This window comes from Cannabis sativa, chromosome 3, assembly GCF_029168945.1.
Source record: "Cannabis sativa cultivar Pink pepper isolate KNU-18-1 chromosome 3, ASM2916894v1, whole genome shotgun sequence".
Taxonomy (NCBI): Eukaryota; Viridiplantae; Streptophyta; class Magnoliopsida; order Rosales; family Cannabaceae; genus Cannabis; species Cannabis sativa.
Genome location: NC_083603.1, coordinates 6,066,723 through 6,138,811, shown reverse-complemented (window position 1 = coordinate 6,138,811; position 72,089 = coordinate 6,066,723). Strand labels below are relative to the sequence as shown.

The 72,089-nt window shown below is 32.2% G+C and overlaps 4 protein-coding genes across 8 annotated transcripts; 3 read left to right on the top strand and 1 right to left on the bottom strand.

Annotated features, from left to right (window-relative positions):
- The first annotated feature begins 2,508 nt into the window (after positions 1-2,508).
- Positions 2,509-7,958, top strand: LOC115709703 (pentatricopeptide repeat-containing protein At2g41720). 4 transcript variants are annotated; one of them, XM_030637875.2, is made up of 10 exons: positions 2,509-3,089; positions 3,168-3,340; positions 4,045-4,150; positions 4,809-5,918; positions 6,010-6,115; positions 6,208-6,412; positions 6,568-6,700; positions 6,906-7,010; positions 7,248-7,368; positions 7,457-7,958. In XM_030637875.2, exons 1-10 carry the CDS (start codon positions 2,715-2,717, stop codon positions 7,540-7,542), a joined length of 2,520 nt encoding a protein of 839 aa, XP_030493735.2. In that variant the 5' UTR covers positions 2,509-2,714; the 3' UTR covers positions 7,543-7,958. The 4 variants fall into 4 exon arrangements, with proteins under 4 accessions (XP_030493735.2, XP_060967556.1, XP_060967558.1 ...); XM_061111573.1 differs by having other exon boundaries at positions 2,950-3,089; positions 3,179-3,340; XM_061111575.1 differs by having other exon boundaries at positions 2,950-3,089; positions 3,179-3,340; positions 4,045-4,160.
- A 9,544-nt stretch (positions 7,959-17,502) lies between these two features.
- Positions 17,503-20,776, top strand: LOC115711391 (AP2-like ethylene-responsive transcription factor At2g41710). 2 transcript variants are annotated; one of them, XM_030639722.2, is made up of 9 exons: positions 17,506-18,100; positions 18,315-18,397; positions 18,535-18,543; positions 18,652-18,740; positions 18,845-18,918; positions 19,003-19,053; positions 19,141-19,202; positions 19,307-19,947; positions 20,285-20,776. In XM_030639722.2, exons 1-9 carry the CDS (start codon positions 17,874-17,876, stop codon positions 20,336-20,338), a joined length of 1,290 nt encoding a protein of 429 aa, XP_030495582.2. In that variant the 5' UTR covers positions 17,506-17,873; the 3' UTR covers positions 20,339-20,776. The 2 variants fall into 2 exon arrangements, with proteins under 2 accessions (XP_060967554.1, XP_030495582.2); XM_061111571.1 differs by lacking the exon at positions 18,535-18,543 and having other exon boundaries at positions 17,503-18,100.
- An 8,516-nt stretch (positions 20,777-29,292) lies between these two features.
- On the bottom strand, positions 29,293-32,453 carry LOC115711514 (pentatricopeptide repeat-containing protein At1g62720). The gene is made up of 2 exons (XM_030639867.2): positions 32,263-32,453; positions 29,293-31,706 (listed from the first exon to the last, which is right to left on the bottom strand). The coding sequence occupies exon 2, from the start codon at positions 31,628-31,630 to the stop codon at positions 29,540-29,542; it is 2,091 nt and encodes a 696-aa protein (XP_030495727.2). The 5' UTR covers positions 31,631-31,706; positions 32,263-32,453; the 3' UTR covers positions 29,293-29,539.
- Positions 32,454-49,258: 16,805 nt separating this feature from the next.
- On the top strand, positions 49,259-69,880 carry LOC115709293 (ABC transporter A family member 1). Its single transcript, XM_030637366.2, has 40 exons — positions 49,259-49,516; positions 49,727-49,806; positions 50,392-50,560; positions 50,839-50,921; positions 51,420-51,636; positions 52,252-52,469; positions 52,595-52,655; positions 52,822-52,908; positions 53,115-53,347; positions 53,448-53,562; positions 53,641-53,730; positions 54,333-54,544; positions 54,630-54,742; positions 57,907-58,013; positions 58,475-58,537; positions 58,625-58,711; positions 59,186-59,284; positions 59,379-59,563; positions 60,512-60,566; positions 60,673-60,744; positions 61,838-62,548; positions 62,821-62,999; positions 63,333-63,543; positions 64,068-64,151; positions 64,434-64,475; positions 64,585-64,681; positions 65,053-65,180; positions 65,272-65,376; positions 65,839-65,985; positions 66,119-66,355; positions 66,557-66,677; positions 66,922-67,001; positions 67,084-67,191; positions 67,530-67,680; positions 67,855-67,991; positions 68,097-68,171; positions 68,527-68,830; positions 68,910-69,043; positions 69,317-69,375; positions 69,476-69,880. Exons 1-40 carry the CDS (start codon positions 49,430-49,432, stop codon positions 69,555-69,557), a joined length of 5,625 nt encoding a protein of 1,874 aa, XP_030493226.2. The 5' UTR covers positions 49,259-49,429; the 3' UTR covers positions 69,558-69,880.
- Positions 69,881-72,089: the final 2,209 nt, after the last annotated feature.

The following is a 72,089-nucleotide window of genomic DNA, read 5'->3' as shown; positions in this document are numbered from 1 at the left end:
TTAGTTGATTCATTAATCATTTAATTTTAGTTTTTAGGCTTGTTGCTTGGTAATTAATTTTTGCAATAGAAATTTTATTTTCACAGTCCTTGTGGAGACGATACTCATTACTTATCACTGTATTACTTGTTTGTGACTACGTGCACTTGCGTATCTAATTTTAACACAACATGGTGCCAGGAGAACGATGTTGGGATTTGGAAGTGATCTCCGATATTTTCAATGATCGGGATAAGGAGTTAATTTTGAAGACCAACATTGTTCAGGAGTCTACAATTGATACGTGGTATTGGTCTCTGGATCTGCATGGTGTTTACACTGTAAGGGAGGCCTATCGCTTGCTACATCAGGCTGATGTCACTAACATTGGTGACTTTGAGATAAAAATCTGGAAGATCGCTTGGAAGCTTCAAGTCCCCCCGAAAGTTCACCAACTTATGTGGCGTGCTTTGACAGGCTGTTTGGCTACTAAAGTTCAACTTAATACCAAGCACATTCCTCTGGATCAACTATGTCCAATGTGTCACCAATCGTCTGAGACGATCATCCATTTATTGGTTCTGTGTCCCTTTGCAAGATCATGTTGGCAGAGGTCGAGTCTAAATATGGTCTCAGTGTCTTGGACATCATTTTGGGATTGGTTTAGTCAGATGATACTTCAGCATTCTACTATGGCACAGGAGGAATTATTGATGGTGATTTGGGCAATTTGGCATGCCCGTAATGAGCTAGTTTGGCGGGAGAAATCATTGTCAGCGGCAGAGGTTATTCTATTGGCAAGAGTAGTCCTTAATCAATGGAGAAATGCTCAACAAAGGAGAATGGGGTCTTTATTTGTTCCTTCGGGTTCGAACATAGACTTGGAGCATTGGGTGAAACCGGTTATGGGAAAGATTAAGGTAAATGTTGATGGCGCAATCTTTGCAAATGACAGAAAATTTGGAGCGGCTGGCGTGGCTCGAGACCATGATGGGCGGTTCATTGAAGCCTTCACGGTCCTCTTGGAGGGGTGCGTGGACCCGGTCATAGCTGAAGTTGTGGGAGTTAAGGAGGCTCTGAGTTGGATAAAGAGACACCAATGGGGTCGGGTTGATGTTGAGACGGATTCTTTGGTTGTTGTTCAAGCAGTTCGAGGTTCGGTATTCATTCCATCTCCTTTTGGTCAACATGTGTCTGTTTGTCGTACATTGTTGGCTTCCTTACCTTTAGTCACTATTAATTTTGTTAAACGTTCTGTAAACAAAGCTGCACATTGTCTTGCTCGTAGCTCTTGTTTGTATTCAGATCGTATTTTCAGTGAGAGTACTGCTCCTGCTGATCTTTTATCTATTGTAATGGTTGAAAGTTCATTCTAATAAAGTTTACCATTTTCCTTCAAAAAAAAAAAAACACCAAAAAAATTACTATTTCAATACTATTTTTTTTTTTAATTCTAACTACAACAACAAAAATTATACTAAATTTTATATTATTTATTATTTTATTAATGTAATAAGAATATTTTAATACTAAATATATATAATTATTCACTTTTTTTTTCATTATTTAATTATTAAAAACTCTTTTTTAAAAAATAGTATGGTCTACAGTGTCCCAAATTTGATGGAACACAGTAGACAAAGCTATTTATGAGGATAGCTTTAATGTCCCATTGAAGTAAATGTAGTGTGAAACTACACTATATTTGGTGTTTTAGTGTCTCCATTGAAGATGGCCTAAGAGTGCGTTTGGAAAGCCACAATTTAATTAAATTTGTGTGTAATTAGAAGTAACTGTGTAATTGGAAGTAATTGAGGGATTCTAATTACACTCTCCAATTCTCATGGCCGACCATGAGAATTGAATGTAATTACATTGTGTAATTACTATAAACTTTCTATATTAAACATTAGATACAAAAAATATTATTTTCCAATGTAATTACTAACTATTTTGCCAAACAAAATATTAGGAATTCATATATAATTACCATCTCATATCCAAACACCCCTTGTATTTTAAAATATAGTATAATTACTAAATCTGTGTAATTACCAGATTCGATCCAATTATATATTGAATGTTAGATTTTATCATCCGATCCGATCAATCCAATCGATCCAACATTTATTGGATCAGTTCCCGTTGAATGTATCTCATATATATTTATTGGTTTAATTTAATTTTATTCAATATTTCAGACCTAGTATTTTTTTGGATCGAATTGGATCCATCTAATATTTTACGTTCAATTTGTATTGGATTGGATTAGATCCATCCAATCTAAAAAAAAAAGAGAATAAAATTTTAATGTTAATTTTTATATATATATATATTTTACGTATAACTATAGAAAATCTAATTACTCGTACAAACTAAATAAAAATACTAATTAGTTCCATTAGATGCGGGATGTATTGGATTTTTAGACGCCCCATCCAATATGCGATCTGATCTATTGGATATTCAAAAATAACATTGAAATCCAATCAATACCTTATGTTTGGTAGTCGATTGTAATTAGATCGGTGGTTGTTATTGGATTAGATTAAAAAATTAATATAATAATAATGAATATGTTTTTAGTTAAATTTTTGGGATTATAGGCACCAAATTTAGTGATATTGTGAGAACGAATTTGGTGAGCTGGTTGGAGATGATCTTAGAATCTCATCTTCTTCATTTACCGGTTTCAGGGTTTATCTTTATCCACTTCTCTCACTTCTCCAATTCCCATGGTGATCACCACCATATCCCATCATTCCTCACTACCCAATCTCCACACTCCTCCTCGAATCTCCCTCCGCTGCAACAACAGCTCCTCCAACGACTCTTCCTCCTCCTCCACCTTCCTCGACAACAAGAAGCATGTCTCCGTCGACTACGACCACGGTAAACACCACGCCACCACTCACCTTACCGGCTTCAGAAAAGACGATATCCCAAAACGGTACCGTTTGCGTGTTATTGGTGACCGATTCGAGAAGGACTGGACCTTATCGGAGGTCGTCGAAAAGGTCTACCAGCTCCGACGTTGGGAGGATATCGATGGCGTTTTGAATCACTGGGTTGGCCGATTTTCAAGGAAGAATTTTCCTCTTCTCATTAAGGTAATTGGCGCTTTTTTTTTTGAAAAAAGGGAAAAAGTTTTGGTTTTTGTTTGCGGAATTTGAATTGAGTAATTTTAGGAAATGACTAGGAGAGGATCGCTTGAGCATTGTAAAGAAGTTTTTAGATGGATGAAGAATCAGAGAAACTATTGTGCTCGGACTGATATTTACAATATGATGATAAGGTTATATGCAAGAAATCATCAAATTGATCAAGCTCGTGGTTTGTTTTTTGAGATGCAAGAATGGAGGTAGGTAAAGCTTATACTTTTCAGGTGTTAATGCTTATTATCACCATTGGGTTTTGTTTAGTTGATAAGCTTGAATTCAAAACAATACCTTTCTCTCCATACATACATGCTGTCTTGTATTCTGTCTTTGAAAGCTCACTCTTTGGATATTAGTTCATACAAGAAAATAAACTTTGTCAGTAATGTTTTGCCCGGTTTCTTAATCAATCAAGGAACATTTTCTTAAACCTGAAAGTTTGGCTACTTTAGTATGTACTTGAAGATTAGTCCAACTATTTTTTTTGTTTCATTTAGCTATGTTTAGAAGTTAGATTTCGGTGGGGAATGAAGAATGTAAGAAAGAAAGGTGTGGAAAATTAAAAAAGAAAATGTGTTCGATCTAAAAATTTTTGTTGTATCTAACTTTTTTTATTTTTCCTACATTTTCCTCACCTCTTTCTTTTCCAACCAAAATACAACTTCCAAACATAGCCTTAAGGTTAGTCCAGCCATATTATAGGTTTGATCTGCGTTTTGTGAGCTTATTGAAATCTTGACACGGTGCCTGGACCTTTCTCTTTTTGTTTTGTTGTCATTTTGTTTCTTGATTATAAGAATCTATATGACAGTTCATGAATTGTCTTTTCATTTTGTTATTTTGATTGTGAGCCATTTATAATGCTCTTTGTTTTGTTTTGTTTTGTTATGGTCATTGTTTTCTGTAGGTGTAAACCGGATGCTGAGACTTATAATGCTCTTATTAATGCGCACGGTCGATCGGGTCAATGGCGTTGGGCTAAGAATATCATGGAAGACATGCTACGTGCAGCTGTGTGTATTTGTATTCTTCTTCCTTAATCAAATATTTAGTGGTTGGTCTGGCTTGATGTGAGCAACTCTCTTTTTGTCTTTGAATACTTGAGAATAAACGTTTTCAAAATCACTTCATGACATAAGCATTTTGTGTTTTGATATGCTTACCAAAATAATAATCACAATAATCCTTCTTGTTGTTATTAGTTTGTGCAATTTCATTCTAACTTTTTAAAATATTTTTCCAATGGTAACCTTGTTGTGGGTGTACATAAATTACAGGTAGGTATGAGCTTCCATTTAGCTGATTTTGAGTTATGAGATGTTTTCGTATGAGTTGTGCTTTCAAAATCTTTTAACTACTTGATGAATATATTCAACATTCTCATAATGATGCATATTTAATCAAATCAATACAAACCATCTTTTTCAATAGATTGGTACATGTGCGCTTGAGCGTTGTATTTTAAATCCTAGATAACAAAACAACTCGTATCTGCTTGACTTCCTGCCAAACTAATTGAACTTTATGTCTATAATTAGTCAACTATCGAATTTACTGTCCTTAACCAGTATGCTTGTTTCAAGTCTTCTGTGCTTTTATCTCAGCTTAGCTTCCGAGAATTCAAAATCACTTCTGTGAGAGAGCTTCATGACTTTTATCTTATGATTGCAGATCCCTCCTAGTCGTTCCACCTATAACAACCTAATAAATGCTTGTGGGTCTAGTGGAAATTGGAGAGAAGCTCTTAAAGTTTGCAAGCAAATGACAGATAATGGAGTTGGGCCGGATCTAGTCACTCACAATATTGTATTATCTGCGTACAAAACTGGGGCTGAGTATTCAAAAGCATTATCGTATTTTGAACTAATGAAGGGGACAAACATCCGCCCTGATACAATCACCCTCAATATTGTGATACATTGCTTGATTAAGCTTGGACAGTACGAGAAGGCGGTTGAAATTTTCAATTCTATGAGAGATAAAAGAGCAGAATGTATCCCTGACATTGTAACATTCACAAGCATCATTCATATGTATTCTGTGTGTGGCCAGATTGAAAATTGTAGGGCTGTGTTTGATACAATGCTTGCAGAAGGATTGAAACCGAACATTGTTTCATATAATGCATTATTAGGAGCTTATGCTTCACATGGTATGGATAAAGAGGCATTGTCGGTTTTTAATGAGATTAAGAAAAAAGGTTTTTGCCCTGATGTTGTGTCGTATACATCTCTACTTAATGCTTATGGAAGATCAAAGAAACCTCAAAAGGCATTGGAAGTATTTGAGATGATGAAGAAAAACAAGTGCAAGCCAAATCTTGTGACCTACAATGCACTGATTGATGCCTATGGATCTAGTGGTTTGTTAGCTCAAGCTGTTGAAGTGCTACGTGAAATGGAGCGAAATGGACTTTACCCGAACATTGTGTCAATATGCACACTTTTGGCTGCTTGTGGGCGATGCGGTCAAAAGGTGAACATTGATACTGTTCTTTCAGCAGCTAAGCTCAGAGGCATCAAATTGAACACTATTGCATATAATTCAGCTATTGGAAGTTATATGAATATAGGGGAAAATGAGAAAGCTATCAATTTATATAGATCTATGATGAAGAAGAGAATTAAACCAGATTCTGTTACTTACACTCAGTTGATAAGTGGTTGCTGTAGGATGTCTCTATACAATGAGGCACTTGGTTTTTTTGATGAAATGATGGTTTTGAAAGTTCCTTTATCTAAAGAGGTCTGTTCATCTACAATATGCGCCTACAGCAAACAGGCAAGTAATATAGCCAGAGTAGCCTCTGAATAGACTGAAGATCTGATTTGAGCTAAATCTCTTAATCACCCTTCTTCTTACATTAATTCAGGGCCAACTTACAGAAGCGGAATTCGTGTTCAACTTGATGAAAGAAGATGGATGTATTCCGGATGTAGTTGCATACACATCAATGCTGCATGCATATAGCTCTACCGGTAAGAAAAAGTGTTAGAAGTACTAATTTGATTGCGTTAATTTCAATAAGAATATAATTCAAAATAATTTTTTATTCTTCTTTCTAAATCAGAAAATTGGGACAAGGCTTGTACACTTTTTGAGGAAATGGAAACTAATGGTATCCAACCAGACTCTATTGCATGTTCAACTGCAATGAGAGCTCTTAATAAAGGAGGCCAATCGACCAAAGTTCTAATTCTCGCTGAACATATGAAAGAACAAGAAATTCCTTTCAGTGATTCAGTTTTCTTTGAAATTATATCTGCTTGTAGCCTGTGAGTTTCCCTTCTTACCTTGGTTGGTTTCTCATGAATCCAAAAGGTCTAAGTTCAATTTCTTGTAACAATACTACAAATGCTAATCTACCGATAGCTTCGATGCTTCCTGTCATTATTTCACTTAGAGACTGACAATGGGACATTGGCTACAGATTACGAGATTGGAAGACAGCAACTGACCTGATTAAGATGATGGAGCCCTCACTCCCCGTAATCTCGAGTGGCGTTATAAATCAACTCCTCCTTTTTCTTGGACGAAGTGGGAAAGTTGATACTATGATGAAGGTAAATTTTCAATATATGGTTAATGATTTCTCTAGTTTGCTTTTGCTAAGCATAAACTAAACTGAAACCCTTTATTTACCAAAGATGAAACTAATTAAGATGCTGGAAATGATGATGTATGGGATATTATGTTTAGTCTTCCTCTTCTTCTTTTCTATTTCTTTGAAGATTTCCTCTTATTTTATTTCTCTTCTCTTATATGCAGTTGTTCTACAAGATAGTAGCATCCGGTGCTGAAATCAATATCGATACTTATTCAATTTTGTTGAAAAATCTTTTGTCTGCTGGAAACTGGAGAAAATATATTGAGGTAACATATCAGTCATTTTCTTTAGTGTTGTATCTTTTGGTGTCTGGTTAAAAAATACATGTGCAAAAATGAGTTTCAAATGAGGTGCTCATGACATTGATTCTGTAGGGACTACCTAGAAAGCCTCAACCATTGTTGAAAATTGTATATTAAACAATGATAAACCTTTTCCCTGTCATGCAGTTTCTGTCTCTTTAGCCTCTCTAGTTTAGATACTCAGTCGAATTTTACGTGCAGGTACTTCAATGGATGGAGGATGCAGGAATTCAACCTTCAAGTAGCATGTATCTTGACATATCCACTTATGCTCGGAGAACTGGTGGTGCTTATTATGCTGCATTCATAAAAGAGAGAATCGGTATGTATCTCTTTTATTAAAAAGCAAGTGCTTTTCCTTCTCTTGGTACTGAAAAGTAAAATGATTTGAATTGTATTATTTTTAACAGAATCCTTTAGAGGGCAAGCAAAAAGTGACCAAGGGACAGATACAATTAGGTTGCGGGATTCTACCTGGGCTCTCTTGTTTGATTGATAAGTGAAGCCGATCTACACGTTGTAGAATCGATAATGTCATTATCCAGGGCATTTAGCACATTGAAATTCGAATACATCGGCACGATGGAACACGCGGCATTGGTATACACTGGAAACAACCAATAGATGCCTGACATGTTGGATATATCAGGTATTATCAGTATTCTTTGAGATGATAAATGCACCCAAACATCATACACCCCAGTTTAAATATATGTGATTGGCTAAAATAATTTAGTTGCATGCTAGTTGTAAATTTTGATTGCCAATGCTGATAGTTAGAACTATACTGGGTAGGTATATCTTTGTATTTTGTATGTATGTATGTTAATGTTAAATTGGTGTATTTCTTAGTTGGTAAATTGTTACCTATTCGTTTTTTGGAATATAGATAAAGAAATTAATTAGCGGTCATGACAGAGTTTTATTCAGCATTATTATTAGACACCAGTGATATATAGCTTACGAAGTTAATTCGATATTCAGTTACACATTGTGGTGGTGCTTTTTACATGATCTCATAACGACAAAGCTTATCAATAAACGAACTCGAAAACACTCACAAGACATTCAACATTCTTTGTGAATAATTTACATAAAAGAGACCAATTTGTTGACATCCAACCCACAACATCTTGGATAAGCATCATGATCACTTCAAACTAAGAAGGATAAGCAATTTCGAACATGACTGATTAGTGTGGTAACAAAATACTTAAATTTGATTTTAAAATGATTACGTTTTAAGAGGATAGAACAATTACACATACATGATTATCCCATTTGGTCAAAGTACCGATTTGTTTTTTCAATTTATTTTATCAATAAAAAAAATCAACCAAGAGCAACAACAATGAAGGTTCCAGAAGTTGACAAGTAATATTTTGAGATATATAAGACCATCTATAGTGTTGGTGACACCTCAAGGAGCTTAAGACTACTTAAGTGGCTTCACCATATCGCTGTGGTGCTATATCACTGCGAGTGTGGTGCTATATCGCTGTGAGTGTGGCACGGGAAAACGTTTGCAGATGCGACCATGAATCGAACTAGATCGAAACATTCAGCTGTCGACGGACAAACTTTGCCGAAACGTTGACCGCAAACGAAGGATGACCACTCTTGAGAGTTCAAAGATCAAATGAAAAAAAAGAAGATAATTTCTACATGTGTGCAACTTTGGGAAATCTTGCATGGCACTATAGCGACGTGTCTTTGGCGCGTCAACCATACAATTCGATATCTATCTTATTTTTAAAATATTATATTTTTTTTATTTTTTTGGGCCTATAAAAAGAACATTATATCTTCGATTTTTGGATGATTGGAGAGATACAGATACAACCTAGAGATCAGAAAATACATTGAAGAGCAAGAGAAACAGATTTCAAGCTTAAGCATTATCAGTTTTTATTAGAGCATCTCTAATGGAGAGCTATACATGTGGTTTATTGCCATTTAGAATATTTTGCTAAAACTTAACCCCTATGTAAAATGTATGCTAAATTTAGCAAAAAAGTTAACATGGACCAGATTTTAGCCCATAATAAATAATACATTTTTTAATTACCTCTTTGACACTCATTAATACTATTCATTAATAATTTTTTTTTATATATTTATAAGATATTAAAATAATTATTTTGTATATTTTTTTTTGGAAAGAAAAGTACCATTGTATATTTTGTATATTTTAATGAGTATTAATGGTATTATTGACTTTTATGGCTAATTTGTACCTTGTGCTTTGGAGCACAAATACAATAACTAGACCAAATATAGCTTCATGGGTATGTTTTGGTCAAATTTAACCTAAAATATACACCATTCATTAAAGTTGGTCTTAAAATCATTTTCTTTTTCTTTTTCTTCTTTATTTTTTTGTTTAGTTATTTGAATATGAATATGAATATGATTATTGTTGTGATTATGTTTGTCATTATAAAAATAACACTTTTTTTAGAGTGTTGATGGAACTATTTTAGATTATGAATTAAAGTTTTTAGTTTATTCTATATTTGTTCTTGTTATTTGTTTATGCAATTTTGTATTAATTATTATCTTGTTAATGCTTGATCACCATTAATTAGTATAGAGATTTTAGGTTTTACACTTGAGAGATGTAATTTTAAATTAGACTTAGAATTACATGACATAAGAAAAGTGTGAGATTGAGAGATTCCATTAATTCTATCAGTTCATTTAAAGAGAATTATGTTGCTTGATTATTTGATTGATCAATATTGAATAGAGATATCATGTTACTTAATTAAGTTAATTCTATCATCACTCAAGAGAGGTTAATAGATTATATTAAGATTCTTGAAACTACAAACTCCAGAATAAAGTGGAATAATTGGTAAACTAAGATTTATAGTTTGAAATAGGGAAATAAATGCTCTGAGTCTTATATTCTGATTAAAATCATTGTTTGTTAATTTAATTTTTAGTTATTTTATTATTTTGTTCTTAATTATTATTTACTTTTAGGGCCTATTCGGTACGTGTATAACAGTCGCATTGTATTAAATAATAAATAACACAATGTTTGAATAGAATAGTATATTGTATTAATTATTATGACCAAATTTTTTAACACAATGTAAGTTGTATTATTTAATACATAACAAATAGTCTGTATTAGCTTGTATTATAATATTTACAAAAGATCTTGGTCAACCCCGATCTCTGACCCAGTCCCCGATTAAAACTGGGACCCGAACTCGAACTCAGACCCGGACCCGGATTGGAGACCCATGACTCGGACTGGAGACCCGGGACCCAGACCCAAACCCAGACTCAGGACCTAGTACCCAGACTTAGACCCATACCCGGACCTCGAATCAGGACCCAAACCTGGGACCTGGACTTGGAGTCGGACTCAGATCCAGACCCGGACGTAGACCGGGACTAGAATCCAAACTCGGACTTAGGACCCGAACCCGGACCCAGACCTAGGACCTAGACCCGAGACCCAGGATCTAGACCAGGACCCGAGACTCAAACATGAACCTAAGACTCGGGACCCAGACCCAGACTCAGACTCGAACCTAGACCTAGACACGGACGCGGACTCAGGACTCAAGACCCGGACCTAGGACCCAGACCCGAGACCTGGGATCGGAATCCAACCAGGGAACCGGACCCGGATCCGGACCCGAACCTGGATCCAGATCGAAGACCCGGACCCGACCAATAGTCGGTGTTGGGGTCGAGTTTATTGAAAATATATTATAAATTTACACATTCTATTAATACAAGTCAATACGAAACATAGTATTGATTAAATAATACTAATACAATAAAATACAACACAATACAATACACTACAATACGAATTAGTAACAAACGAGCAATTAATTGTCTAATTAAAGTATAAAACTGAAAAGTATAGTAATTATTAAAATTTAAAAATTAATTAATGTGAGTTCCATAATTTTTTTGAAATTAAAACTTTATTGTAATAACTGTGATTTCAGTAAAAAAAATTGTGTATCAATCACTATTTGAAAAGAGTGCCAACTTATATTATATATAAATATAAAAGCTGAAGGGATAATGTGGGGCTACTTAATCACTCAGATTGTGTGCTGAATGAATTCATAATTTAAGCATTTATTTATAATAATAAAACAATATATTTATCTTAAATTAGCATCCAACTAGTAACTAAAAAAATAGTCAGTTTTAAATAAAATAAAATTATCCCAAACAAATATATTATACACCAAATATAATACATAGCATACATACTTAAAAAAATGACGATTAAGCTATCAATCAAACATAAAATATGATTAAACATTTAATTAAGCTCATTAGGTTTAACATTGTAGGTTTTCCTGGCTTATAAATCAAACTTTGGAGCAATAAAATCTTTGAACGTCACAAATTTTTTGGTAGTGTACTTCAAACTCGTGGCATTATTGATAATAATTCTTGTCCATGTGTGGATGTGAAGAGGAATCAATGGAACATTTGTTTCTTCATTGTCATATTACCTACCACTTTTGTCGAGCCTCCCCTTAATTAGGGCTTAATTCCTATCAATAATTTTGGGACTCACATAGGTGAAATTCTTATGAGGTGGTAAATATTAATAAAGTTTTCCTGTATGCATCTATTATTATGGACACTATTGTTGTGGATATTGGTCGGTCCCTACCACTATTGGACTAGATGAAGATTAATTTTGATGTGGCATGACAATAGTTGCGGTGGAGATAACTCGATGACAATAGTTGTTGTAGCGGAAAACAAACTAGGAGCAATTTTGTGGGCTGGAACGAGAATGTTGCCTTCTGTGGGGGAAGCCACAACTTGTCAGTTTGCCTTAGAAGTGGTTGTTGCTAAGAGGCTATTCTTTATTATCATTGAGAGTAATTCTAAGAAAGTGATTCAAGTTCTCAAGGATGACACTCTCCTAAGTGAGAAATTAATAATTATATTTTCAAGTGTAAAAATTTAGCTAATTCTATGCTTGTTTGTAATTTTTGTAAGAATTTTCGGAAACTTTAATTATATTGCTCATAGTATAGCTAAGTGGATGTTAGCTATAATTCAGGTTCAATTGAGCCGTGCTCAATATCAGAAAAATTGTTCAATGACCTTCAGTCTTATTTTTTTGATTAAGAGCATTATTATGGAGCATCAGCGAGCACTACCTATAAATGGTGTAATGTAAATGGTTAGTGATATTGGATAATAATTATCAAATTAATTTATATAGGATCTAATAATTAATTATATCAATAATAAAATGATACCACTAAATAATAATCCTACTAAATTATATTTAATATTTATTGTAAAATTGATCCCATTTTTTACATTCAGTTATCAATAAACCCCATAGTCATATTTAATATTAAAAGAACATTTTCGAGATTGATGAATGGATAATGACAACTTCATTTTAACCATTATCGGCTATAGTAATTAATAATTGAGTATGACTACTCCTACTCTAAACCCCAAACTTTATAATATACACATAATAAGCATTCTTATTGCATATTAATACGTCTGATATCTTTTATAAGTTACGTTTTACGATTAGTTAACGATATTTTTTAAAAATTATTTTCTTAAATTATATAAGATTTGATACTTAATTACACCAATAATAATATGAAACTGAAAAAATATGAGGCACCAATAGTAAAACTGCACATAAATTATTGTAAACTACCCAACTCGATTAATCCGCTCAAACCAAATCGAGATAACTCGACGAAAAATGCAAACTAAAAAACCCGACGAAAATATAACTTAGTCAATCTTTATATCGGGCAGGTTGAAAATAATACCAACCCGCCCTAACTCGACCATGTTATATTATTTATAATAATATAATATATAGATTAAATATGTGTAATAAACTAATAATATGTAACATATGACTATATTAGTTGTCATCTTTTTGTAACATTTGGGGAGTTGTTACTATGAGTAACCTCCACCATTATCACCAACATTAAGAGTGTAAAAGATGTTACACACCTTTATTTGAAATTCTTAATGCTATAGGAGTTATGGTGTGTGTAAGAGTTACATTTGAGTCCATAACATCTATAGGGTTTATGAGTTTGAATTTCAAATGGTGATATCCTAAACACTATATAAAGAGGTCTAAGGTGCTCATTTTAGAGAAGAAGTTTTCTATCAAGAAAGCACTTTGCTAGAAAACCTTAAGGCTTGATAATTCCCAAAGCTATTTCCTAGAGAGTTCCCTTAGTGCTTAGAGATAGGGGGAAATAAGCTTTTGGACAAAGGTGTAATACCTTGTTCAAGCCATGGTGATCCCCACTAATCTACACTCAAGGTTGTGAGTGAGTGATCTTCTTTTTCTTCTTCATATTATATATATGTATTTGTTATATAATATTGTGTAATCTATCTTCTCTTCTACCTTTCATATATATATATGTAATATATAGTGTATATATGTCTATTGTAACATATATTTAATCAATCTCTTATTTTAGTCTTTGTATTATTTTACAATAGAGTTGTAATGTATCTTGATTTTCTTCCATTGTAATAAAATCTCTAACAATCAAAAGCTTATCCCTTTTCAATGGAAGAGGTGATAAATCAAGATTGTGAGAATACAAGGATAAGAGATTTTATGTGAAAAACTATTCATGGGTAAGCATGGTGGTATATAATGTGATTTACTATTTTATATAATAGTAATATATATTATATATATATGAGTTATATATATGTGATAATGTGTTTATATCATATTATATATATGATATTTGAAATTTATATCATGTTATTTTATGTATATATGTGAGATATATAATATATAACATGTATATATATGAGTAATATATATTATATATATGTAGAGCATGTGATATAATATATATTAGTGAGATTAAATATGTAGAAATAATTATTTTTATGTATTTATATGAGACATGCATACATAATATATGTTATATGTGTATATAATATATATCATGTATATTAATGTGTATATATATGTTATATATGTGTGAGGTATGTAACATATATAATTGTGTAATTAATGTATATATTATGTGTATATGATATATATGTATATTATAGTATATATGTTATATATATATGAGATATGTAACATATATATTGTGAATTTAATATTGATCTTATGTGTATGTTACATATAATAGATGTTGATTAGTAACATACATATTATATTAATGTATGTGTTATATAGTATGATAATAATGTTGATAGTAATAATATAATATTATTTATTGCTATTGATGTGGAAATTATTATCATCTATTTTGTGAATAAAGAATATTTTAAATTCCATTTCAATTTGGTAGTGAACATCTCACTTTATGAGATAATAAAAGATGACTTTTGAGAAGTTACATCTTTTATTGGGTTATAAGAGATAAGCATCTCATATTTGAGATAAGAAAAAGTGGACTATGAGAGTTACACTTTTATTGGACTTGCATTGTCATAAGCAAGAACAAATGGATTAAAAGTGAACCCAAACTTGTGAAATGAGCCATAAATTGGAAGAGCAATTTTGGACTCAAAAGTAAATGAATCAATGTGGATTCAAAAATAGTGAAAAGATAATAAAATTGGAGAAGCAATTTTGAATCTTAAATGATCAAAGTTGTGAACAAAATTGATGAGAATTTTGTTAACTTTGGTATAATTTTGGGCTAATCTCAATAAGGAGATAACCTTAAAATTATGAGTAAAAATAATCACATTATTTTATGAGTAGTAATGTGAGTTTGATATTTTAGTTTTGTTGAGAAAACTAAAAATGTCAAATGGTATTTTTAAAGTGGCCTTAAAAAGTCATTTCAAGAGGAAATACACAAAAGTGATATTTTATATACACTTTATGCTAGAAATGTGGGGGTGAGCCACAAATTTAATCAAAATGTGTTGAGACATTGTTGATTAATTTATTTGATTTTGAATTCAAATTCTAAATCAAATTTGGCTATGTGTATATGTAAAATTTTGACATATTTTGTGTCAAAGTTAAGTGAAAATAATTTCAAGAAGGAAATTAATTAAAAGAGTTATAGAGACAAAGTGGTCTTCTATATTTTAAAATCAAGATATTGTCTTGATAATGAAATGTGAAAGTGTGGGGGTGTATACTCTAATATGAGAAAGTTTAGACATACTTGGTGTCTAAAAATAAAATATGAGAATTTAGACATGGTTGGTGTTTAAATTGGTGTATTTTTGATATGTTTGGTATCAAAATTATTGAGAATTTGAGTGGTGTGAAAATTAATCTTTTATGATTGAATTTTCAAAGCTTAAGTACTTAAGGAGAAAAGTGGTCACAAAGTGAACACTATATTTTGGCATGCATGATTCACATGGAATCAATAGTGAGAGGTTATAACAAATCGCTTAATCTCCGTACAAGATTAAAGCAAGAATTTTCGAGGGATGGGACCTAAACTCCCTTAGTGTTTTGCTCATTGATGGTAACCTATCTTAACACTAGTAAACATCTAGTCTTAAGTTCAATAGGTACTAACAAGTTAATAGAGTGAATATGGTACTCAATTGTCTCATCTATGAATGAGTACATGTGGTAAAAATTGAGGGTTAAAACCGAAAGGTTTTTTAATGGAGCTTAAGCTTAAGAAAACTCACTTAAGCTTAAGAAGTGTCTAAAGAGTGGTGAGACACTAAAACTCCACCTATATGGGCTAGAGGTGGTGCCGCCTCTTATGAGAATTGGGAGTCTTCTCTAGAGAGTCCATGAATTGGAATTTTGCACATGGCCATTAACGGTGCAAGAGCGAGACATGCGGTCTCAAGTGAGCATTAGCGAGGGTGTGTGTGTTATCACCGGTTTGTATTAAAGGAATAATGGTTCAATGCTACGGCAACCAAAATTTCATCAAACTTTGTGGTAACTACACTAAGGTAAAATTCAAGTCGAAAGACATTTTACCTAATGCACCTAAGCAAGATTTCTTTAGAAGTGTGTATTTAGTCAATCAAAGTGGGGGAATGTTATATTTTGATATAATATTTTTGATTGATTAAATAAATGTTACAAATGTTACAAGTTTGTTACTAAAGAGATAATATTTAATCTAGTGGGGGATTGTTATATTATTTATAATAATATAATATATAGATTAAATATGTGTAATAAACTAATAATATGTAACATATGACTATATTAGTTGTCATCTTTTTGTAACATTTGGGGAGTTGTTACTATGAGTAACCTCCACCATTATCACCAACATTAAGAGTGTAAAAGATGTTACACACCTTTATTTGAAATTCTTAATGCTATAGGAGTTATGGTGTGTGTAAGAGTTACATTTGAGTCCATAACATCTATAGGGTTTATGAGTTTGAATTTCAAATGGTGATATCCTAAACACTATATAAAGAGGTCTAAGGTGCTCATTTTAGAGAAGAAGTTTTCTATCAAGAAAGCACTTTGCTAGAAAACCCTAAGGCTTGATAATTCCCAAAGCTATTTCCTAGAGAGTTCCCTTAGTGCTTAGAGATAGGGGGAAATAAGCTTTTGGACAAAGGTGTAATACCTTGTTCAAGCCATGGTGATCCCCACTAATCTACACTCAAGGTTGTGAGTGAGTGATCTTCTTTTTCTTCTTCATATTATATATATGTATGTGTTATATAATATTGTGTAATCTATCTTCTCTTCTACCTTTCATATATATATATGTAATATATAGTGTATATATGTCTATTGTAACATATATTTAATCAATCTCTTATTTTAGTCTTTGTATTATTTTACAATAGAGTTGTAATGTATCTTGATTTTCTTCCATTGTAATAAAATCTCTAACAGACCAGTCCGATGAAATGAATTTTTTTATATATATTTATATCTTTTTATTATATACATTTATATAAAATTATATGATCTTTAAAAAAAATATAATGTTCAAATTAATATATCATTTTTATAGTAGTTGATTCAAAGTTTGAATTCAATTTATATATTTGTCTCATTATTACAATTAACCAAAATATAATCATTGAATGTAAAAATAAATAAATAAAAAATAAAAATATTAGTTGTAAATTTAGACGTGTTAACTCGATCAAACCCACTAATTTCATTGAGTGGGTTACTAATTTTTTTTTGCGAGTTGCATTTAAATTTTTATAACTCAATTTTTACATTAGACTGAATAAAATGTAACATAAATTAACCAAACCGACTCATACGTATGACGTACGGCCCCTAACCAATAATAACTTTTAACAATTCACGTAACATAATTACTAGGTTGAACACTTTTCATTTTTAACTGAAAAACATCCAAAAACAAAATAATTACATTAATAATTTCGTTTTTAAATAATTAAGATAAAAAGTCCTGACAGGTAAACAGGTGAAAGCACCGTTAGGTTTTGACATTAGGAAACATGTAATGTTGTCCTCCACATGCCCATTTTTTTTTCTTTATATATATATAAAAACAGAAAAAAACAAAAAAAAAATTAAAAAAATATTCAAATAATTCATAATTACCAAAACACCCCCGGGTCCCATCCTAGCCGTTACAACCTTTTCGTTTTTTTCTTCCACCGCCTTTTGCCCCTTTCGAATCCACGACCAAGGGCATTTTCGTAATTTCATTCAACAACTCCTCTTCTTCGTTTCATTGTCGTCTCTCTCTCTCTCTATACTGTAGCAAACTCTTTTCACAGCTTAAGCCCTTCATAAAAATCAAACCCATTTCCCTCTCTCAACTGTAAATTTTGGTTCTTTTTCAATTATCTTTCTTGGGTTTTAGTTGAATTTAGGGTTGGTTCGTTTTTTTTGGGTGGAAGTCGATGATGGCTTCTTCTTCCTCTGATCCTGGTTTAAAGCCGGAATCTAGTTCCGGTGGCGGTGGTGGAGGAGAGACTTCGGAGGCTGTGATTGCGAATGATCAGCTTTTGTTATACAGAGGATTGAAAAAAGCGAAGAAAGAAAGGGGTTGTACGGCCAAAGAGAGAATCAGTAAAATGCCTCCATGTGCTGCTGGAAAAAGGAGCTCCATTTACCGTGGAGTTACCAGGTATGGAGTGAGAAAGTGAGAGAATTTGGTCTGTTTGGTTACTGAGAAAATGATTGAATTGAGTTGGGTTTTAGCTTGCTCTGTTTAGATTATAGGTTTTATCAGTGAGAGTATATTGTGTAAAGTTTGAATTTTTATTAATAGTGAAAAGCAAGAACTGTGTGGAGAATTGCAATTATGTTGATTTGATGGTGTAATTTTATTGGGTATTTAGGCATAGATGGACTGGTCGTTATGAAGCTCATCTTTGGGATAAAAGTACTTGGAACCAAAACCAGAATAAGAAGGGAAAGCAAGGTTTTCATTCTCTATTCCTCTCTCAATGAACATGTTTATATTATATGACTTGTAATTTTCATTGATGGTTATGAAAAATCTTACATTAAACTCTTTTTTGCATGGAATGGTTGGTCCTGTTGATTCAAACATTCCAGTGTACTTGGGTATGTTGGTATCTTCACTTTCATTTTAGTTCCTTTTTCCTTTTCAAATTTTCTAATTCTATGATAATATTTCACATTGACAATCATTGAATAGCTTATTATTTACAGGGGCTTATGATGATGAGGAGGCTGCTGCTCGAGCTTATGATCTTGCTGCCTTAAAATATTGGGGTCCTGGTACTCTAATTAACTTTCCAGTAAGATAGAAAATTCCATAATCTCTCTTGACCTTTTTATGAACCCTTTGATTCCAATTGATTCTCTGTGGTATTCTTTAAGAAATGTTAACAAACTTTTGTAGGTCACAGATTACGCGAGGGATCTTGAAGAAATGCAAAATGTTTCGCGAGAGGAATACCTTGCATCTCTTCGAAGGTGTATATTTTAAGTTTGCAATTCGTCCTATATTTTTTGTAGCCTGAATTTTGTGCTGTAACTCAAGCGAAATGATCTTTACAGAAAGAGTAGCGGTTTCTCAAGAGGAATCTCTAAATACCGTGCGCTTTCAAGGTGTGTTTTCAATATTGAATATCCCTCATTTGTGTTGTACTCTCTCTTATTGTGCTCAGTAATGTGTTTGATGCTGTTTTGGTACAGTCGATGGGAACCATCATTTGGTCGTATGGCCGGATCTGAGTACCTTAGCAGCATACATTATGGTAAGTGATTTTTATCTAATTCATGTGATTCTCTAGAACTGAAAATAGTTGTTCACCACCCTTTATTTTCCATTGAATTAAGCATTGTTTCTTCTTATATAAAGGTCCAGGGGATGATCTAGCAACAGATAGTGAATTTGTAGGTAGTTTATGCTTTGAAAGAAAGATCGATTTCACAAATTATATCAAGTGGTGGGGTCCAAACAAAAATCGTCAAGGAGAAGCTAGTGTTAAATCATCTGAAGATGCTAAATTTGGTTGTGTTGGAGATCTTGGAGGTGAGCTTAAACCATTAGAATGGGCAGTCAAGACTACAGAACCATACCAGATGCCTCGGTTAGGGGTGTCTCCTGAAGGAAAACAGCATAAAACTTCGAAAGTGTCTGCCTTGAGCATCTTATCGCGGTCACCAGCATACAAGAGCTTGCAAGAGAAAGCATCGAAAAAAGAAGAAACCAATGTAGAAAATGATGAGAACAAAAACAAAAATACTATGAGTAAATTGGACTATGGCAAAGCGATTGAGAAGTCTACTAATCACGATGGGGCGAGTGACAGATATGGCGCTGAATTAGGAATGAGCGGAGGATTGTCTCTGCAGAGAAATATAAATATGTTCCCGTTGTCTCCCCTTTTGAATGCGCCACTGCTGACCAATTACAACACCATCGATCCATTAGTCGATCCTATAATTTGGACATCGCTTGCTCCTGTTCTTCCAGGTGGACTTTCTCGTACATCTGAGGTTAGTATTTCTCGAAATCACTATTTAATTTTCTTAACATGACAGAATGAATACACATGATTGATAATCAAAAACACCATTATGACAATATATGGAAGTATTATGGTAAACTATACCTTTTTAAGTAGTAACAATTAATATGTTTATACCTTTTTGGACCGTGTGTTTTATAAAATCAACTTTGAGACCCTTTGATTTGTAAATAAATTATCAAATCCTAACATCATGTGATAAACTAAGAAATTCAAATGAAAGCAAGGAGGGATTTTTATATTTTTATTTTGTGTACAAGTTTGGATGCATTATAATAATAAAACTTGATGATATGGAAATGCAGGTTACTAAGACTGAGACCAGTTCATCGTTCTCTTTATATCAGCAAGGAGAATAATGATGATGGGAAGAGTCATTTTTGCTCTGAAAGTTGGCAAAACAGTGATATTTGCTCACTTTTTTTACTAAAGGTTTTACAGTTTATGCATCACTATGCAAACAAACAGGACAGCGACCGAATCGGGTATAGAACGAGGCTTTGCAGGTTCGTTTTTTTACTTGGATATATAGTGTTCAAGTTCATGATAGAAGAAGGAAGGAAATAGTTTTGTATGTGTTTATGTTTAAATTATAATGTACAAGTTTTTTACTTGATTGTATTTAGATCCTTTTGTTTTGTTTTGTATATCAAGTTTGTGAACGTATAAGTTTTCTTTTTCTGTTAAATATTTTACACAACCAAGAGAATGGAGCATGTGCATGTACAGAGATTATGTCTCTTGTTGATTATTATGCCTTTACTTATATGTCATAGTTACTTCTTTCTCTTTTCTTTTGTTCTTCTTTTTATGTTGAGAAATATTACAATCAGCATTTCCTTTGTCTGAATAATGAAAATATACAACGGTAATAAAGATAAAATAAGAATGGATATATTTTTCCTTTGTCAATTAATGTAACTTAGGTTGATTATAACTTATGTTAATCAATAGGGTGAATACCATTAGCTAAGTCTATAGTGGGCGTTTTGGTAGACATCCTATATGTTTCGGTATACAAGAGAGTTTTTTAGTTCATTTTTTTTTATGATAGTGTACGTTATTTAAGACTACCCATAAATTTTTTAAAAATTCTAAGTAGTTTACAATACCAAAAATAAGATTTACATATTTTGTTGCACGCGTGACTGTTTTTTTTATACGTGTGGTTAGGGGTGACAAAACGTGTCTTCGTGTCGTGTTCGTGTCATATTTTATGTGACCCGCTTTTATATTTTGTGTCAAGCGTGTCGACCCGTTTTTTGACTCGTGTCTAATTATCTCAACCCTAACCCGACCTGTAAAAAATCGTGTCGTGTTTGTATCGACCCACTATGACCCATTTTGCTATTGTTGAAGCTGGGATTGTAGAGAAAAATAATAGATTTAAGCTCCATTAGAAAACTTATATACTATATATAGTTTGTTATATATATAATAAAAATTAAACAAAATTAAAATATTTTTAATTTCATATTAAAAAAATTAAATTTAAAAATTTTTAAATTAACATTGAATCACTAAATATATATATTTTTATATAATTATATTATTAATTTTTTATTTTATTATATTTAAAAAAATCGTGTCAAATGTGTCACATTCGTGTTAAGCAGGTCGTGTCGTGTTTGACCCGTTTTTATTTTGTGTCAAGTCGTGTCGACTGGTTTTCGACCCGCATCTAATTTTCCCGACCATAACCCGTAAAATTCGTGTCGTGTTCGTGTTCGTGTGCCATGTCGAAACCCGTTTTGCCACCCCTACGTGTGGTAAGTAATTGTTTGAATCTTATTTTCAGCATTGTGAACTATTTGGAATTTTCTAAAAATTTACAAGTGGTCTTAAATAGCTACAATGTATGCAGTCATGAAAAAAAAAATTGGACTTAAAAACTTTTCTGGATGCCGAAACAAATAGAGGGTCTACTAGAACGACCCTTTAGGGAGATCTACAGTCTACTATGGAAATTTCTGATACCATTTTAGACTTTGTATTTTGCAAAAATTACTAATTAGACATTCTGTTTTGTTAAATAACAATTTAGACCTTGTGTTTTTCAAAATAGTATAAAATAGACTCTAACTTAATTTTCATCAATTTTTTTAATATAACTAACCTAAAACAATTTTTAGCACGAACAGATGTAAAAAAAAAATATAACTAATCTTGTTATAATACTTCTAGATTAGGTTATGAAAATTAAGTTGGAGTCTATTTTGTACTATTTTAAAAAATATAGGGTTTGAATTGTCATTATTAAAATAGATGGTCCAATCGATAATTTTTATGAAAATGCACGATCCAAAATAGTATATAGCTTAATCAATGTATAAGCATGATTGTTTTCAAGTACAATATAGCAAGAATGGGAAACTATTGTATTTGTCTAAGAAAAAAACAGAATTATTTTATAAATAGCAAAAAAAAATTATAAAAATACGATTATATGGAGTTTTCAATATTTTTACGGTTCCTTAGATTTTATTTATATAAAATACGGTTTTTTAGTGTATTTTTATGTTGTATTTTTGTTATTTTATTTTTGATTTTTTATTATTTTTATGTTGTTTTGTTATTTTTTTGTTATTTTCATGTAGTTTTTTTTATGTTTTTATAGAATACTGTAAAAATATACATAAAAAAAAATTATGTAAAAATGTAAATATTTTACAAAATTTAGTATTTTATGTAATTATTTCAAAAAAAAATAATGGAAATGTTAATAGATGATGAAGCTTCCTATGTGTGTCCACTTTGAAGGGCCAAAGCCTACTTTTGTAGGTGTGTTCTATCTGTGTGAATATATGGGTCCTAGTCTCTCAATTACTTCTGATTTGTTCTATCACAATCTTCAAGTGTATTCTCTTTCTTAACAATGGTCCCCAAATTTCAAGCTTTTACTTATTATTCTTCAACTTCTTTCGTTCATTACATTTACATGGGTACTCATAATGTGAAGTAGATAGCTGAGGATTTATTAAGGACTTGTCCTATTCAATAAATGAAAGCACTCAAGTCTTTCAAATTCCATGCCTCTCTAACACTTTTCTTCTATGTCTTGAACTAGAATAATTATAACATTTGCACAAAATAGTATACACAATAACACCTAACAATGTATTTTCAAGTTTTACAAAATGGTTCTACACTTAAACCATCTATAATGGATGATATATATATTTTAGATTAAATTTGGCTTAAAAATTAAGTCAATGTTATATTTAGTCTCAATTTTACAATTTTTCTCCAATACTAAGGATGACAAAAAAATTAATCCAATGGATTGACTCTAACACACAAAATTCGGGTCTCTATTCTAATTTGCACTCTGCCCCGCCTCGACTGAGATAATTTCGGATTGGGATCGACTCGCCTCGATTTGTAAGAAAAAATATGAAGTATCTCATGAATCTATCTCTTGACTTTTCAAATCTCTTTGTTTAGCAAAAAAAAAAAGACTTTTCAGATCTCTCGTATTCTCTTTCTCTAAATTCTTTTTTGAATCTACACTCCGATAGAGAGTCTTATATTATTAATGTGTGGAAATATAATATAATATATAAAATTAAAGAGCTACTCCTCTTATCGCCAATTAATTTTGATATATAACCTCATGCATCTTACAAATCTAACACATTATACCAGCACGGTACTTTCTTGCAATACTCCACCGCATATGTGAGTCTTCTTTGTTATCTCTTGACTTCGTTTTTGTTAGTATTTCTCATATAATAATGAATATTGTTATTAGGCACTAGTAATATCCACTTATTGAATAATCTTTTATAGGTGGAACCTTACAATTGGTTAGTAATATTCTCTCAAATTTATTTTTTGAAGTTATATGAGACACATTATTTAATTACACCAATAATAATATAACATCAAGAAAAATACTACGGACCAATAACATCTTTTAACAATTCACTATAATAATTAATGATTATTATTATTATTATTATTATTATTATTATTATTATTATACATTTATACAACAAAATTCACCCTTGGAAAATGGGAAAGGGATAACATTCGTAGTATATAATTAAGGGATAATTGCAGCGTAAGTCTCCAAAAAGTTCAGTTTGATACAGATAAATCCTCAACCTCAAAAATTGGCGGTGATGGTCCCTAAGGTCACCATTTTTGTTTGTCCGTTACTACCTAAGTTAACGGATACGTTTGTGTATGTTAAAAATGCTACGTGTTGAAATATTATTCGTTCAAATCATAATTTGAATTAAAAAATAATATAAAAATTAAAAACATTAATATTTTTTCATTTTTTTCTGTTTTTTTTTCGTTTCTTCTCCAATTGCAGTATACAATTAATCTTTTTTTAGTTTCTTCTCTAACAGCAATATACAACAGCAATCAAAAATTCATCATCTTCCTAAAAAAAATATCCAACTCAATCTCTAAATCAATAACCATTTTTAAGTCTGAAAAATCATCCCCTTAAGAAACATATACATCTCATCTTTTTTCACAGAAAAAAATCTGCACAAACAATTACAGAAAAAAAAAAATCAATGCTCAATCACTCAAACAATTCTAAATGCATACTTAAAAGAAATATGTTCAATCACTAGAATATTTGAAACCTGTTGGGAGTCTCTTGGGTCGACTACGAAGTTGGGACGACAAGGAGAATGAGGGGATTGGGGTTCGCATAGATCTAGGTTCACCTTCAACCATAAAGGCCAGATCTGTGGTGTATGCGCGAGGAGGAGATGAACTCTTGGTGGTCTTCGACTGTGAAGGCTAGATCTGTGGTGGTGGCCTCCATTTTTGACGACGAAAGGCAAAGCTTCGTCAATGGCGGAAGAACAACCCAACCTCGGCACGATTGAGGAGATGGAGAATGAGAGAGCTTTGGGAGTTTCTGGATTCTCGGTAGTCCATTTGGGTCGAGGGTAGCCGGAGCATTACAGTCCGTCGTGTGGGTTGGGTAGGGGTTGGGATTGGGGTTGGCTGGAGATAAGAAGAAGATAGAAGAAGATGAATAAGAAGAAAACTGAAATAAAAAAAAATGAAAAAAATAATTGATGTTTTTAATTTTTAATAATTTTTTATTTTTTAAATTATTTTTATTTAAAATTATGATGTGGACCACTAATACTTCAACACGTGGCATATTAAAATACACAAACGGAACAGTTAACTTAGGTAGTAACAGACAAACAAAAATAGTGACCTTAGGGACTATCACCGCCAATTTTTGAGGTTGAGGATTTATCTGTATCAAACTGGACTTTTTGGGGACTTATGCCGCAATTATCCCTATAATTAATGACTATTCACTATATATTTTTAAAAGGAATGACTAATGACTTCACTGTTGCTACAGTGCTTTCATTCACACAATTAAATAAATAATATATTAACAACACAACATTCTCTTCTTTTTTTTTTTTCTTTGAAGAGAAGCGTATTTCATTAATAGAATAAGTTAGATCTCACGGTCATTACATAATATGTTTAACGAGATGGTAGATAGCAGAATATCACCAAATAACTTGTGGGTAAACGCCCACTTAGCCACATTATGGGCGACAAAATTACACGTCCTACTAATATGAGAGAAAATACAACTCGAAAATAAAGAAGATTGACTATTGTAAAAAGAGATATAGTTTCCAATAACCCAATGAGACTCCTTCCCATTGAGAGCATTGATGACTACCCTCGAGTCGCTCTCCACGATGACAAACTTGGCATCAACTTCTAAAGTAGTAGAAATAGCCAAGCAGCATGTCGATGCTTCCCCACAAAGAGCATCAGAAAAGTCAAGACAAGTCGTATGAACTCGAACCACCTCGCCTAAGTGGTTCCTGGCAACAACTGCTATACACATGCTATCAAGTGCATGGGACAGGGGAAGGGAAAATAGTAGCATGTAATTCTGCGAAAGAAAATCGAATAGAGTCAATGCACTTCTTCACATCTAAAGTGAGATTATTATGAACCTTCTCATTTCGAGTGCGCCAGATGGTGTCGACCACAAGTGAGGCATACAGGAAAACCTCCTCCACATCAATCCCCTTATATTTCAAGTCCAAAATGAATTTGACCCAGTCCCACATCTGGATACCAGTGTCACAGATCGGATAAATACCCCAAGGAGAAGATCGCCAGACATGGAAAGCCACATCACAAGTAAGAAATAAATGTTCCATAGTTTCCTCTTCCCACCCACACAAAGGGCATCTCGCCTCCTCGATATGAAATCTTTTCCTAATTACAAACCTGACAGGGAGGGCGTTGGAGAGAATGCACCACCAAAGAACCTTATGTCGCTCCAAAACTTTACTATTTCAAAGTGAGGGAGCAACCTCACAAAAGGGAGCCCTTTCCAAGGCCTGAGTAAGATAAGCAGATTTACTATAAGAACCTGGTTAATCCGAACCGTTCACCACTTAATAGTTTCGTTGTGGTTCGTAATAAATAGTTAACGTTAAACTGTACCAGACCATTTACAATAAATGATAATTAAGTAATGTATATATATATGATTATATGCATGTGATAAAAGAAATTTTCCATTAAATACCCAATTTTGCTATTATTACCCAATTGGATTTAATGGGTTTAGAGGACTAAAGATTTAACTTTTTTGTGTGTTAAATTTTTTATTGCATGAGTTTTAAATTTTTATGTTATATTTTGATTTTATATTACTATTTATATAGATTTTTTACTTATCATACTAAATATATACTTTGAAAAAAAAAAGTAAAAAACTTAGTAAAAATAGTATAATTATTTTAAAAAAATGAATAATTTATAAACTCTCCTTAAACCATGATTTTGAATCAAACCAAACTATTTTTAGTGGTTTGGTTTGGTTTAATAAATTTATTAGTCTGCTTTAGTTTCTAATATTCAAAAAACCGTTATACGGTTTGGTCAAAAAATATAAAAAATCAGATCAAACTAATCTGTGACACCTTACCTAAACCCAATAATACACCTGTCAACTCAACTTCCCCCATTCTATCTCCTCTCCCTCTCATTCTCTATATTCTCTCTCTTATAAAAGACCACCTAAACTCACCACAACGCACCGCTCACCATTGCGCTCCACTCACCATCGCGCACATCTCATTTTCTTGATCTAAGTTTGGGTAACTTCCAAACTATACGTATGTAGTGTATTTTTAACAGATCTATACATTGGTGTTTGTATTTCCTTAATTTATTACCCAAAAATTAGATTTTAAATTATTTGCATTTTCTCTTTTTGTGATATTTAGCAATGTATTTACAATGATAGACCAAATCTGAAGTTATGGATAAAATTTAGTGATGATTAGCGATGTTGGCGTATTTAGCGATGTATTTACGATATGAGACTAAAACTGCAAAGCACATCACTAAACAACACTAATCATCGTGAAAATTTGAGTGTGATTTAGTGATGTGTTTTGTAGTTTTTAATCTCATCTCGCAAATACATCACAAAAATTATCGCTAAATACGCAAACATTTACTATTTTAGTCAAACATTGCTATTCATCGCTAAACTTCATCCCTAATCTTAAATTTAGTTTATCATTACAAATACATCGCTAAATATTGCAAAAAACTCAAAAACCATAAAAAAAAATAAAAAAAAAATAAAAAGAAAAAAAGAAAAAAAAATGCACAAAAAATTCAAAATTCAATTTTTGGTCAAATTGAAGCCAAAAATTTAAAACTTAGAGATTGTTTGGCTTCATAATTTAAAAGTTGTTTTCAAATTTAAAAACAAAAAATAGCTTTTAAAAACTAATAGTGCGTTTAAACTAAATTTTAAAAAAAAAAAAAATCTAAAAACTAACTAAAAATTAGAAAACAAAAAACATTATGTTATTTTCTATTTTCGAAAACAATTTTTGTTTTTTTTTTTGTCTAACATATTCTTTTTTACATTTTCGATCACATACTCGGACCTAGATCTGGACTCGAACTCCGAAACCCAAACTCGAACCCCTAACCCATGTCCAAGGTCAGGTCAGTCCCAGGGCCATGTCTACGGTCGAGTGGTCCCAAGACCAAGTCCAGGTCCAAATCCAAGTCTAGGGTCCAGAGTGGGCTAAGTTCATGTCGTAGTATGATATAGAATATTAAAAAAAATTTAGTAAAAAAAATTTAAAAATAATTTTAAAAAACATAAACCAAATACTATTAAATTTTTAAAATAATAAAAAACTAATCTTTACTCTCTTTTTTAAAAACACAATTTTAAAAGCTCAAAACCGAGAAACAGAGTCAAACAACCTTTTACTCATTCAGAGGAAAAAGATTTTGATTTCTCAACAAAAGAGACAGTTTTGAAATTATTATTGGGCACCGATGGTAAAATACTTCGAAATTTAGTTATCAAAGAAGCTGTTCGAAATAAAGAAGCCTTTGTTTTGTGCACAGTTGTTGATACATATAATTTGATGCAAGATTTGATGAAAGTTTTAATTTTTAATGGAAATGGAAACTCATCTGGACCTGAAAGCATGTTAGAGCTCAGAGATCAAGTATCTAGAATATGGTGACTTCTTCAATCCTCTGAAAGTTTCGATCCAGCTTCTTTGCAGCCCCTGTTACAAGTGCTTCAACAACCGGAGGGATGTAGTCTGGGCGGGCGTGTGATTGGAGGGATCACTCAACGTTTGGCTACTCGGTTACTACTTCAACAAGTGCTTCGAGTGCCACCAACTTCATCTGCCTCCTCTACCACTTAAATTTCATCTTATAGTTTCAATTCAAGCATAATCATATACTAATATTTGTAAAAATATCAAAATCATAAATCCAATACCTTACAAGTTACACAATTGTGAACTTTAATTTAACATTTGTAGAAAAAGCTCCATCTTTGAACATCTTCCTACATTAAACTGCTACATCTTCTAGTACACAACTTTTCTACAAACTGTTTGAACAAATATCATCCTCTAATCAATACTGTTCGGCTGATACTTCTTTTGCTTTCTCGAAATGAAACTAATTCTAATAGAAAATATTTCATATTATCGAAGACATATGCTTGAATAGCCAAAGATGTAGGTAAACAAAATCATAAAAACTTGCCACATCCATACTTACTGTTCGACATGCGACAAAGACAGAAGTGAGATTTTCCATCCCACGTCAACCCGATCTGATCTGAAGTAGACTTATGCGGTACGAGAGAATCATACGAAAACATTTCCGAGCCTGCACAAACTCTGCAATAGAAACACAAAGAAAACACCAAGAAACATGGCAGAAACAATACAACAAATACTAAATAATCAAAATAACAAAGCAGTGATGGTTCCAAGATGCTTGGTTCAGAATCAAAATGCAACATTTGTTAATTGAGAAGTTCGGCTCATCTTCCTATTTTACGTCTGCAGATGAAGACAACAAACACAGTGGCAGAAATGGGCGGAGAATTGATGAAGTTGGTTGTTAAGAATTCCTTAATGAATAAAAAAATATTACAATCAAGACATAAAAAACACAATGTCTCCTATGTCCCATTATAAATAATATTTTACAGCTTTACAAAGACAGATATACTGTAAGACCCAAAAATCTCAGTTCACCTGACATTTATAAATTGCTCTATGAAGAATCTCATAAGTTATCTCATTAGGTCCACAACCTTCCATTTCCATAGCTTTAAACAAAGAGAGAATTTCACCAAAATGGCCTCTCCAGAACATTGCCCCCATTATGGTGTTGTAAATTTCTACACTTGGCATAATCCCTTCATCTAACATCTGATCTCTCAGCTGGAGGGCAACAGATATCTTCCCTTTCTTGATAACACCTCTAACTAAAAATCTGTAGGTACAAAGATCTGGTTTTAGTCCCTGAAAATACATGTCCTTCAACAGCTGCTCCACCAACACATCGTTACCCTCTTTTACAAAAGCGTCTATGAGAACATTGTATGAGATCATATCAAGTATAAATCCTTTATTTTTGAGATGTTCAAAAAGCTTCCAAGCCATTTTGACTAACCCATTATGGCACAATTTGTGAAGAAGCAAGTTAAAAGTTATTTGGTTGAATTTCAGCTCATTGCACATCATGTCATCCAATAACTTCAAACACTGAGAGGATTTTCCTAACCTAGCAAAGTATTGAATCAAACTAACATAACTTACACCATTAAGCTGAAGATGCTCATTTCTCATTCGACACAAAACCCGTTGGATCAAGGAAGAGTTGCCCTCTTTGCATGCAGCAGACAAAATTGCATTAAGGGAAACCAGGTCAGGCCCATTTGCACCCCACTCAAAGCAATCTAATAGTTCCAAAGCTTCCTGGACCTTGTTCTCCATACAAAAACCCTTTATAATTGTGTTATATGAAACATTGTTAGGCATAAAGCCTCTTTCTGTCATATTCTTCAATGAAGACAATGCTTTATCTGACTTATTCTTATGACATAAACAATGGAAGAAAATATTATATACAACCACGTCCAAAGTAAAGCGCATTGAAATCAAATCAGACAACAGCCTGTAAGCAATATCAATCTTACCCCTTTTTAGTAGACTTCCACCCAAAGAAGCATATGTATATGAATCGTAGGAAAACCCTTTTTGATCAATCAACAGGAAGATCCGAGCTATATCTTGAAATCTATCTTGAAGACAAAGCTCACGAAGAATAACATTGTATGTAATCAAGTCTGCTTCACACCCTTCTCTTTCCATCATAACCAACACATCTAATGCCTCTTCAATCTTACCATTATCACAAAACAACTTTATCAATGTGGTGTATGTTATTACATTGGGCATACACCCACAACTTCTCATTTCATCTAAACAACATAGAATATCTTGCCATCGACATTCTCTACCAAATCCATAAATTAATGCAGTGTAAGAGCAGATGTTATGTACAATGCCCTTTTTCTTCATCAAACAAAATAATTTTAGAGCAATGGAACACTGACCTGATCTACAAAAAGCCCATAGAATCGAATTATAAACATAAGAACCATAAATGTGACCCTTATGCAGAAGAAGAGAGCTCACTTGAAATGCCTCCCTAAGCATACAAGCTTTTTTAAGCTTAGAGATCAATAAATTTAAGCTGCTTTCGGTCAGGTTATAGTCCAATCTTAGCATAAACTTGAATACATCAAGTGAATCAACTAAACTCCCTGCCTCCAACATTTTCTTCAATATCTTAGACAAGGTCGTAAATGAAGGCGTAAACCCACAAGCAAACATTTCTTCAGCAATAATGTAGCTATCTTCTAAGTAATCACGAGATAGCATCCCATTGATAAGGGTATTAAAAGTTGATGCATTAGGAGGACCAAACTTTTTCATGGAATGATATAGCTCAACAAAGGCCTGCTTTGGCAATGGTGCATTCGATGATTTAAAGAAATAGTATATCAAAGCATTATAGTCATAAATAATTGGCTTCCCACTCATTTCTTTCATGGAATCCAAGGTATACAGAGCTTCACTCAAATGGCCGGATTTCGCATAACTCTGCATCCTAAACTGCAAATCTTTATGGTCAGAATAATTCACATTGTTCCCTTTTATGACATCATAATCTCTAAGTGCATTTGTACAAGAAAACTTCACCAAATTAAGACCATGCTTCAAAATTTTGCTCGACTGCCTGACTATAGAACTTTCACAGAGAAGCATTATACGAAAATAATCATTGTAGACCAAACATTGCAACTAAACTGCATCAAGCTACTCCACCAAATAGATTCAGTTTCTGTTTAAGAACAAAAAAATCAAAATAAAACACGGTTACAGTTCACAAATACCCTCAGCTAAACTTAAGAGCTACACATTTGAATTGAAAACTCAAAACATGCCAAAGAATTACAGAGTCAATATTCCTCAAAATCCCCTATTACATTCAAATTTCTCATTATAAATCCGAAAAGGAAGTATGACTAGAAAATAACTAATTAAGAACAAAGAAAATCACAGAAACTATCAACATTAAAATGTAAATCATTAATTCTTCTAATATATTGAAATTGAAAGCGTAGTAACAATTTTTAAGAGTACTAGTGTTCTCAATCTGCAATGAAACCACGCTACAAGTTACATTTCCTTTCCCCTTTCTTTAATTTCCTTCGAAATAAGTGATCTGTGTATGTACATATGAAGAAAATTCTGAAAAATATATAGCTGAAATACAGAGAAAAATCATATGTATACATAGCTTAAGTAAAGCAGCACAATTTTGAAGCACATATGATCACTTATACAAATGTTGTAAATATAGGGCTGAACAGATAAAGATGGGAGATTGAATGTACCTTTCTGTTGGAGCTTGGAGTCGCCGGTGGCCGTTGTCGAGGTCGGCTGGGGCTGAGGGAGTGAGAAGCAGAGACGTGGAGAGAAGTGAGAAGAAGCAGGGTTTAAGAGGTTTCTTACTCTTACTTTCGAGGTGTTCCGGTTCAGGTCTAACAAATTTTAGGGTTTAGGTTAGTGAAAGTGTGACTGTGAGTTTGAGAAGTATTTTGTTTAAAATATAATTTTTTTTAAAGGTAAATAGTTGCATAAATATTTAAAATTTTGACTTACAAGTATAAATTTAATGATTTTTTTAGCGCACCTTTTATAAAACTGTAATTTTCTTTTAGTTTCATCAGTACAGACTTTGTTATTGTCAGGTATAAGACCCAGATTCTAAATTATTTGGTCTAGACAAAAATATGTAATATCGGTTACTTCCAAATTTTTTTTAATAGATTTAAAACAGAGCATGTACTTAGAGTAAAATTACGGGTTTATAAATATTGAGTACTTATGCCACTAAAAAAAATCATTGGGTTTATGTCACTTATAAACTTAAAACTTTGAGTACTTATGCCGCTATTTACTATTTTTTTAATAATAGAGATTGAAATTTTTTAACTAAAAAAGAGAGAGATCTAAGAAAAATATATATATAATTGATAAATTTATATAAAAGAATTATTTTATGATTTCAAAATTGTTGTCATTCCTGTATTTTAATTTTGATCAACATTATATTCAAAGTAGATGTTATCATTGTATCTTATTTATAGTGGCTACTATCATTCTCAATGAGTTTACTATACATAAAACAAAGGCTAAATATCATTTTGGACCATGTGTTTTGTAAAAAATACTAATTGAATTTTGTGTTTTGTTAAATGACAAAATAGACTTTATATTTTCCAAAATAGTAAAAATAAGACCATAGCTCAATTTTTAACAATTTTATTTTTTAATATAACTAACTTTAAGACAATTTTAATACGAACAGATACAAAAAATGTAATCAGTTTTGTCATAACAATTCTAGATCAGATTATTATTAAGTTTTATTTTGACAAAAAATTTGTTCAGGGTCCTATTTGTATAATTTTAAAAAATACAGGGTTCATTTTGTCATTTAACAAAACAGAGAATCTAATTGATAACTTTTACAAAACACATGGTCCAAAATAGTATTTACCCTAAAACAAATTAATCAAATAATGAATTAAATACTCACTTTCATACAAACTTTATAATGGAGAAAATAATAGAAATTGAAGAATTCTTAAGAAAAAAAATAAATAAGGATCTAACAAAAAGATAATTGATAAATCTATATAAAACTCATCCTATAAATTTAATAATTGATGTCATCACACATACGTAGTCATCGCTATATTTAAAACTAATGTCATAACTGTAGTACCTAAGTGGATATATAATTTTTTTTTAGAAAAGAAACACTCACAATATTAAATATTAAAATAATCTTTTTGTTAGTTTTTACTGTTAACATTGAAATACTGTTGAATCTATAAATTAATTATAAAATAATTAATTAATGGTACAGTATATATATATATGATATTTTATATAATACACATATAATTAAGTAGATTTTTTAAAAAAATAAAAAATAAATAAATTACACATATAATTAAATAAATTATATTATTATTATACATTTACATTGACTTGGCCTGCCATATATATCTGTTGAGAATGGTTCCATCTCAAAATCAATTGGTATTGGTTATTTTGGTATACCATGTTGAGAATCATGGGTTTCATCTCAAAACCAATTAACAATGAGTGGAGTAGCCCATGTTCTTATATATGGCTCAATTCTCTACCATTTATTCCATGTGGGACATATTGTCCACAATTATATCAATCTTGAACTAAAAAAATAACAAATTTTAATGTGAAATTACCATATACTTCTTATGGCGTTTTAAGACCTGCATGTTCGATCCAAATAAAAATAATAACCTAAAGAAAGAGTTGAGAGTAAAAAATGTCAAAAGATATATTGAAAATTAAATAAAGCATTTATAAATTGCTGTTATCTTTCAGAAATTAAAATACAATAGGAAAAAGAAATAAAGAAAGAAAAAAAGGATTGAAAGAAAAATATGTATGATATATATAACGATTTGAAGGTCTTTTTTTTTTTTTTTTTTTTTTTGATTGTAAAGATAATAATTTGAAGGTTTAGTTATGCATTTTTTTTTAAAAAAAAAATAATATTAGATAAATAGGAAAAAAATAAGAAAAAAAAATATGAATAAAGTGATTGATATTTTTTTTAGTTGAGTTAATCAGCTAAATGAGAAAAAAATTGTTTGTTTATTTTTTATGTTAATATTTAGTAAGAAAAAAGAGAGAAAATGTAATATCTCTAAAAATATAATTACGTTTAATTAGACATATTTTTAAAAATATGTAATTATATGAATATTAAAGTAAGGTTATAGTCTTACTTGAGTCAATTATGAGATAATTAGTGACTTCTGAGTAAGTAATAATTGAGTCTAATTCATTAATTATGGAAATTTTATTGAAACACGTGAGTATTATATATGCTATTTTTAAAATAAAATATTTCGAGTTCGGCGACAGTGAAAACTCAATGGATTGGCCAAGAATATCATGACGGTAATAGAATAAGTTTTATTAGGATTATATTGGATTGTTTTAGTATTTTTGAGTTGTCAAATTATTCGGGATAATTGACATTGACCAAAATACTCCTAGAATATTAACTAACTAAAGTGTTTAATTGAAGTCATTTTACTAAGATTTATTATTTTGTTTTATTTGATTATCTAGTAAACCATAAGCTAGGTATTTGATTTATTATATTAGTTTAGATAATTAAGAGTTAAATCAAAAACCTAAGAAATCACCCAACTCTCTCTCTCTCTCTCTCTCTCTCTCTCTCTCTCTCTCTCTCTCTCTCTCTCTCTCTCTCTCTCTCTCTCTCTCTCTCTCTCTCTCTCTCTCTAGGAGCTATACAGTCTTGAGGTAAGTTTTCTTGGTGATCTTGAAGGTTTTAGGATTCTAAGGTTAGGTTTTAGAGGGTTTTTTTGATAATTAGGTTATGTGAATGTTTATATTTGCTAGAGTTTGTTTTTGGATGTAAATTAAGGTTGTTTAAGCTTTAATTTTATGATTCTGAGGCTGTTATGCTTTGAGTTGGGTGAGTTGAGTTCAAGAACTCAACAATAGCGAGTTTACTATTTTGATACTTTTATGTATTTTGAATGATGAAGTATGTTAATTTTATGTTGTTAAATTGTTCTGAAAAGTTTCAATAGGTTTGGAGAAGTTTTGGTGGGGTTTGGTGTGAAAAACTCAAGTTTGTGCTGTTCTGTAGGAAAAACATTTTACCATTTTTACAGCAGAGGACCGTTTTTATAGGGCAGAACCCAGAAAAACGGTAGTCCATTTATAGGAAATGGTGGACCATTTCGGAGTGTTTCCAGTAGCTAGATTTTGTGTTTTATTGATAAGAGTTTGTCTGGTTTTGAGTTTAGGTCTTGGTTCGGGGTAAATTAAGATTTTTACCAATTGTAGTCGTCGTGACATAGGGCCTGTGATCATTGAGTATTATTCCACTCAAGTTAGCCCGCACACCTGACTTTGGACTTGAGGTAAGAAAAGTCAATTGTATCACTTAACATGTCAAAAATAAGATACATTAATTACCGTTACTAAGAAAAATATTACTTTCTTTTGAAACCGTTGATTGGTTTCTTACTTATCGGTTGCTTGATTAAGCAACAATAGTGACATTAGAAACTTGTTGATAACGAGGGTTAAGGATGTGTTATAAAGTATCGAGTTTCAGCTTGTCTTATAAGACAAATAGTTAGTTATTAGCATTTAATTACGCTTTGACTAATTGCCTAAACTATATGTTGCAATGTATGCTCTGTGTTATTAAAAATGTTGTGCTACATGTGATGCTTGTGTTTTATTTGTTTTTATTGCTGAGTCTTTGTGACTCACGAGTGTTTTGTGGTGCAAGTAAAGGTAAAGGGAAAATAGATCAGCCATGAGTCAGAGGTCTCTCGACAATGCACATATTAGCCTCGCCATCTTTTGGTTCACAGTGGACAGGATCTATCTTTTGTAATCTTTTGAATATATAGTAATATTTTGTAACAAACTTATTTAATGGTTCTTTTGTAAAAATTTGTAACAAAGGGGATTCCCGAATCCAATAATATTTTGAAAAATAGTTTAAATTATACTTAAATTGACTTTCTAAATTTTTTAATTAAATCACATTTTCTTCCTAAAATCTAAAATCATTAAATCACATTTTTATTTTTAAATTAATTAATCAATTAATATTTATAGAGTTAATAAAAAAATTAAAAAAAAAAAAGAGAATTAAGAAGAGAACAAATAGTGGTATTTAAAGAGATTTTAAAATATCATATCACCGTCTCATATTTTTCTCATATATATATATAGATTAGAAAAATATTAGGAAAGTGAGTAAGTTGCCTTCTATAACGTATTTTGCGTCATAAATACTTAAGTTTATATCTTTAACTGTAATAATACTTAAGTTAAATTTAGATATTTACACCATAAATTACTCTTTTTTTTTATTTATTTATTTATTATTATTAATAATAAAAAATAACTTTCATCAATCATAAAATTATGTCATTATAATAGAACATAATTTAAGAGATAAATCAACATATATGATATGTAGAGAAATAAGAGCTACCTGCCAAAACTTTGTTTGCAAATAGTTTAATAAAACATAAAGAAACATTAGAGAGATTATTCAATAAACTCTTACAATCATGAATGAACCAACTGACCAAATTGTAAAAGCATGCAAATTAGTGTCATATTTTCCAATGAACAATGGTGCCTTTATAGAGTTATGGGGTACAAATATAATCACCTTCCTTTTTATTTTCTAATATGCATAAATTTTTCTTTTAATAGAATTCGACAATGAAATATATACTAAGAATTAAATTATTGTGAATTAATAAATCACCCAATTTTTTGTTTGAATCAACATTTTTTTAAAGGCAACCAATGAAAATTAAAGAAAGTGTCCTTCTATTATTATCAAAGATATAGAAGAAAAGTGGTAGGAGCCATCTAATTTGAAAGATTTGACTACCTTCATTTATTCAAATTGTCCTTTAATAAAGCCATCTATTTCACATTATGAGTAAGTACCAATGTAATTTAATAAAGAAAGAAGTTGAGGGAATAATAATAAGTAGAAGCATGAAATTTGAGGACCCTTGTGAAGGAAAGAAACACACTTGAAAATTCTTGGAACAAATGGGAAGTAATTGAGAGAGAGTAGTAGGACCCATAATATTATTTTGTTTTTTTTTTTTTTTTTTCTACACTTTAAAATAATTTTTTTTTTTTTGTATTTTTACGGAATTCTACATAGAAACCCTTATTGCAACTAGCGATACAACCTAAATTGCAACAAAAAATCATACAGAAACTCCTATTGCAACTAGCGCTGCAATCACTTTAGAAATTCAAACTGTAAATTTGAAAAAAAAAAAAAAAGTTAAAAAAATAGTATATGAAGTAATTCTCCTATTATTTTTTTTAATTTTTAATTTTCAAAAAATGTATATTGATTTATTTGATTGTAACTAGTAAAACTTTGGTTATATCTAATTTATTGTAATGGTAATTGTAATAGAATCATGATTATTACTATAAAGTTAAAATAACTTTAGTACTTTCTCTTTATATAATCTTAAATAATAAAGTGAGGATAATTTTATCAATTTATCACTTATTTAAATATTCATTCTAACAACAAACCAAACATCCAATTTTGATTACTATTCTTATTCCATTATATTACTATTATCTTACATCAAAATAAACATCACTTTTTTTTTTTTTTTGACATAAAACATCACCTTATTTCAGTCAAATGAACTGAAAGATCCCAACTTGGTGGGGGCCCAATAAGTAGTAGCAGTGGGCCCAACAAGTTTGAACATGAACAAAGAAACATATAGAACAAAACTAGAAAAGTGGGCTTGGGCTGTTGAAAGTGGACCCACCAAGGAAGCTTCATCATCCATTAACACAAACACAATAGTTTCCCTTTCTTTTCTTTTTTCTTTTTGATAAATACAATAAATAGTTTCCATTCTTGCTCCAAGACATTGTACTTGAAAACAATCATGGCTTGTATATTGATTAACCTAAGAAATTGCATTGATTGAAAATATCAATAGCAGCTCTAATACCATACAGTGATAAATCTTGTTACCAATATTATATTTATTTTTCTTAAAAGAATAATATATTTTAATAATGCTACTATTAGGAAGTTGTATGATGTGTCATTTTTATTAATTGAGTATTGTACTTGAGAGATAACAAGCTTTTTTTTTAAATAAATAAATAAATAAATAAAGCATTTTTATAAAATTAAACTAAATTAGATCTCATGGTCATTACAATACTAAACACTAAGCACGATTTTTATTTTAGCATAGTGTACGAGCCCTATATTAGCTCTAGTATGGTAAATTACACTCGAAGCAATATCACACAATTTTTCAAATGTGTGTGCTATGAATGTATTTTGAGCATTCTTCATCTACATTATAATTTTACGGCACTTATTTACTTTGAGTTGATACTCCTTAACGAAACAATAAGGGAAATTTAAATTAATATTCATGCATTTGGACAAAATCGGTGCACTAAACTTAAGTATATCAAAGTTAGTTAGATAGGTCACTTTTTCATTAAATCCAAAAATACCCCTCATAACTCACCCATCATCTCTCTCCCCTTCTTTATTCTCTCTATCTCTTTTGCTCTCTTATTCTCACGCACACGAAGATCCTATCAACCCACGGCTGCCAACCACTGCACCTCCAACCGAAGACCACCGACGACTACCAACCCAAGACCCAAGATCTTTGAACCACGACCACCGCGCCATGAATGTAAGTTTCCATTTTTTTTTATTGTATTTTGTGTGATTTAGGGTTTGAGTGTATGATTTTATTTATAGGTTTATTGATTTAAGAATAAATTACATGATTAAGAGTTGATGTTAGATTTAGGGTCGAAAATGGTTGGATCTGTGTTTTGAGTAGAAAACTAATTTTTTTGCCAGGCCCGATAGTAATGCTTTCCTGTTGTTAAAATGAGTAAAAGTTGAAGACGAAGGTCCGATGATGGTTTAATGATACCTATAAATGTAGGATATGATCTGATGGTGGTCTGATGCTTTCGTGACAAGCTTAATGAATGAAGTTTAATATTTATAAAATGTAGAATATAGTCTGATGATAGTTCGATAGTGGCCTAATACTACTATTTTTTATGTACAGAAACATAAAAAAATAATATGTAACATCAAGTCACTATCGGACCACCATCAGTATGAATGAGAATGGGGAGTGTGGATGGTGAAATTAGAAGAGAATATAAGAGAAACGAATATTATGAATATTAATATAAAGTATACATATTTCTTTTAATTTTGATAAGCTTAGTGTTCAAAAATTTTTATATATAAATGTAAGCATATAAATTAAATTTTTTTAACAAAAACAATTATGCATATTTCATCTCCTTTTTAGAGATCAGCTTGGTTTTTAGTGTACCTATAAATAAATAATAATTTATTATTCAACAAACACTCTTTTGAATACAAATAAGAATTTAATGTGCAAACTAAGGTACCTTAGTGGTTTACAAAAGATAAATGCTAGAAGACATAAATGGTAGCTATCACCATTCTAAAAGTATATTATTGTTAGTACGGTTAACTATTAAATCTCATATAATTAAATATAATAATTTTTAAAAAATATGATTAATAAATTATAAAATACTATTACTACTCATTAATAACCACAAACATTCACCAAACTTTATCCTAAATATATATCTAACTTATTATATTAAATTAAATTATTATAATAAATAATAACGATATCAATTATCAAGTGTTCATTAATCGAAAGAGAAGAAAAGTACATCAAGCAAACTTTGACCCTTCGATGATATTAAGGACACTTTAAGCCAGCCGCCATAATCAGTCCCACATTAATGATTTAGGAAATTTAATACCAATACAATAATATTCAAGATTAATCTTTGGCTTTTCACAATTTTTCTTTTTATGTGTACATTTATTAAAATGTAAACTAGAATTAAAATATAAAATAATTAAAAATATTATTTTATTATTATTCATTAAACTATTCAAGAAAATTATAATCATTTTACTTTGTTTATATGATAGGTAAATACTATTATAAATTCTTTGTTTTGCAAAAGTTATCATTTAGACCATCTGTTTTGATAAGTGATAAAATGGACCCTGTATTTTCTAAAATTGTACAAATAGGACAATAAACTAATTTTTTATCAAAATAAAACTTAATAATAATCTGATCTAGAAATTTTATGACAAAACTAGTTATATTTTTTTGTATCTGTTCGTATTATAAATTATCTTAAAGTTAGTTATGTTAAAAAATAAAATTGTTAAAAAATTGAGCTTAAGGTCATACTTTTACCATTTTGAAAAATGTAGGGTCCATTTTATTATTTAACAAAAAAAAAAGGTCCGATTGATAACTTTTGCAAAATACAAGGTCCAAAATAGTATTTACCCTTATATGATTAGGAAAAATAATTGAAATATTTTAATTTAATAAAATTATCATCATGTTTTCAAAATTATTTTATTTTGTCTTTGTATGCAAGCTTGGAGCCGTTTGATATTGAAACTATGATAATGGGAGGATGACAAATAAATTAAAATGTGTGCTTTTAATAATGAATAAGTGACTTGAAGCAATTTTGAAACAAAAATCATTATAATTGTTGAATGAAATTATTCAAAGAAAAAAGACCTTTCATATGATACTATTTAAAATAAACAATTAAAGTGAAAAAGCTAAGGATAAGCATTGCCACCTTCTTCTTTTGGTTCACTCAATGAGAAACTAGTGTAATGAGAATATAATTTCCAAAATTATTTAATGAAAAATTAAAGATAAATTATTAGGCAAGTACTATAATATCAATGGTTGATTTTGATTCTCTTGTGATCTTTTTGGTTGAATAAAGTATATTATTTTATTTCTTAGTAATATAGAAACCTTTTATTATATTTATTCTACCTTTAAAGTAAAGAAAAAGTAAGAACAAGGTACAATATCGTAACTTAAACCCCAAATAATAATAATCTAATTGAATATATTAAATCAAACTCTGCATTGTAAAGTAATGCAAATTTTATCATGCAATTATGGTATTTATCATCTTTAGAAATACTAATTAATCAGGAACTTTTATATAAGTTTCTAAATTTGATTAAATATACTTACATTACTTTAAAATTATTACTATTTTTTTTTCATTCTATATCCCTCCCCAGTCTCAAATCACAAAAAGTTGGAGCAGATCTTTGATCTTTCATTAGTATTCTCATTCCGGACGCATACATCAAGAATCCAGTGTGCAATTCATTTTGATAAGATAGATAGATTGTCCCCTATTAGTCATATAGGTAAAAAAAAAATTGTTGTGCTCCCGGGAAATCAATTCTACTTTAAACTAATACTTACTAATATTTTTAGCATATGACAACTTTAGTGTTATTCCCAAAATACCCTCCCCATTTACATCAACTCCCTCTCTCTTCCCATTCTGCCTTCTTCTTCTCACCTGATTTAAATCGGACCCTATCAGACTGGACATCGGACCCATCAGATTGGACATCGAACCCATCAGACCTACACATATTTAAATTTTAAATCAATTGAAGGATCCATCGGACCCATATCGGACTAGCATCGGACCCATCGGGCCTTCTTCTTTTTCCTCAAAATTTTTCAATTTCACAGATCCGACATAAATGTTTAACAAAATTTCCTTTAATCTAACAAAATTTAAGTTTCACAAACAAAATAAATCTTTAACACTTTCGGGCCCAAAAAAAAAACACACATTTGACATTGTTATGGATGGCGTGCACCGTGTGGGTTGTGGATCCGGTCGTCGATTGCCTCGTCGATAGGGTCATGGGTTCGGTCGTCGATTGGGTCCACCGTGGGTCAAATGGGGTGTTGCACCGTCACCGTGGGTTTGAGCGTGGTTTGAGTGAGAGGGAGAGAGAGAAGGCTGATTGGTTTGGGATTTCAAATGTGTGGGGTATTATGGGAAAATTGGTAATGTGGTCATCTATGGCCAATTTTAATACATATGGATTTATGGAAAAAATATTAAGGTACTTTATGCATATTTAATCAAATTTCTTAAATAATTATTGTGTTGAAAATAAAATTCAATCATTTAGTTACTAAAATTACCATGAAAAATAATTATTTTAAAATTTATTTTCAATATTATAAATTATTTAAAATTTTACGAACATATTATAACTATTATTATAGACGACCACATATGTATTTTATTATTGAGAAATTACCTCATATACTTTATTTTATTTTTTTTTTAAATTTACGGTTTGAATTTTTAAAGTAATTGCAGCGCTAATTGCAATAGGGGTTTCTATTTAATATTTTGTTGCAATTTAGGTTGCAGCGCTAGTTGCAATAGGAGTTTTTATATAGAATTTCGTAAAAATGTAAAAAAAAAAAAACTGTTTTGAAGTGTAAAAATGAAAAAGTCCCTTTATTATTTCTCTAAGTACTGAAAATAAAAATAATATTCCTACTTTATTTGTACCTAAAATTTCATTAAATAAGCTTTATTAAATTGTTTTGTGAGAGTAATGTAAATTAAAATAAGGCTAATTAGTAATTTTTTTCCCCGAACTTTGACATGTACTAAATCGTACCCCCTGAACTTTTTTGGTCGTTAAAAATTCTCTCCGAACTATTGAGATTGTTAAATTTAAGGACTTTTGTCTAACTTCATTCAATTTTACTGTTTCAGTGATTGTTTATGTACTAAACCATGCTCCCCAGACTTTGATATCTACCAAATCATGTCCCTCAAACTTTGATATGTACTAAATCATGTCCCTTGAACTTTCATCCATGTTAGAATTTTTTTACTAAAATTAGATAAAAGTCCTTAAATTTAACAATCTCAATAGTTCGGGGGGAATTTTTAACAGCCAAAAAAGTTCAAGGGGCAAGATTTAGTACAAGTCAAAGTTCGGGGAGAAAAATTACTAATTAGCCTTAAAATAAATATGACACCATATATATATGTATACATTTATGAGCATTGTTATGGGGAATTAAGATGCTTAGCATTATTATAAAGTGACGTTTTAAAATTAGTTAGTAATTCTTTATAATCTTTATTAAAATAAAATATTTAGGACCTGATATTAAATTGTATCAATAATAATATTACACATCACAAAAGTGCGAAGCACTATAAGTACCCTTTAGTATTTTTTTGTATTTATACATTTGCCTATCGAATGTATAACAATATAAAATCTAGTTACTCGTTGAAATTAAATGAAAATTTTAATTTATGTGTATTAAATTTTTGAGTATTGCTATTGGGCACCTGTGGTGCCTAGCACTTTCTCGACATGTTGCGTTGCGATTGGCTAGCGATACTCCCTAAAAGTTATTATATTAAACTATATAGGACCCGATACTTAATTGGACCAATAGCGATGTTGACACATAGGAAGATGCTAGGCACTACTGATGTCCTTTAGCATTTCTCTAAATTTTTGGACACCACATCCAACATTTTATTCCATCTAATTAGATATTTAAAAATAATATCTAATCCGATTACAATTAAATATCTAATATTTGACAGTCAGTTATAATTGAATCCGTCGGTCATTATTGAATTTAATCGATTTATACCTACATGTGTCCTCATCCCAACAAGAAAATTCTCTACACCTTTCCACGACAAACCGATTGTGACGTTACGGCCATAAACCATTTGCTCGCCCCATTGCATAATTTCAACTACCAAACTCTCCGCCCTATTTTTATTTTATATTATCTTCCACTTTTGGTAAGTATTTACCAACTATTTATCTTTTAATAATTAATATGTTCATTTTTTATTTTTAATAACTAATATTATTTTGAAAAAATTACTACAAGAGAAAGTGATGTATTATTATATTAGCATAATAAATTAAAATATATAAAACTTAATATTAAATTACACAAATAACTAAATATATATAATTATAATAATATTATTTAGGACAAACCATACTTAATAAAAATCGTAAGTAAATTATTTAAAATTTATTAGGTAATTGTAATAAATAAATTATTTATTTTAAATTAAATATCAATTTTAGTTGAGAAAGTCTCTTATTATTTTTTCTAATATGAAATACTTATTACTTAACCTTAATTTAGATTTAGATTTATTAAAAAAATGATATTAACGAAAAAATCACCTGAAAATTACTTTTTTTAACAATTAACAACATCAACTAAAATTTTGACGGCAAAACCTACTGAACTCCTATTCCGTTTTGCTCTTTACACTTTCGTCCAAAAATTTCACTGAAGTGCCATAATGGATTGTCCACCTGTACACAAGTGTACACGTGGTAAATTTCCATTGGTCCACATAATATTAATTATAAAAAATAATTTAAAATTTTAAAAATAAAAAAAAATATATTGTGTTACTATTCTTTTTTTTTTCTTAACCCTAAATCTCTCTTTTCCTATTTCTCTCTGCTTGTGCAGCGTCAGAGCCACCAACGGATCAGGAGACCACAAAATCAAAATCCCCAAGCCCTTAGCCCCGAAACCCAAAACCCCAACCTCCCTCCTCTCCCCGATCTCTCGAGCTCACCCCCTCTCTCTCTCTCTCTCTCTCTCTCTCTCTCGTCTTTCTCTCTTCTCCTTTAAATAACCATGGCAAGGCCCGACACCATTCGTTCTCAGTCATCCAAGCTCGAACCAAACCCCAAAAAATCCAAAACCTAAACCTCTCTTCTCTCCCCGATCTCTCTTGCTCCATCTCGTTTCTCTTTCTCTCTCTCTCTCTCTCACGACTTAGACCAAATGAGTCGGTAGGTCCAATGGGTTGTGGTGGTTGTATCCTGTGACGATGAGTGGGTAGTGCTCGGGGTAGTTCAACCCAGTGGTGGTGTGGCGGTTGAATCTGGTTTGGTTCATCATCCATGGTAGATCTGGGTGGTGATTTATAAGGGTGGATATGGTGCCTGGGTATTTGAGAGAGGAAGAAATGAGATGGAATTTGGGTTAGGGTTTTTAATTTTGAGGTATTTCAGAAGAATATAAAACATAACAGAAAAATATTTTTTTCATTATTGTTTTATTTTTATAATTTTTTTTAATAATTAATATTAGGTGGACTAATAAAAATTTGCTATGTGTACACTGTGTACATGTGGACAATTTACTGTGGCACTTAACTGAGATTTTTAGATGGAAGTGTAAAGAGAAAAACGGGATAGGGGTTCAGTAGGTTTTGCGGTCAAATTTTTGGTTTATGTAATTAAGTATTAAAAAAAATAAAATTTAAGTGGTTTTGCCGCTAATATCCTTTAAAAAATTTATGATAAAAAACTATGTTTGTCAAATATATATAATATAGAAAATACACATAGAAAATTATAGTGTTTTGACTCTGATGCTTGAGCCACTTGAGCCTACTCTGTATTTTGAAGAGTACTATGTGCATGTTATTATGACCACCTCCTTCACCTTCAAATGGAGGTAGATTCACCTACTTATAGAGTTGAATATTACAAAATTATGGTCATAATGGATTCATCTTTGGCCTTTAAAGATCACATTTAGGGATACCATCGAGAATCAATCGATAGCCTCTCGACATGTTTCGATAGTTTTTCAATTATATGGTTAGAAATGTTGTCCTTAAAATTTCTCAACTATTTTTCTGATAGTAATGTGACATGTTTTTGATATTTTACTGTGTGTGCATCCATTTACATAATTTAGGGTGTTTCTTGACTAAGTATTTTTTTCATTATTATTAAATTACACGACCGACTGTGTTTGTGCTTGTACTATGTGATAGTGTTTGAGGTGTTGAGGGTTTTAGTTTGATCTTTGAAAACGAATGTAGTATGACGTTGATATGGTTGAAATTTACATCACCTTACAGAAAATACGTGATATTTTATATGAAGAGTTGGAGATTGACTCATTGGAGTATGATTTGAAGGCAAGTATTTTTTTTTTTGGCTCAAAACAGTTTTTACTGTAATGTCATTTTCGACACTTTGATAGTTTGCCGACAATTTTTCAATATAGTCACGATGCTTTTTCGAATTTTTTTCAACAATTGGTAATTTTAAATAATGAAACTCTCCTACGTATCCTACTAGGACATTTTCGATGGTTTTTTGATAGGATTTTGTGTTCACGATAATTTTTCAATGGTCTTTCGATTTACTGCATTTGATTCTTTTGCTACGCTTGTAAGTATGTTTCTCGATAATTTCTCGGTAGTTTTTGCAATTATTAGGCACATTAATTTGAATTAAACACAACATTTTGGAGTAATGATTTTGATACTATCCCGATAGTATAGCGCTAATATGTAATTTCATTCTCAATATACTCTATTACTTGAACCTATCGGGATACTATTGAAAAAGCATTAAAAAAAACCACATTATAAACACCATCATCTCAGGAATCAACCCTCAGAATATTAAAAAAACTAAAATCTCACTAAAATAAATACAAAGCACATCTAAAATCACAAAAAATTAAAACACAATTGTTGAATCTCATTTTCAAAAACCTAACAACTATAAAAAAAATTGTTGCAGATCGTCATCCTCTAGTTCGTCTTCTCAGTGGTGGTGATGGAGGACAAGGATCAGTGGTTCTCGGCCTTTCATGCTCTGGTTCGGTGGGCTTTTAACAATGAGGACACGAAAGAACCACATGGAATTTCTACTTTTGAAAGTTTGGAGCTTCTGGCGTTTTTATGCGAGAGAGATGGGAGAAGAATAGGTGGTGCTAGAAGAACTTTGGGCCTCAGTGGGGGGCTTCTAGTGGTGGCAACAATGACGAGAAGGGAACTTAGGGCGTTGAGGTTTCTCTTCAGATCTAAAGAGAGAAAAAAAGATAGAGAGGGAGATGTTTTTTTTTTTTTTTAAGTGAAAGAGGGCAGAATGAGGATGTTAAAATAAGCCAAAGATAAATTAGTATAAAATTATTTGAATTTTTTTAAATACATGGTAAAGTCTTAAGCATATTTGATGACCCTGCTGATAAGAGCAATTATAGCAATTGTAAAACTCTTGAATTAATGACAATTGAATGCTTGACTGCTATTTTTGTTGCATGGTGTGTGTTCACATCTTTTGTGTTGATACTGCATGTTTTGCTCAATATTGTGAGGTCCCTTTTTTTGATACCGTGAGATCTCTTTTAGTGAAGTCATTCACACGGGGAACTTAGAACTTTCAGTTGTGCTTATTTTTTTAGCATTGCTATTAAATACTAATGTTACCTATCATTTTCTAGAGGTGGCGTCTAATAATTGGTAAGCAATATTTCTTAAGAGTTGTTATATTAAATTATATGAGACTCAATGTTTAATTGCATCAATAGCGACGTGACAGCGAGAAATGTGCTAAATACCATTGATGCCTTTTATCATTCTTTTTAATATTTACAATTGGTTGTATTCCAAGTTCCAAACTCTACTTTTAATATTATAATTTATTTAATTATTGTATAGCATTAATTATGTAGCACCCTCCTAAAAAAAGTGAAGTAGTCATAGGCATATCCTAGTGATTTCACATTCTAAATAGAGTGCGGAGCACTGACTTTGGTCGCTGATACATTTACCATGCTTACTAGCTCTTACTATTGTTGCCTCTGCTACTGCACATGTTATTCGCAAAGAAAAGGCATCGAGTGATTCTTCGCTTAGTAGAGCTGGGTAAGATTATGAGACGATCAAGGAAAGCGGTATCGTACTTGTTTTTCAAGGCCTGTTGGGACATACGGTTCTTATGGAAGAAATAGTTGGTGAGTTGTGTGATAGGAAACCTTCCCGCATGATTCAGAAAGCACTGAATTAGAATGAGGGATTCACCACCACATCATTGCATGCAAGGGGAGCTTGCTCGATTCGCAAATTGGTTTGACTTGTAATTCACTTTTGACTCTGTTTTCGATAGGTCGACCATAGTGTTTTCCTTTTTTGTTCTCAAACCCTTGGTAATGGATCCAATATCCTAGGTTAGGCATGTAAGGAAGATTCTCCCATTTTGTTAGCTGGATTTCATTAGGTGGTTCAGACTATCCTTCTTGTACCAATTTTTCTACCATTCTTCATTCATCCATTTAGGCCCGACTAGGAACACGTGGATCGAGGGAACTTGGCTCAGGAACAACTTCTTACTTGTAGGGGCTAATAAAGCAAGGTAAAGAGAAGAGGTTCCAAGTTTGAAAGAGCTGGCAAAATAGGTTAGATACGATAATATGACTTGAAACTCGCACGAGAGTTAGCGAGTTTTGATTTGCCTTAAATGGGTTCGGGTTGATTCGTTTATCCCATTTAATAAATGGGTCGTGTTCAGATTAATACGATTAACACAAAACTCACATGTTAATGATCTATTTCAAGTTATTTTAGTACTTTAACATGTCATAAATATGTTAAATACTTCATAAATATATTATTAGTTGACATATTTAAACAAAATATGCTTATAAACGGGTTACACAGGTTTTGTCGTGTCAACCTGTTTATAAACGAGTCGTGTTCGAATTTCATTTTCTAACACGATTATTAAACGGATCATATTCAATCGAGCATATACCTAATATACCTCCACACGGTATGAATACGAACCTGCAAACACGAATTTTCACCCCTATTCGAATCCCCTCCCCCAATATAAAAAAAAAAGTGAAAAAAGTACCTCATATGTCGTGGTTACACCTCTACTATGCTCCAGCTCCATAGTCCCATAAAACCAACAACACAACAGTCTTAAATATTATTATTTATTTATTTATTAAAAAAAAAGACAAAAATACAAAAAAAAAAAAAAAGAAAAAGAAAAGAAAAAATGGCGACCTCTTCTACGTCGTCGGCTCCGTTTTCTTGACTCTCTGTACTTTTCCACTCTCTCTCTCTCTCTCTACAAACACAAAAACCAGAGAGCGACTGCCTCTAGGGCTTCAGCCAGCAGAGAAGATGGGAGTCGCTACCAGACAGCTCAAGGCTATGCTTCGCAAGAACTGGCTTCTCAAAATTCGTCACCCTTATATTACCGCTGCTGAGGTTTTTCTTTCTTTTTTTACTTTCTCTTTCCATTTTCGGCCTTTTGAGATTATAATTTTCAATTTTTGATGATGATGATGATGTTGTTATTGATTTACTGATCGTTTTGCTTGTTTTGTTGTATTGAGTTTGGAAGTTGATGGAGTTTTTTTTTTTTTGGAATTTTGAGAAATTTGACAATGTTGAATATTCATTTTTTATGTATGGCAGATTTTGCTTCCTACAGTGGTTATGTTGTTGTTAATAGCAGTAAGGACTCGAGTTGATACACGAATTCACCCAGCTCAACCGTAAGTCTCCACCATTATTTGCTATTTTTTTTTCTGTCTTGGCTTTTAATAGTTTCTTTGTTTTGTATTTCGTCACTTTTTTTAGGTAGATGAGAGAACTCCAATAGATAAATTTGCAATAAAGAAGGAAAAAAAAGAAAGTTCTTATGCTGTTTATATCATCAATTTGTGTTACTAGTTTTTTTAATTTAATTACTAATAAATAATTGTAGTATTATTTTATTTTCATTTCTTTTCTTGGTGGGGGTAAGAACTCAGTGATTCCTTTCGCTGTTGGTTGTGCTTGGAATTACTGTATATTGATCTTTATTTTTAGGAAAACTTGGAAGACCTCTTATTTCTAGATAAAAGTTTGTTTGGAGTAGATGGCAATACGCTACGAAATCCTATGGGTTGTAATGGTGTTTACAATGTACAATAAACTAGTTTTGTTTTGTGTTAAAAGGAAAAGGAAAAAAGAAGAACTATTTTGCGTAATATAGATTAAACATGGCAAAAAACTGAACAAAAGTGGCTTGTGTTTGTGTTAATAGCATTCATCATCTTCTGCTAGAAATTCTGATAAGCTTCACTTAACTGAACTAGGTATATACAGAAAGATATGTTTGTGGAAGTAGGCAAAGGAGCGTCTCCTAATTTTGAACAACTTCTAGAACTACTATTGAGTAAAGGAGAGTATTTGGCTTTTGCACCCGATACAGAGAAGACAAAGACAATGATTAACATAATGTCGATAAAATTTCCCCTTTTACAGGTAAAATTCTGTATATTTACCGTAATGTTGTTATTATTTTCTTTTGTTGCAATACTTGTTTTTCATTGATGTCAACATATCTATGCGTAATGCATGCAAACATCTCATAAGTGTTCTGACAATGTGGCTTTTACAATCTTATATTTGATTTATGGTTTTGTCATATTCAAACAAGCTAAATGAGTTTGTACTATTTTTTTCAAAAATTATTTTTATTTTTTGGGCGATAGCAAATGTGTTCTACATGTATTTACTAGAAATGCATTTTATACTTCCAGCTAGTTAGCAGAGTCTACAAAGATGAAGAGGAGCTGGAAACCTATATTCGTTCGGATAACTACGCCATCTGCAGTCAAATAAGGTAATTAATGATTTAAATCAAATGTACAGAATTATGTTTTGGTTACAAGTTACCAGAGTGTTTTGTGTTGTTGTCAGTTCTATATGTGTTCTTGCTTGACCTTGTACATTAAAGAATGTGCGTTTGTTTTTACATGAGATTTACATGTATAGATGCATTGGATAGAATTTGTCATATGATTATTTCTTTTACAAGAAAAACTATTGATTATCTCCATGGTCAAGTTTTATGTTCTGTTTTGATTTGCTCAACTGCTTTAAGCCAGCTGTGTTACTTGTGTAAGCTATGATCTACAAGATTACAATTATATTGTATCATTCCTGATCATTTTTTAGGTTTACTAGTATGTATTTCCTACATGTAAATCTGTGACAAAGTTCTGATTAATTACACGTGCAGTATGGCGATCCTCTTACTGACACTAGTCTCTTTCTATGAGAGTTGCATTATGCTATCATGCTTTGGGATTCACTAACTCCAGTAGTTTTCTTTGTCTAGGAATTGTTCAAACCCTAAAATCAAAGGAGCGGTGGTATTCCATGATCAAGGTCCTCAGTTGTTTGATTATAGTATACGTCTCAATCACACGTGGGCTTTCAAGGGATTTCCTGATATTAGATCCATTATGGACACAAATGGTCCTTATGTTAATGACTTGGAACTGGGCGTTAATCCTGTGCCGATATTGCAGTATAGCTTCAGTGGTTTCTTGACTGTATGTTTCCTGTCCTCACATTTTTGTTTTTGGTTTACTTATGCATGTCTTTTTTTTTTTTTTTTTCCTGCCTGTATTCAATTTCTTCTTTATAGTGCTTCCGCCATATTATTGTGGGATTATGTATAGAGTCCCCTTTGCAGATTATCTGCAATTAAATTGATACTGGTTCAGAATTCGTAATAGCATTGCACATTGTGTTAATTAGATCAGTTATAGAAATTTTTGCTCTTTCTTATCCATCTCTCTAGCTGAAGCTTTCAAGCTACAAGCATAAAATTAAGTGATGAAAAAATTGTTGACATTGGGAAAGAACTAACATATCCTATTTTAACTTATTCTTTACACTGTATGCAATTCTATAATGAGAAAAAAGTTGATACATCTTCTCTCTGGAAAGATTCAACTGTTACTAGAGATATTGAAAGCAGCAATGTTCTGCTAAAAATATTTTAAGGTTTGCCTGGTGCACTGCAGTTATACCCAGTGATCTGTACTAAATGTTACCTAATTATATCAGTGATCCTATAATCATGTACTTTGGTGAATACCTGCTTTCCATGTGCCCTGTTTTCTGTTTATTAGTCTCACATAATACATGTCTTACTACTGCAGCTCCAGCAGATACTGGATTCCTTTATAATTTTTGCTGCACAACAATCTGACATTGGAAATGTTGAACCTTCTTATATCCACCCCTTTGGGGAATCTTCATCCCTTAAAGGGCCATTTATGCAATTTAGCCCTTCTAACATAAGAATAGCTCCCTTTCCCACCCGGGAATACACTGATGATGAGTTCCAGTCAATCGTCAAGAAGGTCATGGGTGTATTGTATGTATCTTGTTGAGCTCAATATGCATAAACTGTCCGTTCTTAAATACTATTTTTGTAGTCTTCATAGGTATGTTTTTACAAGCACAAGCTATACTTGATTATTCTGTATCCTGAATGTGCAGGTATCTTCTGGGATTTCTATACCCAATCTCTCGTCTAATCAGCTATACGGTATTTGAGAAGGTTTGTTAGTGATTAAAATCAGCTTAAGTGTACTAAACAATGGTTTTTTTTTTGGTGTATTAAACAATGTTTACTATAGCCATCAATCATAAAAAGTAAAAGAAAAAAAATCCACTATGTGCACTTCATTTTCTTTCCTGAAGTTATTGAACTTGTTATATTTCAGGAGCAGAAGATAAAAGAAGGTCTCTACATGATGGGACTAAAAGATGAAATATTCTACCTTTCTTGGTTTATTGTGTATTCTTTGCAGGTAGATCTGTCATATTGATTGATTACTGTTTTATTTTGGTATTCTCTCTCTTGCTATATATATATATGTGTGTGTGTGTGTATAGGAAACAAAGATTAATACTATTCAAAATGAATAACACAAAAAGGGAACGGAGTGTCCCCCTCACTTTCTTTCTCTTTATCCAGATGTTTTTCTATGATTTGATAGTTTGATTTCCTCTGCAGTTTGCAGTTTCGTCTGCAATTATTGTGGTTTGCACAATGGGCAGCCTTTTCAAATATAGCGACAAAACAGTTGTTTTCACATACTTCTTTCTGTTTGGACTAAGTGCAATAACACTATCATTTTTGATCTCTACATTTTTTTCACGAGCCAAAACCGCCGTTGCCGTTGGAACCCTTTCTTTTTTAGGTGGCTTTTTTCCATATTATTCTGTTGATGACCAAGCTGTTTCAATGTAAGTACTCTGCTCTGAGCTAGTTTGCGATTCACTATTCTTTTCCCCTTTCGAGTTGCAGTTTATAGGGTGCAATGGGGCTCTAACATTTGTTTCTCAGGATATTAAAGGTTGTATCTTCTCTGCTTTCACCTACGGCCTTTGCTCTTGGTTCGGTTAACATTGCTGATTATGAGCGTGCTCATGTGGGACTTCGTTGGAGCAACATGTGGCGAGTATGTTCCAAAACTAAAATGTTTTCTATTATAATTAATTAATTATTGTTGCACCTAATTTTTTGTTGGTGTCTGTAGCCATCTTCTGGAGTCAACTTTTCAATCTGCCTTTTGATGATGCTGGTCGACACATTGCTGTACGGTGCAATCGGTCTTTACTTGGATAAGGTATATCTTATGATGCTTGACTCTTTTCTATTATAGTGCTGAGTTTTGTGCTGAAATTTCTGTCAGAAAATGTTATTTAGTTATTGAATTTTTTTTGTTGATTATGCTTGATATTTATATCTAGATTTGGCACGCATGCCAGAATATATTTGTCATGAAAGAGTACAGATACTATAAATGAGTAATATTGGATCAAAGGTTACTGTGTTTCGAGTCTTTCAGGATAGATACTTGCTTCTAGAGTATAGATACTATAAATGAGTAATATTGGATCAAAGGTTACTGTGTTTCGAGACTTTCAGAATAGATACTTGCTTCTAGTGTCTTTTACTTTTTTCTTTCTTGATTCTAGGATTCCTTCTCTCTCATGTGTTACGTACCTCATTTTTTTAACATTGAACTTTTCTTTTCTTGTATACACATATTTTTATATAATTGTGCTATTCAAAGAAATGTGGTTATGTTCTCCTTCAAAATAGAGCTTGGTATATATGATGGTTAACCCAATTGATATTAGCCGCAAACTGAAGTTCATAAGGTAAATTTTAATTTCATTTATATTTCTGATATCAATTTGTATCTACTTGTGTTTGTTTGATCAGGTCCTTCCCAGAGAGAATGGAATTCGTTACCCATGGAACTTCATTTTCAAGAAGACTTTTTGGAAGAAGACAAATATGAGCATTGATTACGCTTCCATTCTTGACGCTAGTATAAATGGAAAAGCTTCAGGGAATTTCCATGGTAAAGATAATTTAACTCCATCTGTGGAAGCAATTAGCTTGGACATGAAACAACAAGAGCTTGATGGCAGGTATATGCTTAACTATTTGAATGCCGTGCTGGTAAACTCTGACCAAAGAATGGTTTTTTTCCTTACATCTTTTATTTACCCCTAGATGCATCCAAATAAGGAATCTGCGCAAGGTATATGACACTAAAAAAGGGAAGTGTTGTGCTGTTAACTCATTACAACTCAACTTGTATGAAAATCAGATTCTTGCTCTTCTAGGTGAGTGTATTCTCATTTGGCAGTCAACAGTATTATGTTAATTATGTATTAATTTGTTAGTTTGGTCCAAAAGAAGAAAATGCTATAAGCTATAAGAAACTTGAAGAATGAAGTGTTTTTCTCCCTTTCCCATTTTTAATAAAACCTCTACTTTCCTATAAGAATAATTGTATCTTGATGCTTTTCCAACAAAAACAATATGATAGGAATTTCCTATCATTTTGGTACAAACAGAAGCAAAATAAAAGAAAATAGAGCCAAACAGTAGCAACAATAGGAAATAGCTAGTATATTGATATTAGAGTGACAAAGAGAACAAGTTTGCTGGGTATTCGAGAGACCCAGCTCTCTCCCAAGAGCTAAAGCTCATTTAACTAAAATTATTCACACCAAAACTCTTCTAATACTCTCCTATATATACTCTCTCAATATCCCTCTTACAATGACCCATATACCCTTTTTATTTATCCTAAGGCCTAACAATACCGGCCGCCTGAAATTCACCTTGTCCTCAAGGTGAAGAAGATCAACTTCAATGCGTGTAGTCCTAAACTTTGCTCTACCTCTGTCAAAGAACCAAGCCAGCAAGTTGTTCAAGCTAAAACACCATTCAACAAGCCGGCCTCGCTCGAAAAACCAGCCGAGCAAGGTCGTATTTCCTACCACGGTAGGTCGAGACACTGCTTTCATTCTTCCTCTATCAAAAACCCAGCAGCTGTCGGTTGTTCCCTCCAATTTCTGGTGACTGAACCAGTGACTAAATGCCCAAATATTCGTTGGCCATCCCTTGTCAACAATCCAGTAGAAGCATAATCCCTTGCACCTAGATGAGAGCATAAAATAGCCAATCCCACAATGATGAGTTGAGTCGTTCATGGGAAGCTTTGATTCATGCTTTTGTTTGGTGTATTCACGCCCTCTATCAAAAATCCACACAAAAAATTTGAGTATTTTTGTCTTCCATATCCAATCGCTCAGACCAAATTGTCCCCATGAACAAGAAATGCTTGATTTTCCTTTGTCAAAAGTAAAGCCTTCTCGAGTTCTCTTCTGTCTAAATCGAATAAGGATACTATGACGAGATTGGAATAGCTGCGGTAGCAATTTTATCGCTACTTTTAAAACAGAAGCCCAGGAAAAAGTTTGAAAAACATTCATCCGCCATGAATGAAGGGAGGAAGAAGGTATATCATTGTAAATGAAGAAACATAGTTGTGGGGAAGAGATCACGTGGGATTGCTCATTCATTAGCACCTGTTTTCTTTTGTAATGTCCAGGCCAAAATAAAACATCTAAATGGGCTTTACTAGGGTCCCATTGGATCAGCCCATGAGTCATCAAGTATTTCTTGTTTGAGTGGGCCCACACTAAAAAGAAATTAAATGGAATGGGCTCGAATCTTACCTGATATTGGTAAGATTTTAATGCTCCAAGAATTAATTGATCCATTATTTTATTAGTATTGTTGTGGGCTTGATCTGAATAGTAACTCCAAGAATTGGGCCTGCCTTCATAGGGTTGGAAGATCATGTTTGTCAATCGTATACTTTTGGTTCGTCTTCTCCACTTCGCCATCTGCGATTGCTCAACCCCAGGGGCGCTATGTTTGGTAATCGGCCGGCTCAACTCTTCATTGATCAACACCGGCAATGTCCTCGGTACCAGTGGCGACTTCTTCTCTTCTCCCGTCAACACCCACGCCGGCAAAAGATCGTTCTCCGATGACACTTTCTTCTCAGACGACTCCAACAACGGACGAACACAAGGAGTCCATGAAAAGATCTCTCCCTGTTGCTTCTCCGACGTCGCTTCCAACCTCTCGTTAACACTCGCGGAAGCCGGTTGCATTAAATATAATTCACCATCACCTTCGAACCTTTCGAATCTGCAGTTGATTCCAACGTGAGTCGTTTGATGCGACTCCAAGTTTCCCAATGATGGTGGAATTGGCGGAGGTTCATTTCCGTTGCAATGCTTCTCCATCTCTGTTGTCCTTTTCTTTCCAATCTGTAGTTCCATTGTCGTGTCGCTGCAAGTCTTTGTCTGGACATGAAGAGTTTGCAATCCATTACACACAGTTTCTAATGAAGAAACCAAGTCACCAGCAGTGAGAACTTCAGCATTGATCAAGCCATCTTTCTCGTAAGTACTTATATATCGTTGTGGATTTATTTGCTCTATTGGAGAGCCACAAATCTGCAATTCAGGGGCTCGATTGTGCGATTGAGAAATAAGACAATCATTGATAAATTTTCTTTCCTCCATCTCATCTCTAACGAGTTTGCAAGTATGATATTGGGTCTGCAATTCTTCTTCAACAATGAGCGCCTGGGCTAAAACATCAGCGAGTGTCTTAGGCCTTTGCTCTCGCACCCTAATCGCCATCTCCATTGGAAGATTCCCAAAGAAAATATCTCGCAGAAAAGTTTCTGGAATGTTTGGCAGCATCGTCGCAACCACCTCAAATTGAGTCCAGAAATCTCTCACCGAACTTTCATATTGTAGCGCCATCAACCTCTTGTACGGATCATCTTCGGTCTGACTACAGCAATTGAACATCGCGATTCGAAACTCCAACCAGTTCTTGAATGGGTCTTGCGTCTCCACCGCTTGAAACCATCGCCAAGCAACTCCTCTAAGACAGGCCTTAGCAACAGAGACCTTCATGCTTTCACGAATTCGATGTTGTCGAAAATACTCTTCAATGTCGGTGACCCACGCATATGGATCATCGCCGTAAAAAATGAGCTTCGAGTTTTCCATGGTCGCCAGATCGATTTGCTCTGATACCATTTGATAGGAATTTCCTATCATTTTGGTACAAACAGAAGCAAAATAAAAGAAAATAGAGCCAAACAGTAGCAACAATAGGAAATAGCTAGTATATTGATATTAGAGTGACAAAGAGAACAAGTTTGCTGGGTATTCGAGAGACCCAACTCTCTCCCAAGAGCTAAAAGCTCATTTAACTAAAATCATTCACACCAAAACTCTTCTAATACTCTCCTATATATACTCTCTCAATATCCCTCTTACAATGACCCATATACCCTTTTTATTTATCCTGAGGCCTAACACAATAATAATTGTATCTTGATGTATTACTTTTTTTCGATTTAGTGATTTTGAATTATGGGGGTGATTTTGAATTATTTATTATGAAGGACACAATGGGGCTGGTAAAAGTACAACAATTTCGATGCTTGTTGGTCTTATTCCACCTACTTCAGGGGATGCTTTGGTGTTTGGGAAGAATATAATATCAGAAATGGTAAGCTATGCTTTTCTTGCTCTATTTTTTTCGAGTGATGTTTCTGTATAGTCTGTGATTATTATAATTTCTCATTAGTTCCTTTCCCCCCCATAATATGTTTAGATAGTATGCATGTGTGCAATCTTGCTGCTTCTTCTTCTTCTTTTTTTCTCTTCAGGGGAGAAATATCCAAAGTACTTACCATATTAAATGACATACTTTAGTGGCGTAACAGCTTCTATAAGATTGATTTAATAGGGCAGGATATCTTATATTTGCTTGCTTTTTCGTGGAGTGTTGACATTGATAAGTTGGTTGTATTGAGAATTTTTATACTATGATAGGCTTTTAAAGGTTTAGGATTCAAAATATATGTTGACAAGAGTCTATTTTGTCATATCTTCCTTACTTTCTTATTCTATTTGGTTAAATGTATTATAATTTTTTTGTTATAATAAACTTAAAAATCTGTTGTGCAGGACGAGATAAGAAAGGTATTGGGTGTGTGTCCTCAAAATGATATCCTTTTCCCAGAATTAACTGTAAGTTAGAAGTGTGATTCATTTGATAGAACTTGCTTTTGACTATAAGGTGACCTCTCAATATAGTTTGGATAATTCCGTTCACAGGTGAGGGAACATTTAGAAATATTTGCCAAATTGAAAGGTGTTGAGGAGGATTCTACAGAAAGAGTTGTTACTGATATGGTTGATCAAGTAAGCTACTCTCAAATTATTCTGTACTTACTTTAATATAAAAAAAAATAAAAAATAAAAAGTAAAGCTCCTCTCTAGTGTCTTGCCTACATTTTCTGCTGTACTAGTTTGTTTGGCTAAATTAGTGTGAGAGGCACTATTTCCAGCTAGTTTCGCTTGTTGTTGAACTTACATCAACTTCTTGCATGCTCTACTTTGATTATGATTTTTTTCCCCTATCAGTTTAGAGTGTCTGTTCAAGAAATGTGATTTTGTGCCCTCTTTAGCTCAAGTGCTTTAATGGTCTCTCATGTTAGCCTTTGAATTCAAAGACTCTGTATACCATGGCATTTGCAAAGTCCAAATTTATTAAGATGATAATTTTATACATGATGAAGAGGACTAAAATCTCACATTATATAGAGATGTGAATGATTAGGGGTTTATAAGAATTTGGGTTTTCGGTCTATAACAATCTTTTTTTTATATGGTCAGGTGGGGCTGGCTGACAAAATTAACACTGTTGTGAAGGCTCTTTCTGGAGGTATGAAGAGGAAATTATCTCTTGGTATTGCGCTGATAGGGAATAGTAAGGTTGTTTGAAATCTGCAGATGCATTTCTTCTTCTTTCTTTTTCTTTTTTTGATGTGAAATAATGTACTGGAATGATTTCTTGCATCTTTTACAGGTTATAATTCTTGATGAACCTACCAGTGGGATGGATCCGTACTCGATGCGTTTGACATGGCAATTAATAAAGAAAATAAAGAAGGGCAGGATAATTTTGCTAACAACTCATTCAATGGATGAGGCTGAGGAACTTGGTGATCGGATTGCTATCATGGCTAACGGTTCCTTAAAATGCTGTGGAAGGTACCTGCTATGCTATTTTCTTCACTCCCTACTCTCATTGAACCACACTTATTTATTTTAACACAATTTTTGCAAACAATATAATAATATATGTAGATTCTTTTGGATTATATTCTGGTGATTACAATATGCTGTTGAACAGTCAAGACTATTATGCCTTAAGCTACAGGAACGTGTCACATCATGTCATTGGATATGTTATCTTCTGATTCTGATTTAGACTTTAGCTGTACCCCTTTTCATTGAGGTTTATACCATCCCTTATATTTTCGGATAAGAAACAAGGTTGAAATATAAAAAATGGTAGAGTATCATCTGTATTACAGCATAGGCAGTACCAAAAAGTCTACTAAATCCCAAGAATTGTATAAGACATAATGAAAACATCTTCCCAGAAAACTCCTAGAAATACCAATCGGAAAGAAGCATAGCAAATGAGTATGCCTGAAAATCCATAATATTGAGGATCCAAATAGCAACCCAACACTTGATTTTTTCCATGTAACACCCACATCCTCTTCTACATTAAAATTCTTGATACCTGGTTCTTGCAATATCCTCTCTCTCTCTCTCTCTATATATATATATATATGTATATATTAGTTATTTTAAGTTGCCAATACATGGTTTTCATACTATCCCTGTGATCCGCCCCATATAGAAATAGCAAAAGAAGTAGTAAAAGGATACATGGGGTCAATCATGATGTTCTTTTTTGTCAAAGAAGAAGCAGCAGCAGCCGTGGGCTTTTGTCCATGTTGTGATAACTTTATTATTCAGATGTGGGTTATTGTCATTTGTAATTTGCATGTTCATTTGTGGGCTTACACACCGGCACATTCATTTCTTTATGATTTATGTAAAACCAGCTATTGATAACATGCTCACTAATTATAGGATTTGATCTTAACATGTTTATATTTTGATTGCAATGTTCATTTTCAACAGCTCCCTTTTCCTGAAGCATCAATACGGAGTTGGTTACACTCTAACTTTAGTAAAGGTATACTTACTTTCTCTTTTGTGTTTTGTGGCTCCCATTTAATAATTTTTTTCTAATGATAATAGAAGAATAAACTTGTTGTGGCCTTGCTGTTTTACTTCTTCAGTCTGCACCTACTGCCTCTGTAGCTGCTGACATTGTTTATCGCCATATTCCATCGGCTACATGTGTGAGCGAGGTATTCCTGTTATTCGATGACTTAGGAAAATATTGTTAGCAATTACTGCATCCATTATGTTAATATTATATTTATATCAATTATCAGATGTTTTTTTTTTTTGAAATAATTATCAGATGTTTGATGAAGAATTTTGGGATCCTTACTTTTTATTTTATATTTGAATGATGAAACAATTTTAATTCAATTAGGGAATAGTTAGGTGGCGGTACGAGGACCTCTAGGTTGTGGTTTGCAGCAATATTAGCTAGATTTTGGGCTGTTGGATAGAGAAGAATGGTAGGATCTTTGACAGTATAGAACATGAAGTAAGGTGATTTGTGGGAGAATGTCAAGTTTTGGCTTGCTTCGCGGGTTTATAAAACCAAAGGTGTTGGTGATCTGTCATTTCAAGATCTAGTTAGAGAATGGGGATGTATCTTGGTCCAAGATAGTATACACTTGGCTTCGGAAATTTGAAGTTTATTGTTTACTTTAATGTAATGAAGGCCTAAGTCTTTTGGTATAAGATTGTTCGTTTTTTAAATTTAATATTTTGTTACCATGGTTTTACTCTGCCGTAAGTGAGGCTCCCTAATAATATGGGAGGAGGTCAGTCTAAGCAATCCCAATCCCTTAACATGTGAGAACATAAAAACAAGGAAGAAACTATGACACTCTTTAGCCATATAGGAACCCACAAGAAAGACACTAATTTGGTTTTAAAGTATTTCATAAGAAATCTATACAAATGTACTTAGGTCGGTGCACCATATAGCTTTTTGTTGATCTTGGCATTTAAGTTTGGGGTAAATTGAGATTAGCCTTTCTACTGATTGTTCTCAGATTAATATGAAACAAAAGTACCGTGAATTACTAAAAATTTGGGATAGGGCTATATTTTGGGTGGCCCATGGATGATCTCAAAGTTCGCTTTTTCTGAGTTAATAAGAGTTTGGCATCATCTTTGGCTGTGTAGTATGAGAACCATATTAATCAGATATTAGGTGGGCTGTGTAATTCCATTTCCTGTGGATTCTTGCACCGTATTTTGCATTCTGATTTGATCATGTTTCATAGCTTAATTACCTATGTGGCTTTAATGTTTCTCCAGGTTGGAACTGAGATTTCTTTCAAGCTTCCTATAGCATCTTCAATGTCGTTTGAGAATATGTTTAGGGAAATAGAAGGGTGCATGAAAAAACCAGATTTTGACGTAAAAGCAAGTGACGGTGAAGAGAGAGATTATGCTATGATTGAAAGTTATGGTATATCGGTCACAACTCTCGAGGAAGTATTCCTCAGAGTTGCGGGGTGTGACTACAATGAAGCTGAATGTTTAGAGCAGAAAAATAGTATCTGTTTACCTTCTCCTGTGACTTCTGAGGTTCCTCATGATACAGCTCCCAAAAAGATTTTGCAATCTGACAAACTTTTGGGTAACTATAAAGATATTCTGAGGTTCATGTGTACTGTGGTGGGGAAAGTTTGCGGGTTGATTTTCGCTACAATTTTAAGTTTCATTAACTTCTTAAGTATGCAATGCTGTTGTTGCTGTATCATTTCAAGGTCAACATTTTGGCAGCACTGTAAAGCGCTATTCATAAAAAGAGCAATATCTGCTCGGAGGGATCGGAAAACAATTGTTTTCCAGCTTCTGATTCCTGTTGTGTTCTTGTTTGTTGGTCTTCTTTTTCTCAAGCTCAAACCACATCCTGATCAGCAGTCTGTGAACTTTACGACCTCAAATTTCAATACTTTGTTAAGTGGTAGTGGCGGCGGCGGTCCAATTCCTTTTGACTTATCGACACCTATTGCCAAGGAGGTTTGTCAGTGATAAGTCTCTCTGATAATTTTATTTCTGTCTTTGTTTCCTTGATATGAAGTACATTCTTTTTGTTTTGTCTCGGTATGTTTAGTCCAATGTTTGCTACCAGCTACCATCTAATAGCTTAAAATTTTAGGTAAATTGGTAAACTAACAATTGGACCTTCACTCTTTAACTGCCACTATGTGTGTGAGCAGGAGTGATGTTAGAATATAGTTTTCTGTTTAATGCATGCATAATTTTCTCTTAGAACCTATGTTTGATTGCAGGTATCACAGTATATTGAAGGGGGTTGGATCCAAAGCTTTAAACCTAGTGCATATCGATTCCCTGATTCAGAAAAGGCACTAACTGATGCAATTGAGGCTGCAGGACCCACTCTGGGACCAGTTTTACTTTCAATGAGTGAATATCTAATGTCTAGCTTTAATGAATCTTACCAGTCAAGGTATGTCGGTAAAAATGTTAGAGTTCCTTTCATTTATTTCAGTTAAGCTATGCAACTGCTGCTATTCTATCACTTTGAATGAAAATTATATAAATTTCATTTATGTCGTTTTAATTTTCATAGTATTTGAAATGGATCTTCTGCCTCACTTCTACCAATTTCATGTTCTTACAAAATTTTAAGTTGTGTATATTTCCATCACACCAGTCTCTTGAGATTGCTTTTGACATTTCTTGCTTGCTGTCTCTTCCTCTCTTTAAGAAAAAAAGGGGAAATGAATATATGTTCTGTTTTCTCTCGGTTCATTTTCATTTTAGACTCTGTTTGTTGCAGATACGGGGCAATTGTTATGGATGATATGAATGAAGATGGAACTTTAGGATACACTGTACTGCATAACAGCTCTTGTCAGCATGCTGCTCCAACTTTTATTAATTTAATGAATGCTGCAATTCTTAGGCTTGCTACCCAGGATAAAAATATGACAATTAGAACACGCAACCACCCCCTGCCAATGACTTATAGCCAGCATTTGCAACGTCATGTAAGTTTCTCCTTTCTTTTAAATATATAGCTTAATGGTAAACAGTCTCATTTTTAATTACAGAGGAAGGGGAACGTAGAAACAAGAATCCAAAAAGTATGTGCCCTGTTTTTATTGTTTTTTAAAACTGTCGTGCAGATTAATTTGTTCTTAAAAATCTTCACCGTCCTCCCTTACATCACTTCAGTCTTTTTAGCTTAATATTAAATGTATAAACAACCATTGAATTACAACTGCTGGTCCCATTTAAGTTGAAATGCTAAAATATAATGAAAAGTTCATGTTCCACAAAATTGAAGAGAATTGAATAAACAGGCTTGTTTTCCATACTTGCGTCCTTATACTATGCGAGCTAAATTCAAAGATCAAATATTTTGTAGTTGCATGTCCGATTTTTTTAAACAATATTAGAATGCTTCACATTGAACGACATCACTTCTCTCTCTCTCTCTCTCTCTCTCTCTCTCTCTCTCTTAAAGAATTTGTAGACTTTAGCAATTTGAGTTAATTTGTAAATTATGCAGGATCTGGATGCCTTCTCTGCTGCAGTTATTGTTAGCATTGCCTTCTCATTCATTCCTGCTTCATTTGCTGTTTCCATTGTGAAGGTAATGATGAGTCTACTACTTGTTTGATACTCTACTAAAGAACTTATCTTTCATGAAGTTTAGTATATGCAATAGGCAGTGGTTAGTTAATTCAAGTTGATTTGATGAATCTTGTCTATTGTTTTTACAAAAGCAGGCCTCTCCTAGTTGTTGAATGCTCTCTCTCTCTCTCTCTCTCTCTCTCTCAGTTTATATTTTCATTGTCTTTGTATAATTTGCAATGTGGTATAATTTTTTATATCTATCATGGATGAGTAAGTTTGTTGGGTTTAATTGATGTAGGAGCGAGAAGTAAAAGCTAAGCACCAACAACTGATAAGCGGGGTACGTGTATTTTCTTGGAAAACAAATTTTATTTTGTCTTGTCTATTAGTAATTTAGCAATATGTTTTCATTCTTCTTGACGTTCACACTGGTAGTTTTCCTTGATCAGGTTTCTATACTTTCATATTGGGCTTCCACTTACATATGGGACTTCATCAGCTTCTTATTTCCTTTCTCATTTGCAATTGGTCTTTTTAGTATATTTGGTATGTCTTATCTTTAAATAATATTTTATAGAGAAAAGTTGTTGATTTTGAACTACTAAATCATTGTCAAAAAATTGGATCACTTTGCAACTCAAAATGCAAAAAAACGAATATCAATTTAATTTTTTTTATTTTAATGTATTTTGATAAGCATACAAACTATTTATTGAGAAATCTGTTACTTATAAGTGTTATGTAGTGTTTTTTTTTTATTTTTTTTTTCGTAAATGCTCTTTTTTGTGGTGTCTACATCTGCTGTGTTTAAAATAAATATATCAATGCATGTATTTTTTGAGCAATGCATTATTTTCCAGAATAGAATAAGCCTGTTTAATTTCACTTTTACTTACACTAAAATTGATTGTCTGTAGGTCTGGACCAGTTTATCGGAAGGGATTGTTTCTTGCCAACAGTCATCATGTTTTTGGGATATGGTTTAGCAGTTGCATCGTCAACATATTGCCTTTCTTTCTTCTTTTCAGACCATACTATGGCTCAGGTGAGAAATGTTTTTATCCTTATCGATGTCCGGACAATCATAATTTCTGCTTACGCTTTCAAGCTTATACAAAATATTTTATTCTCTGCAGAATGTAGTTCTCTTGATCAACTTTTTCTCTGGACTCATTCTTATGGTCATATCTTTCATCATGGGGCTTATTAAGTCAACTGTTAGTGCAAATTCTTTTCTCAAGGTGAGTTTCTATTAGCCAACTGAAGAAGTTTCTTCAGACATTACTATCAAAGTAAATGACTGAGGTTTGGATTGTGCATAAATTTTTAACCTTCCTGTTCATTGAAAAAGCAGGAATGAAAGTCTAGTATCAACTATTTTATTTTTGATTAAGAAATGGGGAGTATGTATTAAAATCAAGCTGAAAAATACTCTTTCAGTACCTGTATGAAACCGTGCTGCTGTGAAAACTGTTAAATTACCTGTATGAAATGGGGAATATGTATTAAAATCAAGCTGAAAAATACTCTCTTTCAGTACCTGTATGAAACTGTTCTGCTGTGAAAACTGTTAAATTAGCATATTTTACGCTACAAGAGGAATGAATCTCATTAAATTAGCATATTTTTGTGCTTCAGTACTATGCACTGTAGGACATTATTAATTAATTATTATTCCTGACTTGTGTACTCTACTCTTGCAGAATTTCTTCCGACTTTCTCCAGGGTTTTGCTTTGCTGATGGGCTTGCATCACTAGCTCTTCTGCGTCAAGGGATGAAAGATAAATCTAGTGATGCGGCTTTTGATTGGAATGTAACTGGTGCTTCTATATGCTATCTTGGTGTTGAGGTTTATATCTTCTCATTTTTTGGAAAAAAAATTGTTTTGGTTATTTTGCCATTTATAATTTTTTAAATTAGAATTAAGTACGAATTCCTTAGAAATATGATATGATCTGACATGGCGTTTTCACTTGTCACAGAGCATTTGTTACTTCCTCTTGACACTTGGGCTTGAACTCTTGCCTTCCTACAAGGAGTGGTGGAGTATAAAAAGTTTCCGACGGGATGGTTCTCCTCATTTAGAACCACTTTTGGGATCCTCTGCAGAAAAGGTTGCTCTTGACTTTGATGAAGACTCAGATGTGGCAATGGAAAGAAACAGAGTACTTTCAGGTTCCATTGAGAATGCTATCATTTACTTGCGTAATCTTCGAAAGGTATGTCTTCCTAGTATTTGAATAGTTCTCAAAACTTTCGTTAAGAATAAAGAAGAGTACAAGTATGTAGAGAATTGGGTGTCCTTAACAAAGAGAGAAAAAAGAAAGGGAAAAAATAGCATGAAACTCAAAGTGAGTTCTATTAATTTGGACCCCTCCACAATCTGTTTCTTTAATCTTTAAATATGTTGGAACTTTCAGGTGTATCCTGGAGGAAAAGTGGCAGTGCAATCTCTGACTTTCTCAGTTCAAGAAGGGGAATGTTTTGGCTTTTTAGGCACAAATGGAGCAGGGAAGACAACCACTCTGTCAATGCTATCTGGTATGCATTAGTTTTTAACCAAGAGATTCATACTTATTATTTCAAATTTCTGAACTGTGCAATCCAATTCTATTGTTTTGTCATTGGTGGCGATTCTATCTTTTTGTGTGTTTCCAAGTATTAAATGAATACTGTAACGATATCAAAAGGTTACCAGTATGAATAATTCTTGTATCCCACTACTCTATCAATTGGGCTTCTATACTATGCTTTGTGTCTGAAACCATAGTCAATTTTACTGTAGGAGAGGAATCTCCAACAGATGGATCAGCTTACATATTTGGGAAAAGTATTCGCACCAATCCAAAGGCAGCTCGTCAGCAGGTATGTTGTGATATATTTTTTCTTTGGTGCTCAAAATATTTTTAACTGTTGAAAGCTGATTGTTTTTGTTATTCATTTTCAGATTGGGTTTTGCCCACAGTTTGATGCTTTGCTAGAATTTTTAACTGTCCAAGAGCATCTTGAGCTTTATGCAAAAATAAAAGGAGTGTCAGATTATCGTATAGATGATGTATGTTTTCATCTCAAATTTATGTTCTTTCGTGTTGTTGCTACAAAATTGTTAAACTAGATATTGTGTTCAGTCTCAACGTTTCTATCTAGTTAACTTAGGTTTCTCATCATTTTTATTGCCTGGCTATACATTTGTAAAGTGTGGCTGCTTTCTGTTAGAAACACCGCAAGAAATTTGATTATTAAAATTCCTTTAAGCTGTTAAGTTTTTTTACCGTGCATATTTAGTCTAGAATTGATGCATTGAAATTAAGTTTTACACTGAACATTAGTTTTCTTCACTATGGCGTACTTGTAATGACCAAATAATTGACTCTTATTTGCTACCCTCAACAGGTTGTAATGGAAAAGTTAGTGGAGTTTGACTTGTTGAAGCATGCTAACAAACCATCATTTTCTCTAAGTGGAGGAAACAAGCGTAAATTGTCTGTTGCGATCGCAATGATTGGAGATCCTCCTATAGTCATACTTGATGAACCATCTACAGGTGAAAGAGCTAAGATGTTTTTATTTATTTTTTCTTAAGACACAAATTGATACAAAAGCAATAGAATTAAATTGCACATTGTTTTCACACTCTATTTATACTACATTGTCTTTGGAGAGTACTAGAATTCAATCCATTGCAGGTCTCCGATGTTCTTATATTTTTCTTTTTCAGGTATGGATCCAATTGCCAAACGTTTCATGTGGGAGGTGATATCCCGTATCTCAACAAGACGAGGAAAGACCGCTGTAATTCTTACTACCCACAGCATGGATGAAGCTCAAGCTCTGTGTACCAGGATGGGGATAATGGTACCAACTACAAAGTTCTGCTCTCTTTAGAATTTTGAAGCAGAATCTCTACGAAGTGTCACTGGCAATACTAATGCTTAACTTTGAATTTTTTCTTGATTAAAGGTTGGAGGCCGACTGAGATGCATTGGAAGTCCTCAGCATCTGAAAACAAGATTCGGGAATCATCTTGAGCTAGAGGTTTTATTCCGCCTTCTTTTCACTTTTAGGTCATTGTTGTTTGGTTGGGAGGAATGAAATGAAAAAGAATCCATTTTTATTACAATTTAAGACATTGGAATGCCGATTCCAGTGGAAGCTTTTCAATTATTTTGGTTGGTTAAATGACAGCTAAAAAATTTATTCCTTTCTTATTCTTATTAAAATGCTCAAGAGTTTTTTTTAATTATTCGTATTAAAATTTATTCCTTTCTTATTCTTATTTTCATTCTCATTTGTACTATGTTTTCTTTACTCTCAACCAAACATCAGGGTTTCCAATAATGTGGTGTCATCATGCTTAAAAATATCCAATATCTCTTTGTCCTTTTCTTAGATTAAACCTATTGAAGTTAGCCGCGAGGACATGGAAAATCTTTGCGAAATCATTCATGAAAGACTCGTTAATATTCCTGCACACTCTAGAAGTTTACTTGGTGATCTTGAGGCTTGCATTGGGAGAATTGACACCATTACATCAGAAAATACGTCTCGTGCAGAGATTAGCTTGTCACGGGAAGTTATAAGTATGATTGGAAGGTGGCTTGGCAATGAAGAAAGAATTCAGATGCTCATCTCGTCCACACCTGTACCTGATGGGTTTTTCGGCGAACAGTTGTGTGAGCAGTTAGTTCGGGATGGTATGATATGATACTGCATATTGTTACACGTAAATGTGCATATAATTTGTCGATTTTATTTAACCTTCTGAGTTTTCAGGTGGTATCCCTTTGCCGATATTTTCCGAATGGTGGTTATCCAAAGAAAAGTTTTCAGCAATTGAATCATTTGTTGTCTCATCATTTCTGGGTGCAACTTTCCAAGGATGCAATGGGCTGAGTGTTAAATATCAGGTAATACATGAGCAACAACATGTCGAAATTAGATAAATTTATAATTTTTATGTTCTCAGAATCATGTGCATTAAAACCAAGTGATGGAAATAATGTTAATTCTCTCCTTTTTCTTCTTCTTTTCTTGATATAATGATATGTTTTCCATTTTAAACTAAGAAAAGTTCCTGTTAGTCCATTACAACTTTTGTCCCTTATTATTTACTGGTTTACTCCAACTTTGTTCTTTTAATTTTTGTTAATATTGTAATTTGGTGTGGACCATTACTGCAGTTGCCTTATGGAGAAGGGATGTCACTAGCCGATGTCTTTGGACACCTCGAACGAAACAGGTACGAATCCATTGATCCAATTCTTTGTCTACCACAAATACATGGCCTTTTGATTGATCCTTTTAGCTAAAAATGATATCTTGTGTAATCTGTTTCTCAGAAATCAACTTGGCATCGCAGAATACAGTCTCAGCCAGTCCAATCTAGAAACCATTTTCAATCATTTTGCGGCAAACCCCTAATATATAAAATTTACACAAAACAAAATTTTACTTGGTTGGTTTTCTCATTCAACAAAGAGTAACAAATGAAACAATTACAACTTATAGAAGAAGGATGGTACTCTCCTACAACAAAATTTTATCCATTGAAGGTTGAGGCCATCTTCTCTTGACTCTTTTGTAAATATTACTAACCCCTTATTCATAATTGAAAGTTACAGCATTTCTCTCTCTCTCTCTCTCTCTCTCTCTAGATGACTTTTTATGCTAGAGAAGTACACTTTTGTGTTAATATTTTCTTCAATTACAGAGGTGGGTCATGCTTAATTCTTTTCTTCGATAAAGTTTGGTTGTGGCTGTGGGATTGAGCTTTAATTAATGTCTTAAGGTCGGTTTTTATGTTGCATTAAAGCATGGCAGAGTCAGACAAGTTAGTTGTGTGTTAAAAGAGTTTTATTCCTTGTGATTGCACGTTTTAAAGGTTCTTTCCTCCTTTTTCCAAAGCTTCTTTTTGAATGTTGCAAAGAAGTAGGTAATTCTTTTTCTGATATAATTAATTTGCAACTAATTTCTAGCATGGATAAAAGCAAAAATATGTAACTAGTTTGATTATAATTTTTCGTGAAACACAGGTTTTAAAATAGTATTTAATCTAAATGGAAAGGGAATCACTATTACAATTTCATTATTTTGTTTGATTTTGAAAATATTGTAATGCTTTTTCTATACTATTGTAATCACCATTACACTGAATACGCATAATATTTGTTCAATAAGAGTATATTTAATGGAGATGCAAATTGGTAATTGATTGATTGTAAAAAATTTATTCTAATGGTGTGTCAAAAGGTTATTCAAATTTGTTATATAGTAAAGATTGATTTAAATTTGATCACAATATAACATGATGTAAAATTTATATCACAATAAATATACTATTTTTATATTTATTTTTATGTCATTTTTAATATTTTATTATTAAATTTAGTTAAAAAAAATTGGCAGGACTCTTGCTATAAGTACAATATCTATTGTCATAGAAAGAAATTGAGTGTTCATTTTTTTTCTTTTAGTAAAGGCACAAGTAATACTCTTAACTAGGAAGCTTCCTATAAATATGTTTTTCTTGTAAGGTCCTATAACTAGGTTTATATGTGTATATAGGGTAATTCAGTATCTTTTCTTTTCAACTTTAAAGATATACTTTTTTCTTTTTGTTTTGTGTAAACCAAAATAAACTTGAACTCTAGTGGCATTGCTACCCTTAATTAGATGAGAAAGGTTAAAAGGTACTAATAATAAAAATCGTTATTGATATAATTAAGTTTTAAGTTCTAGATAATTTAAAACATTGCTAAAATGTACTACTAGTGCTTAGCACACTCTTTAGTGTTATACTGTTATTGGTGTAATTAAGTAACAGATCCCATATAACTTAAGAAAATAACTTTTAAGGAATATCGCTAACTAATCGTAGAGTACCACATATGAAATGTGTTGTGCCCAATAACAATGCTTTATAATTTCATATAATAACTTTTAAAAAGTACGATTAACTAATCGTAAGACGGTACTAAAAGTAAGTGCCAGACACCACTAGTGTCTAATAATAATGCTCAAAATATAGACGGTGTTAGAATGTATATGATATATCTACATTATTCTTATTTTGTTTTTGCCATTTTGCTGTTTTTTACTAAATTAGAATTTTAGGCATTATTCTTAATTAGTTATTGGTTTGTTCACAATTGAGTTGAATTCTCCCTTTTCCTCCAAGTTTTGTGAAATATGTAATGTAGTTGAGTAAATTAGTCATGCAACTTTCTTTCTCTTTTATTTAAAATGCTTCTTTTTTTTCCTTTCCATTTTGGAAGGAGAGACCAAAACAAAAGGCATTGATTAAACAACAAAAGGGTCCCCATAATTTGACTTTTTAGTCCTAATTTGCTGCATCGGTAGAAGAAGTCATTGATCCAATATCCATCCATAAACAAAGAATCTAAATTGCACAGGTTACAAGGAAGAGGAAAGACTTTACTTTCCAAACACTTGTTTTACATATTTCTTTTTTGTTCTTCTTTTCTAACCATGTAGTATTTAATTATTGTTATTATTGTTTTCTTTCAAATTTAGAATCGACATTGGTGTAGAATTGGATTGTGGTTGTTATACATAAGCAACATTATCACTAATATTATTTTAGGTTTTCATATAATTATATACACCTATTTATTATGACTAAAAACTCATCATATGACTAAGGGTCGGTTTGATATAGTTGTGCTACGAGAAAAATCAGTTATAACTGTGCTGTGAGAAAAATCAGTTGTAACAGAACTGTAGTTTAAGCTGAGTTCAGTATTTGGTAAATAAAAATATTAAAGTGCTGTGAGTTTTTAAGATTCTACTATAATAATGAGAATGTTATAATCTAGTTTGTTATAATCATAAATTTATATAAAAAATTATATTATATAAATTTTTTATTTTTTTATATATTTTTAATTATTTTTTCTTACAATATAAATTTATACACATTTGATAAAAATAATT

What these genes read in the sequence shown, in the direction of transcription:
- LOC115709703 (XM_030637875.2), top strand. Translation starts at nt 2,715, where the DNA reads ATGGTGATCACCACCATATCCCATCATTCCTCACTACCCAATCTCCAC. An exon ending in ATTTTCCTCTTCTCATTAAG is followed by an intron (nt 3,090 to 3,167) that starts GTAATTGGCGCT and finishes GAGTAATTTTAG; the next exon opens with GAAATGACTAGGAGAGGATC. An exon ending in AAGACATGCTACGTGCAGCT is followed by an intron (nt 4,151 to 4,808) that starts GTGTGTATTTGT and finishes TTATGATTGCAG; the next exon opens with ATCCCTCCTAGTCGTTCCAC.
- LOC115711391 (XM_030639722.2), top strand. Translation starts at nt 17,874, where the DNA reads ATGATGGCTTCTTCTTCCTCTGATCCTGGTTTAAAGCCGGAATCTAGT. An exon ending in GTACTCTAATTAACTTTCCA is followed by an intron (nt 18,741 to 18,844) that starts GTAAGATAGAAA and finishes AAACTTTTGTAG; the next exon opens with GTCACAGATTACGCGAGGGA. An exon ending in CCTTAGCAGCATACATTATG is followed by an intron (nt 19,203 to 19,306) that starts GTAAGTGATTTT and finishes TCTTATATAAAG; the next exon opens with GTCCAGGGGATGATCTAGCA.
- LOC115711514 (XM_030639867.2), bottom strand. Translation starts at nt 31,630, where the DNA reads ATGCTTCTCTGTGAAAGTTCTATAGTCAGGCAGTCGAGCAAAATTTTG.
- LOC115709293 (XM_030637366.2), top strand. Translation starts at nt 49,430, where the DNA reads ATGGGAGTCGCTACCAGACAGCTCAAGGCTATGCTTCGCAAGAACTGG. An exon ending in GCCATCTGCAGTCAAATAAG is followed by an intron (nt 50,922 to 51,419) that starts GTAATTAATGAT and finishes TTCTTTGTCTAG; the next exon opens with GAATTGTTCAAACCCTAAAA. An exon ending in TTACTGATATGGTTGATCAA is followed by an intron (nt 58,712 to 59,185) that starts GTAAGCTACTCT and finishes TTATATGGTCAG; the next exon opens with GTGGGGCTGGCTGACAAAAT.